At 38.8% G+C, this 71,734-nt stretch overlaps 5 protein-coding genes across 8 annotated transcripts in view; 2 read left to right on the top strand and 3 right to left on the bottom strand.

The window, feature by feature from the left end:
• Positions 1-19,220, bottom strand: part of LOC110186144 (uncharacterized) — a 21,646-nt gene extending 2,426 nt beyond the window's left edge. Inside the window, exons 1-2 of the mRNA XM_020955194.2 lie at positions 19,137-19,220; positions 1-3,226 (exon numbers count right to left, since the gene is read on the bottom strand). The exon at positions 1-3,226 is cut by the window's left edge and continues 2,426 nt beyond it. Of these exons, the coding sequence (XP_020810853.2) occupies positions 1-1,907 (1,907 nt within the window). The 5' untranslated portion in view covers positions 1,908-3,226; positions 19,137-19,220. The remainder of the gene's footprint in view (positions 3,227-19,136) is intronic.
• Positions 19,221-43,458: 24,238 nt separating this feature from the next.
• On the top strand, positions 43,459-45,064 carry LOC110186159 (co-chaperone protein HGH1 homolog). The gene is made up of 5 exons (XM_020955210.2): positions 43,459-43,664; positions 43,768-43,955; positions 44,021-44,524; positions 44,584-44,801; positions 44,863-45,064. The coding sequence occupies exons 1-5, from the start codon at positions 43,580-43,582 to the stop codon at positions 44,972-44,974; spliced, it is 1,107 nt and encodes a 368-aa protein (XP_020810869.2). The 5' UTR covers positions 43,459-43,579; the 3' UTR covers positions 44,975-45,064.
• On the bottom strand, positions 45,030-46,931 carry LOC110186160 (pfs47 receptor). The gene is made up of 2 exons (XM_020955211.2): positions 46,811-46,931; positions 45,030-46,736 (listed from the first exon to the last, which is right to left on the bottom strand). Exons 1-2 carry the CDS (start codon positions 46,815-46,817, stop codon positions 46,297-46,299), a joined length of 447 nt encoding a protein of 148 aa, XP_020810870.2. The 5' UTR covers positions 46,818-46,931; the 3' UTR covers positions 45,030-46,296.
• A 497-nt stretch (positions 46,932-47,428) lies between these two features.
• LOC110186161 (uncharacterized) lies at positions 47,429-65,780 on the bottom strand. 4 transcript variants are annotated; one of them, XM_086840750.1, is made up of 7 exons: positions 65,512-65,780; positions 64,909-65,070; positions 58,605-58,634; positions 48,769-48,937; positions 48,524-48,700; positions 48,344-48,458; positions 47,429-48,197 (listed from the first exon to the last, which is right to left on the bottom strand). In XM_086840750.1, exons 4-7 carry the CDS (start codon positions 48,839-48,841, stop codon positions 48,053-48,055), a joined length of 510 nt encoding a protein of 169 aa, XP_086696876.1. In that variant the 5' UTR covers positions 48,842-48,937; positions 58,605-58,634; positions 64,909-65,070; positions 65,512-65,780; the 3' UTR covers positions 47,429-48,052. The 4 variants fall into 4 exon arrangements, with proteins under 4 accessions (XP_086696876.1, XP_086696877.1, XP_086696879.1 ...); XM_086840751.1 differs by having other exon boundaries at positions 65,551-65,752; XM_086840753.1 differs by having other exon boundaries at positions 65,560-65,747.
• Positions 65,781-69,965: 4,185 nt separating this feature from the next.
• Positions 69,966-71,348, top strand: LOC110186191 (uncharacterized). The gene is made up of 2 exons (XM_020955249.2): positions 69,966-70,850; positions 70,919-71,348. The coding sequence occupies exons 1-2, from the start codon at positions 70,311-70,313 to the stop codon at positions 71,165-71,167; spliced, it is 789 nt and encodes a 262-aa protein (XP_020810908.2). The 5' UTR covers positions 69,966-70,310; the 3' UTR covers positions 71,168-71,348.
• The last annotated feature ends 386 nt before the right edge of the window (positions 71,349-71,734 follow it).

Genomic DNA, 71,734 nt, shown 5'->3' with positions numbered 1-71,734 from the left:
ACCCTCTTATTCCGGTAGGCGAAGATGAAGGGCGAGCTGAGGTTGGCCAGCAGGATCATGAAGATGGCCAGCTGCGAGGAGCCGCCAAAGTTAGCTGCCATCAGGCGCGACTGCAGCAGGACTAGCAGGCCGAAGGGCAGGTAGGAGACCACGAACATGACCACCACCAGGATGCTGATCCGAGCAGCCCGCGACTCCTCGCGGTACTTGAACAGCGAGCTGGCGTTGCTCAGCCGGTGACGCAGGGAGCTCATGTAGCTGAGCGCCTTTGGGGAGGCGTGGATGGCGGGAATCTGGAGGGCGTGGCCCTGTTGTCCTTGTTGGTGGCGGGGCGAGCTGAAGTGGGGGTGATGCTGCTGCTGATGGTGCTGCAGCGAGTGCTGCTGATGTTGCATGTGCTGTTGCTGCGACTGCTGCTGCTGCTGACGCTGGGCATGACCCAGGAGATGGGGTGAGCCGCTCTCATCGCCCAGCGACTCCTGTCGCAGCTCCGTGTACTTGTGCAGGTTGGGTGAGCTGTGCACCTGACGGATACCTTGCAGGCGGTGGGCCTCCCGCAGATCCTGCGAGGAGGTGCCCAGCAAAGGCAGCTGGCGAGCGGAATAGTTCCGCTTGATCTCACCACTAGCCGTTTGCAGGGTCAGCAGGATGTTCTGGTTACGATCCGACAGGGTGTGCTCCTGCACGGGCATCAGCTGGACACCGGCAATACTCTCCGCATCCGCATCCGAACCGCCATCATCTGAGATTGTGGGCAGCAGAACCTTGGCCGCCGAGTCGCGACGCAGGCAGCTGGGGGAACTGCGAGGCTGCTGGCGCTGATCGATCTGCATTTGCAGGCCACCGAGTCCAATGCCGAGGCCCACGGTGCTGTTGCCGCCATGCGAACTCGCCGAGGATATGGAGTGCCGGTGGACGCACAAACTGTTGGAGAACTGATTGGTTTGAGCCGCCTGCTGCCCAGCGGTGAGGTTCAAGGCGCTCTGCAGTAGAGGCGAGGATCCATTCTGGCGCATGCGCAACCCATTGCCGCGAGCCTCACTAAAGATCCGCCAGTACATTCCACACACGAAGCCAAAGGGCAGCAAGATGATCACGATAAAGTACACACTGGCATAGACTACACCAAAGATATTGCTGGAGGTGCTAATGTTGAAGTAAGTGGTTGCCAATCGCCTTTGCCGACTCAGCACGGTGTCCGCCTCAAAGTCCAGCACGCGGAGGAAGGATAGGGCCCCGAAGAGCATACCAACCAGCCAGGTGAGGGCTATGAAGATCCAAGTCTTCACCCCCGAAATCCGACTGTGGTAACGCAGGGGATCGGTGACGGCACACCAGGTGTCACCCACCACGAGGAGCACAGCCAGGGCTCCCAGAGCCGCTGTCATATCTATGGACCAGCAGCGAAGCTCCACCGGTGGCAGAACTGGGGCCGAGGTGGGAGTGCTCTCGAAGGCAGCGGAGAGATTCTCCTCATGGGTTTCCGTCTCCGTGATGACAACACCACCATCCCGACGCTCATCGATGGTTAGCTCCCGGCAGTAGCTGCCGGTGCAATTGATGAAATCCACCGTATCGCTGCCGTCGCTGATGTTGCGTCGCACCACCACGGCATCCTGCTCGACGACGTGGCCATTACGCCTGACGGTGACCTGGTGGTTTCCCGGCTTCGAGACATACTCAAGGGATTCTGCCGGCACTGTGTGACCCGCAGACTTGGAGGGCAGGCCCAGGAAGAGAGTGGGGGCAAGGATGCAGCATCCAATGAGATTGATGGCCAGCAGATTGATCGTGAAACGATTGGCGGTGGTGCGCAGGCCGGGAGTGATCCAGAAGGCACACAGCGCCAGGAGATTGATCAGGAACGAGACGAGCAGCAGGGCCAGGATCAGGAGGTCTATGGCCATTCTTCAGGCTTTACACATCACTTCACAGTTTCACAGTCACTTAGGCGCTTTTATGTTTTTGCTTTTTTGCTAGCGCTTTTTTGGGTTTTTGGTTTTCTGCCTTTTGGCTTTGCTTATGACACAAATTTCACTCGGTGTATCCGCTGTCTCTCGTTTGCAGCCAATTTCGGTTTTTGATATTTGTTTTCTGTGTTTTTTATTTGTAATTTCTGATTTATCTGTGCGGCGGCTTGTTTCTTGCGAACGCTTGCTAATTTACGTGCGACGAGATTGATGTGTGTAAAAAACAATTTCTTTTTTAGCTGTCAAGCAGTTGCTTTTTTCTCACTCGCTTCGATTCGCGTTTCTTCCGAGTTTTGGGTCTCTTGTTTTATATTTTCCGCCGTGTATCACGCGCTGCGATCGGACAAGCACGATCTTCACTCCGAAGCGTTCCAAGCACAACTGTCGGGAGCGAGCGCCCCAACGCCTCCAAATATACTCTACCGCTCGAGGGAGCGAGATGGAGCAACGCCAGCGGTTCTCAAAGCGAGTGCAAAGAGCGCTGCGAGAGCCACGAGAGCAGACGAGAGCCAACAGCGAACGATGTTGCTGCTCGCAGTGATTGTTGCTGCTGCTGCTGTTGCTGCTGTTGGAGTGTCGCGTCGCGTTGCTGCTGTGATTTGCAATTCCCACGCTCCGACTTTGAAATTATGCTGCTGCAAATTGCGATCGTTCTCTGTTGCCAGACGGTCTTTATCAGTTGTTGCTGTTGCTGTTGCTGTTACAATTTATGTTGCCAATGTTGTTGCTGCAACAGTTGCTGCTGTCGCTTGCTGCTGCAATTGTTGCTGCCAAAAACAAATTGTTTCTTGCTTCTACTGCAGTTGTCTGCTGATTTAGTTGTTGCTATTGTTAATACTACAATTGTTGCAAATGTTTCAGTGCGGCGTAATTGTTGCTGTTGTGCTGTAATTGTTGCTAGTTTAGTTGCTGTTGCTTTGGTTGCTCCCCAGATTTAGTTGCTGCTTCTAAAGATGTTGCTGCGACTACTGACTGCTGTTGGTGTTGTCCTAGTTCGGCGGCAGCAAATTATATAATCTTTGTTGTATTTTTTTTACAACTCTGTTGCTTTTTACTTTTTTCTTGGCGTTTCACTTTTGCTCTGTATTACATCACAGCAAGCTCTCAATGTTTTTTTGTAACTCGATTTTTTCCGCTTAATTTCCAGTAAATTTTACTCTTCTTTCTTCGGGCTTCTGTACAATTTCCAATGTGCAACAGCGGCCGCGTCGCTCTATTTTCTTGACCATTAAAATTGCATTTTTATGGGGCGCCACCTGCAATACACAGAGAGAAAGAGAGATTGAGAAATGAGAGGGAGAAAATGAGAATCGTTGAGGGAGATAAGGCATTCGTATAATTATTGTTTTGATTGTGAAATTAAAAGCAAATACAAACTGGACCGCGATGAGACGGCACATTCGCTTAGAGCCCCCGAAACTCGTTCGACAATGAGTCAGAAAAAGTAATGGTTTCGTTTACTTTTTAAAATGGCACGCTCCTGCTATGCATATAATGGGCTGGGAACGCGTTATCGGTAGTTCAGTGATAAGGCACAAATCCAGTTATTTCACCAAGAAACTGGCCACCAGCGCCTGTCATAGATACCACTTATAGGCAATTACTGAACGAACCCCGAACCCAATAGAACCGCACCCCCACTCATCATCATCATCATCATCGCACGCTTGGCTCCCATGAAGCCCCCTTGATTATAACTGTTTTTTTTAACTACGCATTATAACCCCTCCAAAACCCAAAGTCGGTACACAAAATCCAACGATCAGGCGCTTACAACATGACCGGAGAATCGACTTTAATGAGCTCATCGCGAATTCTCTTCGGCATCTATCTAACTATCTATCCAAAAGTCAAAAGCACGTAGAAAAACGATTAGATATTATATGAAGTTGAGGCTTTATTTTTAGAACATTATATATATTATAAAATAATTAAATAAGTGCGAAAAATATATTATTATAACCCTTAGACATAGCTTCAGTATCGCAAGATAGCTTAATGAATTAAAATATTATTGTAAAGACATTTAACAAATACTTTGGGTAGGTTTAAAGAACAAATATTACAAATCTGATATCTTAAGGTAGTTGATTTTTAGTATTTTAGTATTCTCTAATTTTTCTCACTGCATTTCATCATAATCCAAATTCTATGGAAAACACGAGTAGCATCGTTTTTCGTGAACACGCGACCGGAGGCAGAGAAAAATCAACATTTTCTTCTGTCGTTTTTATTTTTTCGCGTCAGGCCTGAGAGGCATTTGCATGCCCTACTTTTGTGCCCAGAGATATCTATATATTTTTTATATATTAATAGCTGGGATGCTCACCAACGAGTCGTGAAAATGCCAGAAGATGCGAAATGAATGATTGCCGATAAAGAATGGCGCATTTAATTGCTGATTTGCCCGCAGAATCAACTCGGGAGGTGAATTATTATTGCGATTATCGCCAGAGGATTTATGAAATTTAATTATGCAATGCTTTTATTAAAATTTAATTATAGACTGCCGGCTGAGTTCTTTGTCTTTATTGTGAGGTATATAATTCCATTATTTCAAGTGCTTTTTAAAGATTAGAGTAAACTGATTTTTCTAATTATACTTGAAAGCTATATTTAAAGCGCTTTGTCTCGATAATTGCATTAATTATGGTGACCCAGAATTTGCGTAGATTTTGTTTATTGCTTTTTTCTTGGTTCAGTTTTAGTTCAAAAATTCTATAGAGAATTGTTTTAGAATTTCTTTTAAACCAATACCCTACCAAAGTACACATCCGCCCCCTAATTTCCTCGTTCAAAGCTCGATCAATGTCCGCCAGCCATCGATCATGTGGCAATATGATCCCCAAGCGCCAAACTATCAGCCAGAAAAGCGATCCATCCATCTATCTGCGGCGTGTGACGCTGAGTCAATAAAGAGCCTAACTAATTCATATTTGCTTTGGTCCGATCTAAAGATCTCTCGCTGTAGACATTATCTATGGCATTTTAAAGTGTGAAAGCGATCTTTTAGCGGCATTTAAGGGGTGTGAATTTCACGCTCGTTTTAACGCCTCACCAGCCGGTTCATGATGATAATATGAGTTGGAAGGGAATCCGAATCAAAATCAAATGAAAATTCAAATTCAAATTGATATCAAGGTGGAATTCGCATTTCCCAAGCGACTATCTGTGGACGGAAGCGAGGCTTTGTTAGTTTCTTTGATTATTTATTGATAGTGAAACACAAAAGGCAATTCGCACTTGATCAAATACGAGTGCAACTGTTGATAATACCCATATGGACACTGGGCACCGGCACCGATTGTTCGTATGCTCGAGATTCGAATTTAAAGGGAAACGCAGTAGAATTCACTTTGTTCTCAAAGTGAGAGCTTCCGTTCGCGTGCAGACTCTCTGATTCTAAGAATTTGATTTATTTCACGAGGTAGACAATATACACAAGATCTGACAGTGCAGATCAAAGTCATTTCGCCGTTCAGGCATGATTTATTTCTATATATAATCCTAAAATTTGTTTATTTGTTAATTTAATTGTGCATGTGCACTAAACTACTCTTAAATGGATTTAATTTTTGATTTTTATACTCTTGCTAGGTATTATACGGATACTAAGAAACTTGTAAATCAGTGAAGAAGTTATTTCCGACACTATAATTCATATATATTATTGATCAGAATCAAGAGCTGAATCGATCTAGCTATGTCCGGTTGAGAAATAAAATTGTTCAAGTTTTTCAAAATTTTCAAATTTTTATAAGGGGTTACATTGTTAAAATTGTCCAAATTTGGTAAAAAATTGAATTTTTTTTAAATTTTAAATTGAGTATGCAGATTTATTATCTTAATAAAAACTAGCAAAGGAGTGATTTCCGAATCAAAATTAATGCATTTTTGACTTAGTTATGAGTATTTTAAATTTTTATTTGTCAAAAGAATTGTCATCTGAAAATATTGATAAATATAGCAAATATTTTTTCCCTTTCAGCCTTGAATCTGAAATAACTACATCATGTTTATTTAATTTATATGATATATTAAATTTATAAATTCTCTTAAATGCCTTCAATGTCATATGAACAATTTTTACAACCAAAATAATTTACAAGCCTATCATTTTGTTTTTCAGTGCAAGCTGTCCTTGTATATGAATTGAGAACAAGAACTTTACGGTTCTTAAAAACTTAATATATTATTCATAATTTTTAATATTCTGTGTTAATTTTCTGTTTATTTGTTAGTCAAGATTATATATATATTATTTGCTTATATTTCTTAAGTTGGCCCTATTTTAAACATTAATTGAAAGAGACAAGTACATTGCAAGTACTTGTTTTCTATTCTGTTCGAATATCCATGTTTCTGAGTATCTGAGTATTTGAACTCTTGAGCTGGGAACGCATTTTTGCACCGGCTGGAGAATTTGCTCATTTTGAATGACTCGGCAGGAATCCGAAGCCACTGAAATAAACTGGAGGTGGCATGAGTAAACGGGGCGTTAGAACGATATTCTGAAATAAAAATCAACGGAGAACAAAGTGCCTGCGGAATATAAATGTTTATGCCCCAGGCCCAGGGAGCGGAGTTATTCACTCCAACTGACCAACTGTTGGGATCTGGAGGCTGGAGGCTGGAGGCTGGTCTGGCGACCATCGTTGGGGGACTCACAGGGCACGTGATCTGGATTGATCGAAAAACAACATGAATAACACTTGGCCAGAGATAAAGACGAATCCGAGTGATTCCCAGGCCAGCACAAAGAAGTGATCGGAGTGAGCCAGTCTATGTTAAAGCCGGTTTTTCACACCGCTTTTAAACAGCTTTTGTCTCTCAACTTGCTGACTCTCAACTCGTCTGATTGTGACGTCACAGTTTGACGTTCACTGGCCGCATCTCGAAACAAATTCAAAATATACATATATTTATATTTAAATAAAGTTTTTGCCCTCAGTTACGGACTGCAACCCTCCACTCCCCTCCTCAGATCGTTCACGTGTTTTATCGGCGAAATTAAAGCACTTAAGCCCCATAAATAAAATGCATAAAAATGATATTTAACCCATATTGGTTGTCAAGTCGATAATTTCTTATATCCGCACCGAAATAGGTGTGATTTTCTACAGAGAATTTCGATTTGGATTGCTTCATATATGAATATGTACATCAACAATTAGTACAAAGAGTATTGAATAATTTTACATGTATTGGTAAACAATTAACAATTTTTCACCAATCTGTTATTATTATTCGTTTTCTTTTTCATGGGGGGCGCCTACACGTGTGCGTTCATTTCCATTTAAATCCCAAAAATGGACTACTTTTACGATAGGGACAGGCCCTGACTGCGGCAAAAAGCCATTAATTTACCCGACCATATGCAGTCGAATCGAATGGTTTTGGTCATCATGATGTCGCATGTCCTTGGGCCGGGCAGAAAGCCCATCAAGTCTGGCTAATGATAAGTTGTTGTACTGTTGCCTGGGACTCATCGAAGTCAGTTGATTGCATTGCCCGATTGGAGGGAAATTATCTCGAACCAATTTGTGTGTGTGTTGTTGAGCCTACGAGGCTTTTTTGGGCAAGGTAAAGGCCTGATAAGAACCTGAATATTTTAAAGGGGATTTTAAGCTTTAAAATGCAAGGCAATGGAATGCATTTTACAAAATTCCTAAATGCTAACTATTAGCTTTGTATGATAACAATTATTCAAACAAACAGTTCAAAGATTTACAGCTTTCCCATTCCCTTAAAGAAATTCCTAAACACTGACCGCATCAACTTCCGATATTTTTGCTAGCTTACTCAACCTGATGATCGCTTTTCTGGCACATTTTGAAATAAAAGCATTAGCTATTTTTACACATACTTATTTATTATTTGAGTAGAGACTGATTTCCGCAATAATAGGGCCGGTCAAAGGCGCTAATTTGCCTTGCTCGCACTTAGCCAAAGTTTTGAGTGACTGCCACCTGCCCCTCACCCGGTAAGTAGACAGTTTTATAATAAGTTTTAGCCCTGGTAAGTCTGCTAATTGACGCCGGGCGGAACCACACCCCTTTTCGCGAGCAGGAACAGGTGAGCCACAAAGTGACGGCATGACGAATCCCCTTAAATGTATAATATATATTGTATAATGCAGAAATATGGACTGTTTCCGTTACATGATAAGATTACGTTCCCGGGCAAACAGTTTTGATTGACAATCAGGGGGAGTTGAGTTGAGTTGAGCCCGGCTTCGGCTTTGGGAAATCCAATTCAATTAGCTCCGACCAGCAGCTTGTGCTTTCCCCGAACTGATGCGATTATGCCAATATATATCGGACCGGGGCACTACTACATAGTGTGCGTATATAGATATTCGCTTTCTTTTATCCGCTTATAATTGAATCAAATGCGGCAAAGGGAATGGTAAAAGCGAAAGCAAAAAAGTAAATATTGCCACAACTTTTTATCTCAGGGATGTAACTTTGTTGGCGACTACAGATTTTCCTCCACACCACCTACACTGGATTTTCCGGCTTCGCCGAGAGCTTACCCTGTATTCCACAGATAAAGTTTCCGCCACAAAATAAAAACTGGGTTTCCATAACAAATTGAAGTTGCACTCAAAGCGATTTGCGGTGAACTTTTCATGTTAATTTATCTCCCTCTCTCTGTGACCATATTGATATATTATTTTTGCGGTCGCGAAATGCAAATTGTGTCTCGTGTCAGTCAAAAAAATATATTTATAAAAACACACTCACACTCCCAATCTCTTTATTCTAGTAGGAAACTTTTCCATTAACTCGTTAACTCTCTGTGTAACAACAATAGGCCGGCAACATGACAATGACAAAACAAAAATAAAAAATATATGGGGGGAATACAGAAAACAAGTTAACATCATTTTCTCCGTTGTTGTCGTCTGGCTGTCATCCATTCCGCGCCTGAGCGGGTGACGTTTTTTTCCAATCCAATGGAAAAAACTGATACTCGTACTGCGAAAAATATAAGCAGAATACAAAAAAATGGCAGTAGTGAAGTCCACACAAATTAAATATGCAAATGCTGAAATAGTCGCGTGTGGTTAATTCGACGCGACTGCGTCGAGGGAGTCTGGCTTTATATTCAAAATAGCCATTAACTTGGCTGACAGCTGGGCTAACTGCGCAGCGTAACGGTTTAAATGCTTGGCTAATCTTGACCTCGAATCGAAAGCGTTTGTCCGATGTCAAATCAAGTGCAGAATTCAATCCGTATCGATAACACAGCAGCCAGAGCCAGCCATCAGCATCCAGAACAAAGACCAGACAAATTGCGTTCAATTCAATTAAAAAGTTATGATTCAAAAGGGGGATGGTCAGTGCATTTTGTTGAAAATAAAAGAAGATGCTCTTGTGAAAAATGGGAACACTGAACAAAATATATAAGAATTTGGAATGGAATCAGAAATCAATAATAATAATAAGCTCAAAATATTCGCATTCTTTGAATTTAAAAAACTCATAACTAAGCCTAAAATGCATTAATTTTACTTTGGAAAGTGTTCCAGTGTTAGTTTTTGTTAGGTTAATAAATCTGCATACTCCATTAAAGATTTAAAAAATTAAAATTTTTGCCAATTTTTGACAATTTTAATGATGTAACCCCTTATAAAAATTTGAAAAAATTTCACAAATTTATATTTTGTCCTGACATAGCTAGATCGATTCGGCTTTCGATGCTGATTAAGAATATATATAATTTATAGGGTCGGAAATGACTCCTTCACTGCTTTACAAGCTTCGGACTAAATTTGTAACACCCTTTCAAGGATATAAGTACTGAAATATTAAAGTATGATAACAAACTTTCATCAGAAGATTACATACTCTTCTTTCAGTGTTCCTAGTACAAATTGCGGTGGGAAACCCCCTAAGAAACCGCCCCTTATCGTGACCTCCAGCGATGCTTGGCTCCAACTAATATAATCAATTACCAAGTTGTAGCAGTCGACAGCATAATTAGTTAACTTGCCCCGGCTACTCTCAATTACAGCTTGTAAACTTCAACTTGAACACCAGCTCCAGGGCTAAACCGAAACCGAAAGGTGGGAACTGCAGCCTCCAAAGCTGGCCAAGCTGTCAGCATTAATAACCACATTGTGGATGGGTCCTAACCCTTTGCATGGCCTCTATTCCACAGATTATATGTACCACAGATATGCAATACGGATACGGATCCGATTATTCCATGACGCTGTCAGTCCGATGTTATATAGAGTGCGACTCATGTGGACACGAATTTGTGGAAAAGCTGGGACAGTTCAATGCACTTGGTGCATTGTAGTCACATTTCAGATTCAGAGACACTCGAACATCAAATTACACGACAAAAAGTTCATCAAAATGAAGCTACAGGGCGACCTCAATAGTGTGTACATACAGTGCAAAGAATAATCGAGAACAATTGTTTAGAAATTAAAATATATATTTTAAAGAACAAGCTTTACTTTTAGGTGATTTATCTATTTAAACATCAGGTATATTAAATATTCTAATGTATAAAAAACTAAAACTAACTCTCCGAAAGTTCACTGTTGGGTTCAAATGGCAAATGGACTCATCATATGACCGAGGCCCACGGCTATGACCACTATATTAACTATAGTCCCTGGGCCATCAAGCGCTTGTCTTGTCCTGGTTCTTGTCCTCGTCCGCTTTTATTTCGGCTTCGTCCTGGCTGTTGACATTTCAGTGGTCCTCGAACTTAAATTGAGTTTTGAGGTTTGCCTTTGTCACACAACTTAATGGATGATGGGGCCCCAAACTAATTGGCAGTTTTGTTTGTCTTATCATGACCCAATTCTTTCGAAAATGCGAGGTCAACCGGCCATCGAGAATGAGGCCTACATTTTCCAACAATTTCCATCGTTTTGACATGCCTGTTTTTCCCCAGCGGAGAGGCGTATTTGGGTCTCATTGATAATTTATTGAGAAACAAATGTGGGAAATTCAACTCGAAATAGTTTCCCTCGAATTCGTGTTTGGCCTTAGCCGAGACCCGCGACCATGTCATAAAATCGCCATGATTGACACCTTTTGCGTACTGAACGCAAACAACGAAGCGGAAAATGGCATTTCATATTTCTAGTCTTCATGCAAATGTGTCGAAATCGAAAAGAGTTATTGAACGTTAATTATAAATTCCAATACCATCAATATGTGCGGAAACTAACGAAATCCGTCCTTGCCACTCATCGGAGGCGGTTCACCTTAGATAAGACGAGTTCTTCGGTTCACGTGGCTCCCATTTTATCGTATTCAAATTTCCATTAGTTATAGTTTGATTGATGAACTCGAGGGGCGGTGAAAGAAAATTTCTCGGAAATTCATAACAAACATACCAGGCTTTTTTCTTATTTTATTTAATTCTCTTAAGCCTAAAATTTAAATGCTAATTTGTTTAACATTTCTTATGCCTGAATTTATAATACATAAAACCACATGATTAATGACTATGGTGTATTTCTGGAAAATTTTTAAACTCTTTTGGCAACATTGTGAAATATTGTAAGCTTCTTTTTTTTGCCTTCTGCCAAAGAATCTTTTACACATCTTATCTGGTTTTTATCGCAATCAGGTTTTGTATCTGGTCACGCAGCAGATAAGTATCTCTTTCTATGTGCCAGCATCGCGCCAAAGATACATTACATTATGAATCGGCGTTTAAGGAAAGAATCTTTTGCCATAGGCAGTTCTAAGAAGTGGAAATTTTCAGGTAAAAAACATTGAATAAAAGTAATAGTTATCTAGCAAAGTATATGGATTCCCCCAGTGACTTTCCATCATAAAGTAAAATTACTTTATAGAGACAGTCGTAAACCCACAAACCCGAATATTGTCAGCTGCCAGTCACCTTGGATCAGTCGGCAAACTGATACCCAAAAGGCAGACAGTAATTTGTCGTTCAGTGCATTTGACTTGGCTGATTGCCTTATCTAGATACCAGCGATTCAAAAGCTTATCAAGGCAAGTGATAAAGTCAGTATCAGTCAGTCAAAAGGGCCTGTAAAATAACGAACTTTAAGCAAATATTTGCCATCCTCTATTTGGTTGCTACTTGTCTAGGCGGAGGCTTTTTGGGGTTTCCTCCCTTCACCAAATCCACAGAGCCACGCACCCCCCACAATGACCTACATGTTGGGGAGCGGAGATTAAAATCCGAGTGTTATCGGAGACTAAGGAACAGCCGACTCATTCAAAAGCCCCTTATCTGGTATCCGAGAATGCGAGTAGGGGGGCGTGGCCTGCGAAGTCATTAATTAAACTTATAATTGTTACACTTGAATAAAGCCCACTTGAGAAGAGGTGAGGGCCCACCTGTCCATGGGTTTTGAGGATTGTTTTTTTGTTTTTTTTTTTGTACTTTTTGTTTTTAATTAAACCTCATTTACATTAACGAGTATGTTCGGCTAACCGAACCGTTTAGTTTTATTGGCCTAAATAATATCGTTGGGCTTAACGCACAAGCGGCACGCTAGGCCGTCCACCTCGTCCTCCCTGTTCGGTAATAAATATGTATTTACACTAGGGCACAGCTGGCAGTCTTTTGTGGAACGAAGCTCATACAAAAGGGTACACAGAGAGAATTTATCAGAACTGCAGTCATAATATATAGATTATAATCCTTAACATTACGATGGTATATTAATATTTTCTTCATATACTCTACTTCTGTTTAAAGATCTCAAGAAATGTATAAGAGTCCCTTAATAATCACAGAATTAATAATATTATTTTCTGTGCATACACAAAAATATATATATTTAAACCAGCAAGCACAACTTAATCGGTCTGGGTAAACAGTTTAACAAAAAGTATGTCTATATTTTATGATTTTATAATTGCTCGGCCTGCAGTTGGTACGACCTCTTGGCGGTTTTACCTCAGCCTATTAATAGCGGGCCCCCTCTCTCGATTCCATCGAATGGTTAGGAAAAAAACCAGCACCACCTCAAGGCCATCGTGTGGCGTAAATCTTGGATGGAAATTGTGTAAAGAAAAGCCCCAGCCAGATAAGCAGTTCAATGCTCTACGAGCAGTTCTTCTCTGTCATTTCAGATGAGAAATCGTGGCATAATACAAGTATTTTTCTCCCCGTCTTTTTTTTCCTCAGAAAGTCAGTCATTACACTTGCAAATGGATTTCATAATAATTGACACCGATACCAGGGATTGGTCGTATAAATTACATATTCAAAGTGTCCCAATGGCCAGTTGGCTGGAAAATGCAATTGCTATATGAATTGCAATATTGTTAATGAACATTAATTGCAACTAAGTCAATAAAAACTTGTCATTGGCTAAATGTTCTGTTAATGACCGAACATATGGGCCAAGAGCTTGCGTGTCACAAGCAAAGTTCTTGGTGCTAAATAAATATATATAGAAAGCTATAAATCTATCAAATTTTATAAATTTATTAGTTTATTAATAATAGTATGGAGAAATTCTTCCACAGAACTAATTTTAATTAATATTCTTGACTTAATTTATTGATGTGTCTGAAAGTGTACAAATATTTATATTAAAAATATTTCTTTAACTTGCAATATATTTCTTTGTAGCCAAACTATGTACCATTTCAATAAAAATCTTATACTTTATAAAGCCAAAAATAAGAGCTGAACTTGATAGGTCGTTAGTGAGTTAAACTTGTTTGCCGGTTAACTGGTTGTACTTGCTTTTATTTATAGTTTTGGGGGTTCAAGTTGCGGCATCGTTAAGCCAAAGTTGCTTGGCTTACCGACACGTGCGCTCTTGCACTTTGCTTGCAACAAACCATTAAAACCTTAACTTTGTGGTGGCAAAGTCACTAGCGTGCTGCAAACAAAATAAAAAAAAAAATGGAGAAAAAATCGAAAATACATAATAATTGGCATAATTACGAACGCTGGTTAATGTAATCGCTTTTTGCGGTTGCCAGCGAATGGCGTTTCTAATGAAAGTTGGGAGTTCATTGAACCTGGTTCTAAGCAAACTATTTGCCAATGCGGCTTCAGGTTGCCTCAGGCGGAGGCTCCCCTGCCACTCCCCTGTGCCACTGATAATTGCAGTGCTGCGGTCATAAAGTGCAATCGTGTTGAAAATTGTAAGGTTGCAAAAAAATACTAGATACCATAGAAAACAAAAGGTATTTAACGGAACTGTCTCGGGTGTGTTGATACCGCACTTTGACCCCTGACGTAGGTAGCCGCTTCTAGGTAATGCCCCTCGGTCAATAATAATCGATATGGGTCCAACACCATGCATATTCATAGTCCCAACTTTTCTAATGGTCCCTAATGGGTGCTATTTGTCCCGGATATTGGCAAGGCGGACCCACCAGAAGGTTCCATAGAACCTATTATTGGTTATCCACATATTAAATAGTTCGTTTTGTGTAATTGGAAATGACGGGTGAAAATGAAGTGCAAAACAGTGAACCTAGTTCAATAAATAGTTAAAGAATTAAACTAAAAAATTCTTGAATTACTCCGCGGAAAATGTAATTTAGTTACCACTAAGGAGAAGCTAATAAGTATGGAATTTACAAGACTTGCTTTTATAGTTGAACTATATATGCTATTTACAATTTAAAATATAATTATATACAAGTCAAAAGAAAATTGATAACCGATTAAAAACCAATAGCTTTAAAGTAATTAATTAAACATTTAACATGTCATTGTTTGAGAGACATTCTCTTCAAAAATTCCTTTAAATTAAAAGACCCTTTCCATTTGAGTAAATTCTTAAATTCTTTTAAAAAGAAATCAAATTTAAAACGCATTAGTCCAAATCCTCAGTGCTAAAACGAGTCAAAGTCTCCAATTACTTGAATTCAACCGAATTATTCACTTCAATTGTTTTGAAACTTTTGTTTTCGCTTACTTATTTATTTTGTTCTTTGGGTTGTTTTCTTTCTTTTTTTTTGGGTGCAAATGGTACGTGCCAAAGCATATCACAAGGGACTTTATATTTCATATTTTTCAATGAAAAACAAATTATATAAAATGCTGAACTGCCAGCGAACCGAAGAGCGCTGAATATCAAATGGCTTTTCATTTCGCCGAACAAGTGTTTGCATTGTAAATGAACAAAATGCGAACAATTGCTGACCGCTGGGCAGTCAGGCCCACCGATAAAGTTAACACCTTTAAGCCAGAACCCACAAAAAAAAAGGCAAAAGGAAAATGAACATGAAGAAGCAAAAAAAAGTTGATGAAGAAAAAACAATTCGCAGACAAGATAATCGAACAATTTTGCAAACACGAGTTCCGTCAGTCAACTGACACTTTTTCGTGTCCCACTCGAAAGGGGGAAGAACCGAAAAAAAGAGGGCCATGTGGCCTGGTGAAAATCGATATGACATGAAGGAGAACCCATGACCAGGGACAGTTGGCCACCGAAAACATCCGCATCCGAGTGCGAGAGCGAGTGCGAGTCCGCATCCCAAAAACCGCGTGATAGACGAGGCCAACTTTGACATGGTCCCAAGTGTACTACAGGTGACCAGTGCCAATTTACTTGGCCATGATTAGAAAGTGACCATCCGTGGCTTATCTCGAGATAAATTCGGCCACAGGCCCAGCGATATGGGCAAGTGCACGAAAACGTGAGTAGAGTTTCTTTGCCGCCTCATTGCCTGTTGGCAGGCGGCCAGAAGAACAAAAACCAAATTTATTTTTCTAATGAATGAACGAACAAACGTATATACATATATATATATACGTACACAGGGGCTGTGTGTCTGAATGAATTCCGTGGCAGCGGAAATATTGCCTACGCACAGCTTGACTTAATAAGCAGACGCACCACACGGCGTATACGTAATTTTTTCGTATATTGAAAAAGTTCCGCACGATGCGTTTGCACACTCAACCTCCTTCGTTTATTTTGTTGTAAATCCAAAAATAAACCAAAAAAGTGACGTCTATATTTCGAATTGTAATTTATAGACAACGTTAAACAGAGGAAAATTTGTTAAGTTTATATATACTTTTAGAGGAATATTTATATAATATTATAGATGATGGGAAATAGTTCTTTTAGCGATAAAGTTTGGTGGAAATAAATAAATTTTACTTAAAATAAGATTTCTGGTAGTCTTAATAGTATTTAGTGAATCATAAGACTATAATTTAAATAAATTTAATACTGCAGGTTAACTAGATTAAAGTCTATAGGTTTCATTTGAATTTATATTTATATATATACAATAATAATGGGTAACAGTAGCGTTTGTTGTATTTAAATTCAAGAAAAAATAACACATGTTACTTTAAGAAACCAGATACTTTCCTAACACCCTGCTTAGGGTTACACATTCACTTTGAAAAGCGAATAAAAATTTAACATGGAATTTATGATGAAGAACGACTTTCTGGTAGCCCATTCCCGTTGACCTATTTCCCAGGTCGTATTTCCCCATTTTCCGTTTCCCAAAAATGAACACAAATGTGGATAAGTGTGTTGGCCTAACCATAAAGCAAAATATACAAGGAAAAAAAAGAAAGATATTACCCATATATATTGTGTGCGTACTAAAACGTCTCTATAGCTATAGCCACAACATTTTGTTTATCGAACAAACACATAGCGTCATTTGGCCCGGAGACTTCAATAGCTGTCTCTGTGTTCTCTGTGCGACGCATGATTAGCAATTTCAAAAAGTTGACACTCAGCTGACGCATGAGCTTCGACGCTCCCTCCCCCTTTTTCCCTTTTCCATTTTTCCATTTCAGTTTTTCCATATCTATAACCATTGATTGGAAAAGCAATTAGAACTGAAGCCATTCAAGGCAGCACGGCAAAAGCAAACAGGATTTTTGCTTGAAGGGAGGAAGCGGGATTAAAGTATAAGATTTATGTGCTGGCCAGCCAGCTTGGCCATCAAAATTTATGGCAATGAAAATAAACAATTTTCGCTCTCGAGCGAAAATAAATGGTGAGGAAGTGTTAAGTAGCATATAACTAAGCGCTTAATATATGTACATATGGCGATGTGTAAGGCATGTGGCAGTGAGAGCAGCAATCTTGATGGCTGATACCGCCTCCTCCTCCTCCACCTCCTCCTCGTTCCGTGCTCCTCCGATTGCGGTTGGCTTCAAGTGGCTCGGGTTTATGGCACCTCGGTCCAAGCATTTGGCCGGCACATTAATATATCATCATAAACAGAGTCCAGCTACGAAATAGGAGCCATCAGCGTCTCCAGTTCTCAGCTGAAGTGAAGCGAAGTCCAGAGAACTGCAGTGCACTAAGAGCGAATTGCCATAAAATGTGCAAGCTGAGCGAAAAGATTGCACTTCACAAAACACAATTGTTCTTCTGACATTTATGGGCCGCCGGGGGAGTGTCTATATCTGCGGACTATTACGGGTACATAGAGTAGAGACGACTGGCCTTTGATAAGCAGCGAGCCACTTAGTCATCATCCTCGAAGACGCAATCGGAAGAGACTCTATCGCGCATAACCCACTTTAAATCATGGGGAAATTGACCGCATATATTGTATAGAAAGAAATTCCATTTTATTCTTTGACAGATCAATCTGTCATCGACAGAATGACGGTATTTCCAGGAACATTAAATTCTGCTCCTGATTCCTTTCTACTAAATCTATCTAACTTCAAGAAAACGAAAGTTTCGGCTCAACTTGAACCTAAGGAAGTGAATTCCCCGGTGGCCAGCCATAATTCCTTATTAGCTGTGCGACCTTTGGCACTCACTCCACTCTGAACAAGAGCACTTCTATCAATTACTTAGCCACTGTAGTTCCTCAAACCCTCGAAATCACAATCTGCCGCCTGGCAACTGGCTAAGGAATTCGCGAAAGTCTCACGGAAAGCGTTCGGCTTGAGAGCAAAAGATGTTTGGCGTGTTTAGCCATTTAAACCGAGAAGTCTCCCATTGGGGGGGCACTCGACAATAGTGCTTATTTAAGAGGCGGAAGGGGCACAATAAATAAGCTTGAGTGCTCGATGGCATCTCCAGAGTCTGGCAGGGCAATAATAATAGTGCTTTGGCATAAAGGGAAACCTTCAATCAGTCAATAATACATATTTATATAAGCCTCTCCACAATGCCGAGTTTGCCGGCATTCTGGCAAAGATGTATGGGAGTGTGTGTATGTGGAAAGTTGATTATTACATCAGAGAGTGCTAATCAAAAGTTGCAATTCCAGCCGAAACAATGAGCCTTGTGTAACTTTTTCGGACTCAGCTGTCGGGAGAAATTCATAAAATTTCGAAAGCAATAGATTCCTTTTGTGCGCCATGTGCACGTGCCCCCAAAATAACTACGATTTCCAACAAACTCACACACACAAACTCGGAAAATACACACAAGTGATGTGTGTGTGTGTGTGGGGAAAACTGATTGAAATTTGGGGGGAGAACAAAGCTGGAAGCTGTTATTTTAGCACTGACTGCCAGGATATTCGAGCTACGCCGAAGGCCAAAAACTCTTTCACTGAGACTAGAAGAAGTTCCTAAGAGATGTAACAATTGAATAAACTGTTACAAAACAATTTAATAAAATAGTTAAATGAAAGATTATATTGAAAAAGAAATAAAACAAGGCTTTTTTAAATAATATTCTACTTTGAAAATCTTATTACATTCAATGAAAAATGTAACAAAACTTCAATATAAACAGAAGTAAGACAACACCTTTAATATTTATTTTAAGTCTCAGTAAAACCCTTTCAAGGTAAGAAATTCACTTGAAAATTCAAATATAAATAAACAATTTTTACAGAAACAAAACACAGAAGATGTTGAATTACTTAGCAGTCGTTATGATGTATTCAAGAGAGTATAAAATAGCTTATATATTTATTATATACTCATACTAACAACCTATGAATAATTTAACTTCCCCAGGCTTCTGTGATAGTAAATTCATATATTCCCTTATTGCCAATGTGAATTAAGGACTTCTCTCGAAGATTGCATTTGAAATGAAATATTCATTGAAATATTTTCAGTCTCTATTATTCTCTCAACAACAATATGTATAATATTTTAAATAAATGGCTTCCTCTCTGATCAACTATACCCTTTACTCTATTACCAAATTTAGAGTATTGGCTTTTGGCCTGATTACGTTATACAGAACCTACTATTTTGCTTTCCCAATGGGAAATGCGGGCAATTGCTTACCCTTCTGGCCTTGTGTGCCTCCTCAATGAAATTAGGGGATGGCAACAACAATGCGGCTATGTCCTTGACATTGCGGCAGGCAAACTGCAAAATAAACAGGAAAATAACAATTTAGTATGCAGCCCGGGGAAATGGTATTATGGATAGGAAAAATATGGAAAACATGTCAGTGTCTTGTGCCTGCTCTTGACTTATTAACATTTAATAGAATCCGGGCGAAGGTAGGCAAATAACAATAAACAATCATTTGCTAAATATATGTGTCAATAAAAGGGGGGAGTAGCTTCATTGTCAGTTCCAGCTGTAATGCATATTAAATATATATATTTATGGGGGGCGTGGCCAGACCTAACTCAATATTTCTATAGTCAGAGCCGGACACGTAACGAAGGTCGAAAGGCAGAAAAGGCCGGGTCTTTAGGCGCTGCTTTCGAACGACAAAAGAAGTTGGGCAAAGTCGTAAAGGTTGCGGCCATAAATCAATGAGTTTCGGCCTGAAAAGGACACTGATTACGCCCAAGGACCTGCCTATGCCCCAAGAGTTCAAGTTATGTCAGCTAATGTTCAACAATCGAGTCATTGAACTGCCAGGATGATCGGTGCTGGTGGCTCGTCAATGGCAAATTGTGAAGTTCGCATTTCACATTTCTTACCTGATGTCGCCTGATGGCTTTTGAGAAAGCATTTTGAGTGCTTCCATTTAAGTCGATTAGTGAAATTGTTTGTTGCCCTTTGGCAGCTATATTCAGGGGCCTGTCTGTCTGCATCAGATGGCAACTGGAATCAATTGAGGCGAACTTCGGCGATGCCAAAGTTCAAAAAGTGCCACTCAACACGAGCCCCCCAAGCCCCTGCCCTCCAGCCATTCGACGTTGCCAAAATATTTTCAGTCGACTGACTTGTGTGACTTTCCTGGCAGAATGAAGATTGACAGGCTAATGTATATTACCGCGCTTCCAAGATCTTAAGCACCGCGGCCGCGCATTCGTCTTTTGTTGACTAATTTTCCGTTGGCAGCACGCAAATTTCGAATTTCTCTGCCACTCGACGGCCTTAAGTGCAACAATTAGCAAATTAAATATCAACTTTCGCACGAACACAAGCTAACATTCTCTTTTCTTTTCTGACAACTTTCTGGCTTACTTCCCTGTTGACATTGAAAGTCAATTAAAGAGCTTCTCACTGCCCTAAAGGGCCAATTGTGTTCGAGAAAAATCCCCAGGCTAGCCAACTTTTCCACAACAAATTCGATTACCCGACTTTAAATCGCCAGGCGTCACTTTTTTTAATTGAAAATAGTTAAGGCCTTTGATTCCATTGATTTACGAATGTCACCCGGCTGTCGCCAGCTCAGCTGATGCCATAAATATTCAGTAAGTCAATTGGGGAATTCTCCGCTGGCCACGGGCCAATCGATTGCACAATTGATTAAATTCAGAGCAGTTCTGGAACCATTTTTTTGTTTTTTTGAGCACGCCACCAACGCATGATGTGAGAGTTCAGCACGAGCTCTAACCCAAGTCACGCATGTCAAATGTTGTTTATATTTTGACTTTATGATGTGCGAAATTTTGGGGTTCCATAAAAATCTCGCAAGAGTGAAATCACCCGAGAAAATGGTTATATACCAAAAACTTACAGGGAAATCTGGTATATAGTTACTATGTATCTTGTACTACATTTTATTTTTTGGTATTTGAAATATTTGTCATATGTCACTATGTAACTTTATAATTTGTATATAATTTATTTATCTTCTATTCTGATACACCTTAATAAGTTAGAATAGTTAAATATATAATTGTACAACACATTGAATGTTCAGTCAAACTTAAGCTTTCTTGACTGTATATAAAAATTCATTAGCGATTCGATAAATATGCATATTGTGGGGGAATTTAAGGAGAACTGCGGGTGTGATTATTTTAAGTAATCTTATAATTAATTTAATAGAATATCACGAAGATATGATATTAGAGGCCAGGCTAAAAATAAGATGCAAAAGTGTGTGATAAACAATCAAGGAAGAGTGATTAACTTGTGAGTACTTTTTAAGTCAGAATAATATTATTTTATAAAGAAAACATTGCCAACTGTTCATTTAATGCATAATAAAAGTTTAAAATCCAATTATTACGCAAGCTGACAGTTTGTTGCATCTACAAAGTAAAAATATTCCATTTTCTCATCAACAAAATATGGAATTTTCATTCTGCCTGAATGAGAAATCAATAATTTATTCAAAAACCCAAATCCCCACTCTCCATAAACAAAAGGCAATAAGCCCCAGCATAGGACAAAGAAATCTCTTCCAAGTAACTAATAGCCTTTCTGCCAATTTCAAAGACAAAACTCATATTTCCATATGCCTAAATCTCACGCTGCAGAAAAAAAGAAGGCACAAGAAAACATAATAGCCATAAAAACGAAACGAAACCAAGTCAAAAGGCAAAACCAAACCGAAGGAGAGGCGAGGTACTGGAGGTGTTAATGGCCTTAATAGCCAAACGTGATGAGCGTCAAGTGGACAAACAAGCTGGCCAAATAAATCAGCCCGAAAAAACATCCCCTCATCGATATTTACCTGCGATCGTTAGCAAAGGGCAGCGGGGATGCTGGCACGTGGCAAAGAAAGCAACTTAATATCCCGAGGCGATCTCCGGCGAGGATGCTGCCCAGCAAAAGGATTGAATTACCCATTCTCAACAGCTCTAAGTAGGCACCAGTAGGTTAATGTCCTGCCGTACTTTAACCCCATCACAGCCACACAGCTCCCGAACTGGGTTAAACTATTGCCAAAGTGTGGCTTTTGTCTATCGATCATTGGGCCCTGTTTGTTGCCAACCCTGTAGCATAATTTCGTTGTCGTTTCGAACAAGACACATTATTGATTACAAATTGAATAATGCAGTTTTCGTTTTAAGGACCAGTCACATCTATCATACGCCGCGGTGGCCAGCACACACACACACACAACATTTGGGGTGTAAATTACACACATATCCATGCATGGCTGATTGATGGCCAATGGGCGGTACTGCAGCTGCATTCTCTGACCTTAAAAGCATTTAAAATACAATTACGTACCAGCGCCAAATTCGATTGATGTGCATTCACTCATTTAAATATTTCATTAAGTTGTGCTGCTGCCAGGGAAATTGCATTTATTTTGGTTCGCTTAATTTGCTTATATATATTGAATAAAAAAAGAAATGTGTTTAAACTTTACAACAGGGCTTGGCAAACACAAGCAATGAAGCTGCGCGACTATTTGCTTTTCTTTAAGCACTGAAACAAGTAACAAGTAAACCTTACTTTTGGCTATTTAATATAAATATGCCAACATGTTTTTAACAAATCATAATATATGCATTTGGGAGATTTATATAGCTAGTATAGACTGAACTTAGTAATTTTTAAATTTGTCTTTATTTTTATATAAGTATTTCTTTTTATCTAGAATTTTCCCTAGTGCACTTAAAATGCTGCGTAAAATTGAGAAAACGTCGGACACAGGGATTGAGATTCCCTCTGTGGGGCAACAGCAGTGCAGTTCATTAAACTCGTGCAAATAAATAATATGCAAATAGCGTTCGAAATAAATGCGATAAATGCAGGCAAATTTTGATTCTTGCAAATAACACGCCGAGAATTGCAGTTGACTTGACTTTCCGATTCCGTTTCTCACTTGTTCCGGGGCACACTCACACTCTGGGGAACTGCGGTGCATTGGCTTTTGGGAATTTGGGGTTGAAGGGCGAACACTTGAGTTCGGACATGATTTTCTTTTCTTTTCATTTATTTTCCTCTCCTCGGGCTTGTTATTGTCTGGCGACAATGGCTCCGGCATTACCCCCGGTGCCGGGTTCAAGGTGCACACAAAATGCGCCAATGAATAAGCCCATCGGGATGAATATTGAATGACATGTTCATAAGTGGGGTATTAATATGTGTATGGAAATGTTTTATTTCGAAGATAAAGTTCAAAAATGATTGACAGAAAGTTGGGGAAAATAATGGAACAACGGTGAGTGCAAAAGTCAATATAATACATTATTTTACTCATAGAGTTTAAACAATAGAATATGGAAACATAGCTTCAGAGCTTATGACTTGACTATAGGTCAAAGAAAATGTAAAATATTTTTATTCCAGTTATATTAAATCAATATTTTTATATGCCAATTTTTTGGTTAAATCGAAGTTTTTCAAATAGCATAACTAAACCAAAAATGCATTAATTTCAATTCGGAAAGCAGTTTTATGCTAGTTTTTATTGGGCTAACAAATCTGTATACTTAGTTTAAAAATTAGGAAAATCGATTTTTTGCCAAATTTTGACAATTTTTATGATGTAACCCCTTATAAAATTTTCAAATTTCAAAAAATTTTCAAAATTTTATATTTTCACTGGACATGGCTAGATCGATTCAGATTTGGATGCTGATCAATAATATATATGATTTATAGGGTCGGAAATGACTTCTTCACACAGGTTTAAGCTTCTGACTGAAATTTCTTTATTTTATTTATAAAACTTCTCATACATTTTTAAGATCCATTTAAATGGTAAAACAAATTTGCTATATCTATTTATTATCCCCTATATTATAGCCATAAAATTATAATTATCATCTCTCTAATTCTTGGCACATATCACAAACCGGATCCCACTAGAAAGACCCCTCCACAAAACTGCGTACAGTTGCCACAAAAATTTCACAAACACTACAGAGCTGGTCAATCGTTGGACTCCAAGGTGAAATCGCTGAGAAGGCTAATGCCCCAAATCCAATCAATCCAATCAATCTGCGTAAATCACAAATCTCATCCACTGCGAACCCAACCCAATTTCAGCCACGCGTCAAAGTTTGCCTTTAATCATGAAGTGCGGCATGAAAATTCGCGCAAAATAATTAAGTATGCTAAGAGCTGTATACATGGGACATGTGATTACTGCGTTTTGCGGTCTGTTATTGTTGTGGCTATATAACCAATATTAGCGATAAATATTCATAAAGGCCAAGAAAACAGGCAGCGGGCTATAAAAATGTTTGCCCAGCCATTTAACAGGGCAACTTTGTTTTTTTTTTTCCTTTTTTTTGCGAGTTGCCACGCATGTTGTCACATTTCGAGATACTCTCTTTACACGTTGTTGTCGCTGGGAGAAATATGGCAGTATTTTTTTATTGTTTGATTTGTTACCAAAAATAATACGCGTCAATTGAATGTGCAAACAACTTTTTCTCCACCAACCCACACACACAATTTAATTGCAGGCCCAGGAGGGGAGAGTGTACACATTTTGAGTTAGATAAAATCTCTCTATTAAACGGACTCAAGTTGCATATGGCAAAAGTCAGGATGGATACAATTTATGGGTTACGCAGGGCAATAATATACATTGAGAAATGACACAACACATTTTTCGACCCAAAACACTTTGCGATTGATGGATTACCCATCTGGCCTTGGTGTGCAATACGTATACGCACTGTTGCGCACACTAGAAGCACAATTTTATTGCTAAGCCGTGTCGGGCAATTGATTTGTCTCTCTAGTATTTCTCATTTTGCATATCCTCGACAGGACACATCCTGGAAAGTGAGTGGCTTTTGGCCTTGAGCCATTTGCATTTTGTTTGTCCTGCACTCGACCGGAGATCCGAGTGTTCAAAAGCCAAATTGGGGTTTTGAACGTCCAAAAGCGAATGTCAAAAGGTGAGTTGTCATTCTGGCTAAACTGACACTGACACTGATACTTGCTCTGAGCAATCGCTCAGCTAATAGCATTTCAAAATTCTGCAGGACAGCAGCGAGTGTTCATATTTTCATATTAGATTAGACCGGGATTCGTTGGGGATAGGCAAAAAATGGCAGAGGCTGATTTACGGTCATTTTTAATATGACAATTTCCCCGGCAAAAAGCCAATCAAGAAGCCCCGTCAACAATGGCTGACGACGACATCGCATCAACTGGAAAAAGGGCTGTCGTGAAGCCACAGGACTCGGTGATGCGATTATATGGAGTCTAGTGGGAATGGTGGAAAATGGGGCCCGGGAAATGGTGGCTGGGAAATGGGGACAGCTTTTAACTTTTGCCTTGGCCAGGCACACTGTAATGAAACACAGTCAACTGAAACAAAGTTAATCTGCACAGAGCAAAAATGTCACCAGATGAGGTCAGTAGAATATTACGAAATATTTTAGTAAAGTGTGTGGATTTTAACTAACTATACGGGTAGTAAAAATAGTTTTAAATATTAAAAATAACTTAATCAGAGTCTCATGTTTAAAATGTGTTTTTATAATACGTATAAAATGTACTCTTTTGCCTTCTAGTTTCTCATATGTCCAGACTCAACTTATATAATATTTAATTACTATTTTTGTTTTGTCTAAAGTATATTTATTATAATAAAGGAACCACAATGCCAATGTTTTTCTCCTCGTGGTCATGTTGATGGCACTGAAGCCGTTGATGACGAATGCGAAGCTGGGCCCGGGGGCAAACAAAGAATGCAGCACAATTGGGCATCAATCATGCGCAAAATTGATTAGTTCAACTTTTGCACCCCGACCCGATCCTCAGCTCTGGAGAAATATTTGTGCGCATTTGACACGCTTCATTGTTATTAACGAGCCAAAGGAATGAGACTGGCGGAAGGTTCACATGATGTCAAATGAAGAGTGTTTGTGCAATGCGCTTAGCTTTAAATTTCCGTGCCAATAAGTTGCAGCCAAAGGGGCTGCAAAAAATATATAGCATACACTTGAGCGCTATGCGACACCGTGCACGTCGGGCACGGGGCCAATTCATAAAGCCAGCAAACTGCAAACAGCTGTCAAACGACAACCAACAAGGATGACTATACGCACAAAATATCGATTTCCAGTGCACATAGAAAAAAACACAATGAAAATGTGACTTTAATACAATATTTTTTGAGTAAAAATATGGTCAGCAACTTCTTAGTAATGTTAAATAGTATTTGGTGTAATTTGGATGAAGTAAATGCGTTCTCAAATAATAGCAAACCAAATTCTATATTAAAAATTGATCAAATTGGTAAGTAAATATTTTTAAAATAATAAAAACTGCATTATCCTATTACTTATTTTCGTCATGGTTAACCCATCTCTAGAAATTTGATTTATTGGCCCTGTGCAGCATCCATAACTCTTTATTTTTCACGTGCTCTCAAAGCCATTTCCGTTTCGTTTCTCTAAAAATGACAATTTTCGCTACGCTCGCGGCCTTCTGATGCCATTCGTTATATTTTTTGAAGCGGAAATGCACTAGAACGAATGCACGTACTTCCGGTTTATAGCTAGTGCCCCAAAAGATTAAAGGCACAGTCACCGAAATTCAAGGCGATGAGTGGCGGAAACTGCATTTCCTGTGGAATACCGAATGAAATCAATTAGACCCAGTAATCCTCCGGGCAGAGATTCCTTGGATGTCAGCCCAATTTACAGCTTTGTTTACTGCAGACGGGACCAAAGGACCAAACAGGATGACAGGCTGTTTCGCCGTATAATTTATGGCTGCACACACACAGGACTTTCGCACAATCTGCGTTATCTGAGTGCGACCAAAAATCACTCGGCAACGTTAATGTTTTATATGTCACTCATATGCCATGGTGCACTTTCGGTTGCCAGGAGCAGGCAGTGAACATTTCCGTTAAGTATTCTCACCCGACTTTTTCTTGTCAGTTCTTTTGCAATTTTTTTTTTTTCAATTTTTTCGTGCGAAATATGTTTGGGAAATGTGGGGAAAAGTCGTTTTCCACTCGACAGGAAATGCGTATATCGGAAGAAAAGTTTGGCTGTTGCGTTGTTGCCGTTTGTTAATTTAGTGGAAAATAGCTTTCTGCCACGGACAACTGAGCTGGGGAGCCGAAGAGCTGAGTGGATTTTGCGGTTTTCCGCGGCGTCTGATTAAAATTGTATACAAGAGTCTTTATAATTGCATTCGCTGTTTAAGGGGTTAAACATTACTGGGAGTTTGGCTGGAGAGCAGCTCAGTCCGGGTGTTACACGAATTAGCCTTAATTACCGCTAATAGGGGTAACTCTCACCGATGTCTAGACATGAAAATGGTTTTCTTCAGGCGTGTTTGCATATTACTTGGCTGGGATAAACACCTGTTTATTTGTATCTTATTGTTCGCTGTGTGCCCTGGCGATTATTTGCTGGCAGTGATGGCAAAAGCTACGTAATTTACTTGGAAAGATAAAAAGGAAAATGGAAGGCTTTCAAAGACACTTTATAAATTCTGAGAAAGAAATAATATTATCCTCTTAAGCTATTAGAATTAAATTCGCAAGATAATACTTGTATAACAAGTTACTTTATTTAATTCATAAGAAAATATGAAATATTATCAAAAGCTGTAATATATAACTACGATTTTCAATTATCCCAATCAAGAATTCAATAATTTAACTCAACTAAAAATACCCACATCAAGTCCTGAAGCAATTTACTGCTCCTGGAAAATGGAAAACTGAATATAAAATACGTACCTAGGTGCAGCCACCCAGATACTCCGCATCACTGCTCACCGCTGGCTTGTTATTTCCACCGCATTGTAAATTATAACACTCATACGCAGCGTGGTCCCTGCTATCTGCCATTGACAGTCGCATCAAACAGAACGAATCCCGACGATTAGTCAGCAGCACGTGTGGGTGTGGGTCGGGTTCTTTGGCTCTGACGATCATTTAACATGTGATTATGCATCTGCCTCCGGCTAAAGCAGATTCACCTACGTACACGTGCCCGTGGCTTTCACCCGGGTTTTCTCAACATTTTTCACCGACTCTTAAAACGGCGCCCCACCGAACACGTGAGATGTTGCGAATAAATTGTTTATGTGTTTGCGTTAGAGCCGACGACACGGCAGCAAAATAAATACAACAAAAAAACACATGAGAAAAAAAATATGATAAAAAAGCCAAGCGAAAGCAATGAAAATTAATGTGCATATTTTCCTGACAGCCAACAATTTGCATATCAAGTGCTACCGGCAATGGCACCGGTATTGCTACCGGCATAAAAAAGGAGAAAACTGTAGCTCTTATTTTACAAAAAATATTCAAAATGTTTTATTGTTTTTCATATGCATATGAATGCTGATTGACATTCTAAGGGCTGGCGACAAACTCTCGGCTTCGCCCGGCAAACAAAACTCTAATCGAGTTGTGAATGAAAAATAAATAATGCATAAATTAAATTTGATTGTGATGCCTCCTTAGGTGACCTGCTTTCCCCATCGTTACACAGAATTCTAGGGACCGAAAAAGGAGCCAAAAGCACAAACAGTTGGACAAAGAGAGGGCATTACACTGGAGAAAAATGTCAGAAGGAAGTAAATATATATCGTAAATTAGGGAAACTACATAAACTCAGGATTATGTTATTTACAAAGTATAAATAATAACTTATTCTCTTTATTCTTTACTAACTTGAATATTTATAGATACAATTAACAAACAAATTTTTCGACATCTGTTCTACCAAAAAAAGGAAAAAAGGTAAAAACACAAGAGTTTCCTGTGGATATACAAAACAGTTAAAAACAAAAATAATGCCCGCAGTCATGCAAAAATTTTATTGCCTTTGTGAGAGAGAGAAATTGCCAGGACAAAACGAGTGGGCCGAGCTCCTGACCGAGTTGGGTTTTTCGAGGAGCCCACTTTTCACCAGGGAACTTTGTTTATTCGGCATCAGCCAACAGCACAACAGCAGCACAAGAGCAACAAATAAGCCAAGTTCGCCATAACAAGAGCTCTGACTTCGGCCGTAAAAAAAACCTCGGCCACATCAGGTGCACTTTTTAGCCACACCACATCCTGTCCAGATTTAGTTTTCCCTTGCCGTTGAATCACTTTTTGGGCTTCCAGCTGACAGAGCTCGACTCCGAATTGTTCCAGCATTCGCACACGAGCGCACTCGTAAAAAATAAAGTACCCTTTTGCCCACCAGGCCGCCTCCACGCCCACAAACGAGACCAAGACAAGCATTTTATTTAAGTAATTATGCATAGATAAAAATGTCGGGGGAAAACAACAGCAAGGAAATGTGCTTTACCTTTTGTTTTTTGTGTTTTTAGCCAGACAACTCGTGCAGGTGAAAGAGAGTGCTGTAAGGTGAGTGTTGGTAAGAGGTTTTTAAGTGTTTGCCTGGTTTAGTGGAAGAGCTGCATCCTTGGTTGTTTTTGAGCAATATTTTTATGGGCAAAAAAAGGTGGAAAATTACCTAAACGAAGATGCACGTTTGTCACATAAACTTGAAATTGTTTTTGGTGGGAAAACAGCGGAAGAAACTAATAATTTAAATGGGCCATAACTGAAAATACATTTTGTCTGCACATTAGTTTGTAAGCAAAATATATGTATATGGGCTTTAATAATATTTCTTCATATATGGACATTTAGCTGTGTTTGCCATCTGTGAACCCCTGTGACTCTGAGAAAGCACGTAGCCCTCCAAAACTTGGATTCACACGAAAGGACTTTGTACGCACATGGCTGCACTTATTTGCCTTTTGTACCAGGCAGTGTGTAGAATGTCGCATCAAAAAAATAAAAACGAGAGGAAAAAAGAGTAAAGCATTTACCACGGACAAAGTGTCCGGGTAATGCTGTTAGAAGCTGGCCGGCCTTTCTTCCCCTTTGAGCTCTGCATTTCCCTCCTCTCACTTTCCAGCTGTCACCTTCTGGCACTCAGACCTTAGAAACCTTCAGAGTTTGGCCCCACAAACTGTTGTCTCTGTTGTTATCTTTGTGCGGGGACAAAAGCGTTTTGGTCGAGTGTGACAGTAGCATATTCCTCGTCCTTCTTCTCGTCTTCGTCATCATCATCATCACCCAGTTGGTATATTTAAACGGAAAACCCAGAGATCTGGCATTTCACCTTCGCCGGAATGTAAGCGTTGGCATAAATGCCAGACGCGTCCGAGCTGAGCCCTTGAAAGGGGTTTCTGGGTTTCTTCCTTCTCGGCTTCTGAGGATGAGCCAAAAACACGACGGAAGAGTGTACTGCAAGCTCAAAGTTTATACTTCATTTGCATAAAAATTATGCCAGGAATTTATGGTATCGGAAGCATATACACATACTCTGATAAGAGATTTACATTCTTCAGGAGTGTATTGTAATTCAACAAATATGTTGGTCTGCTTTAAAACTTATTCTGATGGATAAGAGTTTAACTTGAAATATTTTCTTATCAAATTTGTAGGAAAATTTGTTTCCGTGTGAGTGAAATCTTTGGCTATGCTAATCCCGTTGATGGACTGAGGGAGAACTTGCCTTGTGCGAGTAATAAACAATTTGTGCCAGCGAGGTCTAATGCAATTTCTGGTGACATTGAGCGGGTGTTTTAGGGGGGTGCCGTGCGCTTGCACATAATTGCATTTCATTGCGAGTTCCGTTCCCGACCTTCAACCAAATGGGGCGGGGGGGGAGATGGAGCTCCAACCACCCCAATCCTCCCGTGCACTTAATCAAATTGAGCGCTCGGGCAAATGTCAGTGAACCTTGAGAGGCGAGAGTGTTCGCCATGCAATTATTTGCCACAGTTGTCCGCACAGTTGGCATAAGGTTCAAGAGCAGCAGCTCGGCATGAACTCAGCGATTGTCAGGACATTCGCCTGAGCACCATAACAAAAAAAAAGGGAAAAGGGAAAAGGAAAAACAGAGGGAAAACCAACACGACAACATCACGTAGCAACCAAGTGCCCGGGGTGCAAACTAGTTTAGTTTCGAAAATTGCATGCCCAGATGGGACTGCAACGCCTTCGGCAGATCTCCAGGTGCTCCAAGCTCCAGCTCCGGCTCCGGCTCCAGCTCCTGCTCCAGCTTCAGCTTCAGCTCGCTCTAGATCTCTGGTCCGAATTGAATGGGACTTTCGTTCTCCAACCTGAAGTGGTCGTGTCCGCACTGAAATTTACATTTCCTGCCGCCGCTGGCGCAGACCATAAAGTAATTTGTTTAATTCCATTAGTGCGCCCGTCTACGTGCCTGGCATTAAAATACCGCGCCGGGGGTGAGGTCTTCGCCCGTCTCCTGGTAGGGGTGTCTGAGTGGGTGGCTGTACACCACCCACTGACCGTGGACAGGGCGTGATCACGGGGCGCATTGCAAAATTTGTGCCAATTAGAGGCGCCTTGTTTCTGGTCTCCAGGCTCCATGGGGCGTCGTCACATTGCCAGACGACGGCGGAGCTCTCTGTAAATCAAATGTTTTTGTTTCCTCGGCCACTTTTTGCCCATCAATTGGGAAATGGCAGTGAGGTGCACCGTAAATAAGTCTATAAATTTGATTTTATTTTAGGTAGAAAATGAGCTCGATTGCAGTGTGAATTATGTAGGAAAATCAAATGATTATGTGACTTGAAAGTGATATTTATACACCCATGAATTCTTTTCTTTTTTTTTTCTTGCAGTGCATGTTCTGCCTGCGTTGTCCCTGGCGCACATCTAATGAATTTTTAATGCACTTCTGCCTTGCACTTTCAATCGCGATGTGTTTGCTCAGTTGTCAGGTTCGATTGATGTTACCCGGTTGCCACCCAGAGGTCGGGCTACTGTTGGGGGGTTAAGGATGGCGTGGGTTAAGGGTTAGGGGTTACGGATTCCGGGTTAAGTGAACACCAAGAGCAGCTGGTGTCGCCGTGATAGGGTTGCTGCTGGGTAAGCCAAAGTGACACAATTGGAATGCGCGTGGACATGTCGCAGGTGCTGCGGGATTAGCATTGAAAAATAACTCCCCTTGTCAGCGGGGGAAAATGGGGATAAGCTTGCAGGAATTGATTGTATAAAAAGGATAACGAGAAGAGGTCAACGGAGGATGTAAGCCAATCAGCAGTAATGAATATAAATAACAAGCTGTTGAGGTAACATATGACGCAGTTGGTCAAAAGGGTTTCACCTTCGTTGTAACAAAAGATTACGCCCAAACAGAATAGCCAAAAATAACTCACTCAATTTGATAGCAATGGGTTCAAAGATTGCAAAAAGACTCATATGTCACTCTAATTTTCTTGGAATTAAAATAAGTCAGTAAAATGATATTAAGCAAATATAATTCTTGAGAAACAAACCCACTATAATTTCGGTGTCATAAGTCAAGTTTTTAACTAAAACGAGTTAATACTTTATAATTGATGACTTTATTTAAGACTTGGGTAGGTATTTGTTTAGCACGGAACGTGATCTATTCGAGCACTTTAATTAGCCATTCCCTGGCGACACATTAGCCGACATTATTCATGCCCGATGACTGAGCGAAATCAACGGCTATGAGTTATGGCCTTAAATATATACATATCTCGTGCGCCTGCTCCACTGACCTGCCTCTCTCCCTCAGACTTTGACTTAACTTGGCTCAATTCGCGTGTCAGCTAATCGTAGGAAATTGTCGGCTCGTTTGGTCGGTGTCTTTTTTTCGTCGAGGCCATTAATTCACATGTGCACTTGGTAAATGTCTTCATTTCCGCATACGATGCGCTCGGTTATATCATCCAGCAGGGGCTAAATATATATCTCCGCATATATATCCCCCGGTATAATATCAATAATAATACAGGTACATGCAGGTGGCCGTACCCCTTTTACTGAACGCGGGTATTTTCCAGGAATTCTCAAGGCGACCTCCAGTCTCTCTCGCTCTGTGTGTGTATGTTTGATAACTATAAAAAGTGAATAAAACTGGGTGGAGTCCTGGCACACACTCGCACACACGTACATGTAGTGGACGTACCATATACATATATATATCTGGTTCACCTGCATTCTATTTCTTTTCGCTTTTCACGCCTTTCGCTCCCTGTGACTTGGCTATCGATTTTCCAGTTAAGCCGCCGCCATTTTTAATGGCTTTCATTACTTGCGCTTGTCCTGTCTTTTTTCCTTAGCGCCGCCTTGACTCCCTTTTCCCATTTCCGTTTCCGCTTTTCTTGCCGCTTGCTGCGTGAGTTGATTAAGAAACGTCCTGTGCACAAAAGTTATCCTTCTCTCAAATGGCAAAGCGAGTCTTTCATTCATCACCAAATTTAATTAGGCATCGCATAATTCGTTATGAAATATGTCACGTTCGCCATGCACCCACTAATGGTGTTCCAAAAAGCAGGAGGGGAAAGGGGGCCGAACAAAGGTCAGTTAATAATGCATGCTGGGCCATTTGGCCATTGGCCTGTTCGGAAGTAAAAGTCAGACATTACGCATACGCCGCATGTAACGTAAAACCGCTAACGGGCCACAAAAGACCCAGCAGAAACAGAGCAGACATTTCCCTTTCCCTTTGCTAATAAACTGAGAGAAATAAACTAATACAATATTAGAATAGAAAACATTCTTATCATCTAACTGTAGAACTAGAAATAAGGTTTGTTTTGCTGAGATTTTAATAGCATATTTTAAAAGCAAAAAGATAGTTGTGTGCTCAACCTATGGACATGTTTGGGAACTTCCTAATGAATTATATGTGCTAGATGTAATAGTTCTATTAATTCAATTCAATTTTATTAAATATAACTTTTAATTTAATCAATTTATTTCCAAACTCACACATTTTCTTCCCGTGCACATGTGTGTGCTCCTAAGTGTGGCGATGTGTAAAACATTTCCGGCTAGAAACCACTGCCTAGAGTCAGGCGGCAAACGTGTAGCAGCGCCTCTGAAAATCTGACTATGAAACAGAGGGCATTCGTCATTAAATATTTACACTTTCATAAATGTGTGAGTGCATTCAGAGGTCCTTAAATATTTTATGGCCCAAACGCAACCGGTGAAGGTGAAGGCCCCCAGAACACGATGGAGCCGGGAAGGTGGAAAAGCGGAGTCGAGTAAAAGGAAAACCATACAAGCGTGAAAATCGCAGAGCAGCAAACCAATGCAATGTTTGTCCAGGGCGCCAGGAGGTTGTTATTGCTTTTTTTTTTGCCTCTGTGCCGTATTTCATTTTGATATTTTTGGCTCATTAAAAGTCAGCCCCCAAAAAGAAAAAGGTACAGGACGCGGGGCACAAAGAAGTTCACAGAGTCGTAATTGTTGGGAAGTGACAGTTTGACACAAAGCCAAAAGACTGAAAGCTCTCAATGGGAGCTGGGTTGCTGGGTTTTATTCGGTTTTGGGTTTCGGCTTTTCGAGCATAAATATATTGTATATGTTATGGTAGGACTATGTCTGGCCATCTGTATGTCTGTGTGCTTGTTTACAAGTTCATCTCCTTGGTTTTTGTCTGGCAAGTTAGTTGAAGCAGAAACAATATTTTAATGTAATTATGCGAAGAGCATACAACTTTTTTCCCCTTTTAATAAATATGTGAGCTGCTCTCGATATTACTCGAGTGATTAAACGAGAATTGCACTTAATTGCACTCCGCAATTTATTTAATTTGCAAATGGCCTTTCACCCTCACAGTAGTTTTATCACATTTCCATATCAAGCCTTTAATTGCCAGATTCCGACTTGGCCATTGTTTTGCTGCTGATGTAATATATATATATATATAAATTTGCATACTGAATGCGCAACTTTTAGGACCACTAAATGCAGTTGTAATTGTTAGCGGGCCCGATGATGCTGGCTTATCACCTTCTCGGTTGGATAATTTGCCGTTTACAATGTGTTCATTTCCAGCCATTAAACGGGCCCAGTAATAGGCCAATAAAAATACATGCGACAATTTTCGACTAATGTTAACCATAAAAGCGGGACGCAGAATGCAAACAAACAAAAGTCTGGGAAACAAACAAATAAGCGAATATTTTCTCAGGCGCTAATTAAAATATACAAGCCACAAAACAGCAGCAGCCACAATGCGTCAAATGTGGCGTATACGTAATGTACAATTAAACATATACACAGACACAGACACAGACATTGAACAGGAGCGAAAGGACTATTCTGCAAGGGGGAATCCCCCTATCCGCTATTCTCAGTTCGTGCGTTTGCCTAATTGAATGTAAGCAACAAGAAGAACAATAAAAATAATGTGTATTACACCGGACAAAATTAAATGTAGATCAAATAAATCTTCTGATTAATAATTTTTTAAGTAAATCATTGATTTACATTTCAAGTATTGTATTGAAAATAAATATAAGGGAAAAAGAATCCTTGATAAGCTTTACTTCTTTACAAAATCCTGAAGATACACCTTTATTTCCTGAGTGTAAATGGCTATATAAAGCGAGACCCCTGCCCTTTACTTTAGTTTCTTTCTTTCTCCATCGTCTGGCTTTGCTGATCCTGGCAAATCATTCAAATTACTCACAAGACGCGGCCGCCACCAAATGGCGCTATAAAATTGCATTGTCCTTGTTTTTAGTTTGATGCCACAGCACGTAATGTTAATGTTTGGCTTTGGCTCACCCAAAGCACACAGGACGACTGCTCCTCACAAAAACTGCGTAGAAGGCAGTAAGTTAAATTAAAATTTCATGGCATCCGTGCTCGCGCAGAGTCCCTTTCATCTCATTGGCTCCTTCTGCTCGTTGGTTCTTTGGTAATCAAATCAGCGACAGTTTCGCCAGCAAAGGGAACGCCACGGAGAATCCGAGAGAATAAATCTGCTTAAGCAGATTGTCAGCTTTTCCGAGGTAGCTTTTCCGCGCGGCCCGGATCGGATTATCAGGTGAGTAAAATTTCCACAGCGTGGTAATTGAAATCATTTAAATTTGATTCGTTGCAATTTACATTGACAAAATGAGTATTAATGGTGGGTATTAGTCAGAGGAATTTGTTTTTTTCAGATTGAAATTAATACAATTAAAAAAAAACACACGAGTGGAGTGTTCTTTGGAAAACATTTTCATTGTTGACAAAATTAAATTGAATAAATACCACTTTGAATAATTGTAATGAAACCAAATTAGTTATGACTCTGTTTAAGAATTTATAATTGCGTCATTCTACCATTTATATAATAATTATTTTATGGTTCCTAGTTCAAGTAACAAAATGTTTTGCTATTTATTATTTGCTCTCACTCATTAAAAATGTAATGCAGGCTTAACTTTCCTACTGTGCCACTAATTTAATTCTATTAAAGAAAAGCCAGAACTTAAAGCTCTCTCTTTTGTTCATGCTTAGTTAATGTTTCACTAATTAAATTATATAAAAAAGTAGTTTTTTATGTTTCAAATTTCACGCGAACATTTTAAATTGAATTAAATTTGCTGCAGCACAAAACTTTGCCATCCGTGATGAATAATTTGGCCAAAAGTTTCAGCGCGACAGGTAAAGCCCCAAAAGTGGCCAAAAATAATTAGATGGAGAAAAGTGAAATCTACTCACTCAGTTATTTTGGTAAATACACTCCAAAAACGCAAAAAAAACTTTCGCGAAGATCGAACTATCGAGCGACACTAGTAATTGATCGTTGGGTTAATTGGCAAGATATCGATGATGACCCGATATTTGTTGCATTTGATCGATATGCAGGCTGTGACGTTTTTATATGCAAATGACCCAACAAGTCGGCGGCAACTGATTCGAAACTTGGCCAGCGGGAACTTCAAAACTCTGGTCGCAGCAGAGTGCAGCGCGTCGAAAGCCGAAACTGAAACCGAACCGAAGCCGAAACCGGGACCGAATGGCATCGGATCGAGCCGAGCGGCAGCCGAGGTCCTGGAACGAGGACACGCAGCCGCCCCTGTCCTGCTGCTGCTGTTGCTCCTCCTGCTCCTTCTAGCCCCGTTGCCATATCGACGCCTCGGGACAAGTATCGGGAGTCGGGAGTAGGGATTCGGGGCCTCAGGCTCAAACTCAAACTCAGACTCAAACTCAGACTCAGACTCAGACTAAAGATATGGTTCTTTATACCCGATGCGCTTCGTCTGCCACGTTCAGAGTTCGTTGCGAAACTGTTTCGTCGTACTGGACACGTTTTTTTTCATTGCGCCTCTTGGCCTGGCCAACTTCCTGCACACAGGTTCGAGTTGGAAGCTCCTTGCTCTGGCCAAATTGGGTGGTAAACACAACATGAATGGGTCGCTTTTTTTGGCAGTTTCCGCTCGAGTGATGTAAGTTCTCGACACTTGTTGTTTGTATCTCTGCTCCGTTGGAGAAACTTTTGCCAAGACAAGTTTTCGGCGTCTTCATGCTAACGAAAACGGGAAACTTGCAGCGGCAGGAAGCTACCAGCTACAAGGACCTCAGTGCTGGCGAAAACTTTTAAAATTAGACGTTAACTTATTGGCTGCACATCGATTTCTTGGTACCGGCGAATAATCCTGATAAGGCTAAAGACGAAACATTCCTAGAAACGATGGGTGGAGGAGAGTCTCTAAGAAAGGACTCCTTGTTCCAGTGTGTCATTCAATGCCTTTTGGGGTGGTAGAGCCACACCTCCTTGGGGTTCATAATTACACGTGGCGCGTCTCAAAGTGCCAAAGACTACCGCAACACAACACAACCCCTTCGGAAACCACCGAAAACCCACCCACCCAGAGTTCCTGCTCGGACTGAGCTCGAAGCGAACCCGGTTCGATGTTGTGGCTAGGTTTTAGGGCTCGCCACGGAAACTTCCGCCGGTTGGGAGTTTTTGGACGCAAGAGGTTAGTTATTGGGTTAGGTAACACCGACTTTAATTGGGTTTAAGGGGAGTCCCGGGATATGCAACTCGGTTTGTGGCACACACAGCAAACGACTATCGCATGTCAGAGTTCACGCCGGTCATTAGCATCGGGGCCTTAAGAGCCCCCCTAAAAAGCGTGCGAGTTGAAAAGGTCAGTTGGCCACATTGGCAACAGCATCATCGGCCAGGATCTCATAAAAGTCTCGATTTCAGGCTGCACTACTCCCCTTATCCTTTGCCGCCATAAAAGTGCTCTCTTTTTATCCCAACGAAATCGGGTCAAGAACCTACATTGTGGCGATGCGGATATCGGGTTACCCAGCAGCCAGCAGCCAACCCGTTAAGTTATTAACCTGCATTCGTTAGAGTTCGTCCTGGGCTCAGGATACAGACATCAGCAACAGGAAACTCATTAGTTTTGATAGATGAAGTCAGGCTGAAAGGGGAACCTAGGTCTTAGGGTTGGGTAAAAACGGAAGGAAACATCTCAGAGGGGAACTTAAAACCCAAAGGGGTTCTAGCTGAAGATCCTGATAAAAAAGTGTGTACCTTAAACTTTAACTTTAAAAAATTGAGGGAAAAACAACAAGCTCATCAGATAGATAAATAAGAAGAGAAAGGATACCATCCTGTAACTCAAGATAAAAGGAAGAACAATTACACTGATCAATAAGCAAAGAGTACAAGTTATAGTCGAAGCTTAAGGTAAAACAAACAGGAATACCCAAAAAAGGAGATTGAAGAGAAGAACTCCTTTGAAACTGTAACCCAAGATCAAAGGAAGATCGTTACACTGATCAATGAACCCAGAGTCCGGATCCAGACACATCAACGTCATCTCTGCTTCCGATCTGTCTGCCCGGGGATCTCTCTCTACACCGCTTCAGGTGATGTTTTTTCACCGCTTCCTGATGTGTCTGCTGTATCTCCTGAGAGCAACAGATGTTCCTCTGCGAGATCAGTAACCATCTCGGGTTACTCCAGACAAGGATCCACTTTTTTATGCGCAGCTTTTTTTCTCTCATTTCTGTCCCTCCTTCCTGCATACCTTTCAGTACATTGTATACTTTGTGCAAATGCAATTGCAGGACAATGGTAATACCATCAACAAGGATATCAGATGCAACACATTTCTACCATCCCGACCCCCACTATCCCCTTAGATAAGCATGAATTATTGCTTTTCTTGCCTGGGAGCCACAGCTGCCTCCTATATTGTTGTTGATGCCGCAATGGCGCATTGTAAAGTGCTATTTCCATGGAAATCATTTAAAATGCGAGAGTTTTCAGTTTCAATAAGACACTATTGTTGTTGGCAATCACAGAAAAAACCCGCTTAAAGAAGGAAGTTGTTGTCAATTGAAATCGAAGCAAAATATAAAGAGCTTATGAATTGGTCAAAATCACAAGTTATTTGTATTCAAAATGCGCAGCGGCTACGGCTGAGACTTTAACACTACAATAACTGCTTTAATTTATTTTACTTTTTGCTGTTGAAATATCAAAGGAAGATAATATCAAGTATCTAATATATTTGACTAAGAATTGGTTTCCTGGAAAAAGGTTATTTTTATAGTGCAACTGGAGCAAGTACACAAATTCCTGGAACTTTTCTCATTGTTCATTAATTAAGCTTCGTAATGTCTTTGTTTCTACTGCAATTAATTGACTTTGTTTATTATTAATAGCTATAAAACTATGCAGGTTGGTTTAAAGATTAATTGTTTGCTAATAAAGAAGATGAAGGGAATATATCAGATATTTACTTTTGAAACTATAAACTGCTCTCAAAAAGGCAGCTTTTCATTTGGAATTATTTAAGTTATATACCATGTATATTATCTTCTATATACTTCTTCTTAGTTTTAATTTTATATTTTGTTGTCATGTTATATTAACAAAAATCCCCCTTGGGGCTTTCTGGTGTTATAGTTTGCGTCTTCGCTTAATATATTAAATGGGTAACGTCAGAAGCGGGCCGCGCACGCGCTCTTGGCCTCATTTGGCATGCCGGACAGGGACCGCGACTGCCACCGCTTTATGTTTATGGGGCTTCGAGTGCCGGGTTTCGAGCACTTGGTACCTGGCATCGGGCACCGGAGTATGTGACTGGATCTGGGCGTGCGAACCACTCCGTCTCATGATGGGCATTACAATCGGTGACTCCCATTGGGTGCGCACTTTCGGCAACGATGTACTCGTGGTCGGATTGCCAATTCTGGTCTCTGGGAACGGATCCCGGGGGAGACCCTATTGCCCAAAGTGGTCTACGTGATCCGCGGGACATCGACCATTAGCCGGAAGAGGAAGAGCTGACCAGGCCTGCCCACAGTGAGCCCTACGTTCAGGAAGTTCGCTGCTCGTCGACGTCGGCGACCGGGTTCAGTGTCCGGTTTTTGTACTTGAAACCCAAATTACGCAGTTCCCGAAATAATCACCCAGCCCAGCCTCCACCTCAGTGGGTTGTTTTTGGTTATTTTTGGGGTTGAAAGTACCGCTAGGCGGGCTCACTGCAAGTGCGCAAGTGGGCCGAAAATCCAAAGTTCCCCAAAAACCCGATTATGATGTCATCATCGCGTCGATTCAGCGGGTTGTTTATAATTCCACTGAGGAAAAAAGGAGATCTGTTAAAAATACAAAGGAAAAATGCTTACAATATAATAATTATATGATAATAATATATTATAATACATATATATCTATAATTAATATAACTAAAGAAGGTATCTATCCTATTAGGATATGTCTTGGAATAATTAATAAATATCAACTTTCTAAAAAACTTCAGATATTACAAAATTTATATCAGATGTATAACAAAGCGGAGATGCTAATAATAAAATTCTCAGTGTACTTTGGTAAATTTTTGGGTTTAATAATTTCCGATTAGCATTAAGAGTTCAAGTGCTTGCGTCAAGAGCAATTGCATAAGAGCACAGAAGTCGTCCGAAGATATATTTTCATCGACCGATCAGTCACAGTCTCTGTTCGCATTATTAAATTTTACATCAATTTTGCACAAGTGTAAATAGGGTCATAAGTAATTAATTAACCGCATGCTTTGTTTTGATCAGCTATAACCAATCTTGTTGAATAAGATACCTGCTGAATTCAAACCTTTCATCTTTAACCTACCTCATAAAAAACATATCAATTTTAAAATGTAACACCTTTTTAATTTGCCATATATTTGTTTAATATTTGGAATGACTGCTTGTGGAAAATTTCCTCAAAAGAAGGGTAAGCCCCAATTAAACGTAACTGAACCAGTTTAATTTAATTTATGCTCGTTAATCATCTTCGATCACCATTTAAGAATCAATAAAGTCTGAAATTTATTGTGCGAAAACACGATTCCCGAGGAGACAATGACTGCCTCTTTGAATGACATCACAACAAATCTCTGACTTACTTCAGGCACTTACGCACTGAATCGTTTCAGAGGGTTGAGTGCCTAAAAATAATATGAGTATTACAGTTTTGGGCGAATTTATTTTTTGCAACGGAGTCAGCAGGTTTTTTACATTTGCCCTCTTAAAATATCAAATCGATCAAGTGTGAGGGGCAAATATTCCAGAAATAAAACACTAAAATAATCCTTGGTATTACTAAGTCAAGTAATTATAAGTTGTATTTTAATAATTACAAGTTTGAATTAAATATCCAATTAATTTCACTTGTTTTTCTATGTATGGAATATGTAATTAAAAACTTATTATATTAATAGGGTAGGTCCTTAAATACGTTCTTAATTGGACATTATTATTCCCTTGCAGGGCATTATATTTTTTGTCACAAGCTTTAAAATTAGCGAAGGAGTCATTTCCGACCCCATAAATCATATATATTATTGATCAGCATAAAGAGATGAATCGATCTAGCATAGTCCGGAGACAAACTTAATTTTCGACAATTTTTTTAAATTTCAAATTTTTATAAGGGGTTACACCGTTAAAATTGTTAAAAATTGACAAAAAATTTTATTTTGAATTAATGATGCAGATTTGTTACCCTAATAAAAACTAACATAGGACAGCTTTCCGAATTAAAATTAATGCATTTTTGACTTAGTTATGATCATTTTAAATTTTGGCTCCCGGCTCCAATGCTCAACTGCATTGGTATAGGCTTCACAATGTTAGCTTTCATTCTTTATTTATTTATTTATTTATTTATTTTTTTTGTGTTCAAATTTCACATAAACTTTGCTGCTTTAAATAGTGTGAAATTGATTATGACGCAGTTTTGTTACCCCTTCTTTTCTTGATTATTTACTATGTACTCTATCAGTCAGTATGCTTGTCAGAACTTGAAGCATCGCTCCTCCTATGAATCCATGAAAACTAGTCTAATGGATTAATTTGATTCAAGCAACTAAGAGTTATCATTGATGGCTTCCATATGACCAACGGCGGGCATGTAAGTCGTTGGGTTCTGAGGATCGTGAAGGATACCGAGATCGCCTGCCTGTACGATGTGACCTCAGCCAACTGTCTCCTATAGCTCCTATAGTTCCCTTACGGTGCAGTTACTCGAAAAGTGGCCTGGACCCCGTCCACCTGCCAAAAGGCGCTACCAGGGATCTTCACCGATCTTTACCGGGCGAGGCACTTTGACAGGGAGCAGGGAGCTAAAAGAATATGGCAAGCGGAGTTGGACCCATGTGGGAATGGGACTCCGGACTAGTTAGACGTGTATGAACTAACTATTTTAATATTATTTATATAAAAAATTAATAATTAAAACTATAAAATATTATTATATATAAATAAAGGCAAGAAAAGAAAAATTACCGAAGCCTGAGATTAAATAAAGTTCAAGTTTGCAGTCAAATTGGTACCAATAATAATTAAGTAAATAAAATAATATTATTTTCACTTAAAAAAATGGTTCTGTGATAGTTTTTAAAAGTTTAATAATGCGTATTGAATATTAAATATTTTAAGAGTTAAGTAAACAATATTAAATTAAATACTTAAAGCTTGAGAAAAAATATAGAAAAAATTAAAAATTATTAAATTTTATCCATATTCTTTCTCAAGCTTTATTCACTTATCAACTTAATTAGTCAAAATATATTTAAATAAATATTTAATAAATATTTTTAAATTAATTTATTAAAATTAATTAATTAATTAAATTAAAAACAAGGCTTTTAATTTACTTTTAAGATAGCAAAATATGACGGACAATAAAAAATAAAATATCTCTATATTATTACCTTTAAATATATATATATATTATATATATATTTTTATATAAGAATTTTAAGTAAAGATCAGATTTAAAAATCTCATAACTTAACCAAAAATCAATTAAATTCAATTTGGAAAGCTGTTCTGTGATAGTTTTTATATGGCTAACAAATCTGTATACTAAATTTTAGAATTCAGAAAATTTAATTTTTTGTCCATTTTTGACAATTTTAATGATGTAACCCCTTATAAAATTTTCAAAAAATGGAAAATTTTTAAAAATTTTGTTTTCTTCCGGACATACCTAGATCGATTCCGCTGTTGATGCTGAGCAATAATGTATATGATTTATGGGGTCGGAAATGACTCCTTCGCTGTGTTTTAAGCTTTGGAATGCTTTATAATACCCTGTAACATATTAAGATTAATTTTGTTTATTGGGTTACTTGAATGTTGCGTGTCACAAGCTGGTTGCCTCATAGCATTTACCTTTTGTGCGTATTACTTAAACAGACTTTGAACTGCTTGCACTGCTTATTATTGGTTTTGTATCATAAAAGAGCTTCGGTCATACTATACAGCTGTTCAAAAAAAAAAATAACACGCCTCGCAAAATAGAAACAAATTAGTCTTAAATTTAGTGATAAAAACAATTAAAATGGACACAGTAAAAGAGCTAGTACAATTTATGCAGCCCAATCAACGACTGGACCTCAAGGCAGTGGCCCTGACACATGTTTTAAGTAAGTTTTAAAAGAAAACAAAAGCAACCTGTCTGCACGTGCATTTGTTTTGACCAATTGTGACGTCACACCGGGAAAACTTTACAATTTTCCATTTTTAAAGGCTTAACTGGTAGCGAGGAAGGAAAATCCGCCATACTTTCGCTGGACGAAATGTTAATGGCGATATTTGGTCTGACCTATGACGATAACACCACAGTGGCCAAAGACGCAGTGCTGACTTTGATAAACTTGACCGCCGAGGAGGAAGGAGCCGTTCAAGTGTTCCAGCTGGCCAAGAAAGTGCAACCAGTAGGTTTCAAATACCTTAAATACAAATAAGAACCTTTTGTCTAATATATATTCCCTTTCCCCAGACATTCCCCATCGTAGACGTGGCCGCCAAGGCTATAACAGACGAGCAATCGGTTCTAGCCGATCCCTGGAGCATGGTTCTCAGCAATCTGACCCGCGTCGAGTCGCTGGTCCACGAAATTCTGGACATCTTGGAGCGCGGCGATCAGACGCTTCCCCGACTTGCCAAGGCCTTCGCCCAGCTGGACTACAACAAGAAGAAGTGCAAGCTGCACTATCTGGCTCCCATTTTCTGCAACCTCACACAGGTGCCGCGCGGCAGGGAGCTGTGTTGCCACAATCGTTACAAGCTGCTAGAGAAACTGCTGCCCTTCGCCTCATTTGAGGGCAGTGTGGTCAGGCGAGGCGGCACCATTGGCATCTTGAAAAACGTCTGCTTTGATGCGGTCTATCACGATGTGATCCTTAACGAACAGGATAGCATACTGGTGGCCATACTGCAGCCACTGTGCGGACCTGAGGAGTTCAGCGATGAAGACAACGACAAGCTGCCCATTGAGCTGCAGGTGAGTAGCTTTAATACCCAAGAGATTCTTCGGATAAAAGCGTTCCCTTACCTTTGCAGTATCTTCCTGAAAGCAAGGCCCGTGAAGAGGATCCCGACCTGCGTAAAATGCTCCTGGAGTGCCTGCTACAGCTATGTTCCACCCGTCGCAGCAGGGAGATTCTGAGGGCCAAGGGCACCTACGAGATCCTGCGCGAGTTACACAAATGGGAGGCCAAGGTGGGCAGGGACAGCGATTGCCTGCTGGCCTGCGAGAACGTGGTGGATATCCTGATTAAGTAAGTGACTTTTATTAACCCCTAAACATCCATAACCCACGTAAACCATCTTAATTTTCAGAAAAGAGGAGGAAATAGGTTTGGACAACTATAAAACCGTAGAGGTGCCGGCAGATCAGGCCGAGAAATTTGTGCAAGAAGATGCCGACTATGTGAAGACCTTGCTGGATTAAAGGAGCTTACCCCCCTCGTTTGTAAATACGCGTAGTTGTAGTGAAACTCATAGAATTTTCAATATATGTATGCAGTTTTTTATTCAGAAATGATGATAGTTTCAGTTGCCCAAAAGTGTTTGCTCTAGAAAAGGTCGTATGCACGCATTTAAATGCAAGAGAAACAATTTCGATTTTCAATTAAATTTGATTAGTTCAAGTAGCGACGTTATCTAGTTTATCTAATTACCGTTAATCCACCTCAATTGTATATATATAAAGTTTCTCCTTAAGTGCTAGATACATTTGCCTTCAAAAATGCTTAGCAACTGGCTTGCCATGAAACGTTTAATGTACTCTTGTGTTCTTTTTACAAACTTTGCTTGGTCGTTCATTGTGTGTATGTGAGAGAGGGTTTGAATAAGTCGCCTTTCTTGCTGGCCAATAGTGGATGCAAATACCTTATAATAGCAAGATGAAAAAATGCCATATAGCTTTCAATCTCCGACTTTTAAACAGAATTTCAAGACAGCTATGTTAAATAACGAATTCATAAAATCGTATGGCGATATTCATGTTGTTATTATAAGGTCTTTGTTAGGTGCATAATGCTTTCGTATATTTAAATTGTTTGCTTTTGATTAGTTTGCGTTTAGTTTTGCGTTTGCAAGCAAGCGATTTCAGCAGAGAGAAAAATGTGAACCATCTGAATTTCGCATTCATTCAGTTTTATCAAAAAACTCCTCCACTTGTTTATACATAGTTGTTGATTTTTCATTTGCAGAAACCATTGCAAGCTCGCTTAGTCCGAAAAATATTTAAAAGTAATAGACTAAACACGAACAATTCCAACTAAAAATGTTTCGATACATCACCGAGATGTTTCGTTTTGCGTTTATCAAAATCTATTGCCGTCGATTCCCTAGCCTTTGTTTAGTTTGGTCCTATTGGTTCTCCGCCTGCCTTCGTATCAAAATTTAGTTAGACTTTACAATTAGGTAATTAGGCTACACGTGTAAGTTAGCGAGTTTAGAACCTAGCCGTTAATGAGAGTGGCTTTACTTCAACATCATTATTTTTTTGGTTTTGTTAACTTATAACTGTTTCCTGCATAATTGGGCGATGTTCGAAAACTGCGATATCAAGGTACTCGGAAGCTTTATCCCATGTTATTCCAAGAAATTTGTTTTTATATATATAGAAACCGAAAACACCTTGGCAATCATTTAAAATAACAACTGAGATAATGAAGTTTTATGACCAACTAAAAACCGATTAGATCTCACTAGCTTCTAAAAAAGTTAATGAATTTATTTGTGATTAACAGGTAGTAACCGAAGCACTTATCTCGCCTCCATGCGACGCGACAGCACCTCGTAGGCAAAGATTTTCACCTCCTCGGAATCGTAGGGAATGTACAGGCAGCCATGGGATGGATGCACCTTGCCCACGGTCAAGCTGCCGGAATGGTATCCCCTTCCGGCATACAACGTCTCCCCGTCGACATTCTGTCCCACGCGCACAGCTCCGTCCGGCACATCGCCGTTCTCCGCCGGCAGCCACTCGTAGTTGGAGCCGCTCAGGACCTCATAGTTCTCCAGCTCCACTTCCTGGTTGGCATAGGCCACATATGCCTTTCCCTTGTTGGGAATAATCTTGGCTGGCAGCATATCGTTGCAGTAGAAGGCACGGCCAATGTAGATGGTATCGCCATCGGAGTCGTGGCCAGCAACAACGGCTGCCTGGGGGATAGCGCCGTGGCTGAAGTGAAGCCAATTGTGACCTGCATCGGATAGGGGAATGTGTCCTTTAATCAGAGGATTCCATGGGAATAAAGGTATGCGCCTTGGGGCTTACCGTCCATGTCGTTAGAGCTGCTAGAATGTACTAACCTAGTCTGATCGTAGCCGGTACTTGGTCTGGCGATATTGTTCACCTTATCGGTTATCCGGGCGAGACCAGATAACCAATCAGTAGGTGATTCAATAAAGTCGGAAAGTATTAGTAGATGCAGACATAAAGAAGTTTAAAAGAGAGAGAATGGTGTCATTTATGACCCACATTTATGGCTTGATTTAAGGCTTAGGCAGGTCCGGAATGGGGGAGTGCAGCCTTAATAATATTAACAAACCTTATTTCAAACGGAACAAATATTAGGAATTGGTGGGCACTTGAGAAAATATTTTCAGTTCCAAGTAAAGCTGCTTATCTTTCTTGATAGAAACTAATAAAAATAAAGGTGACGTTGTTATGTACTTGAATTCTGTGAAGAGCGATCAATGAATAATATTATATTCTTTAAAAATAAATGAGGGAGTTGATCCGGTTCTTCAAAAATTAAAACTATAAATCATTCAATTTCATAGTAATTATTTCACTTAGTTAATGTGTGAAAGATCTTTTAACACATTAACAAATTACTAAAGTAAGCCCCCTTCCCTTGACTCGCAGTTTTCGTTTGCTAATTGTACCCACTAATTCATTTACACATAGCTATTTATAATTTATAATTTGCCCAAAAATTCAGCATTCGTGAAACATAATTAAATTTCAATTGTTGTATATGTACAATACTTTGTCTAGAGAGGCAACAAATACTTATATTTCTCTGTCGGGGTAAAACGCATCGTATATAAATCGAAAAAACACTCTTTGCGGCGACAGCATTTAAAGTCTAGGTTCTGTTCCTTAGAAGCTAAAAATAATTGCAATTAGAATTTGAATTAAGGTTTGCATGTATCCTTTGATTTTTTACTCTCGAATGCTTAGCATCTAAATAGTTTCGTTCGCGTTCATCAATTATTGTTAGATAGTTGTTAAGTATTCATTTATAAATCACATAATTGCTTGATGAATTCCATAATGTTTGCTGTTTGTTTGTGTGTTTGTTAGTGAGATTGTGTGTTTGTTGTGTTGTGTTGAGTGTGTCCTGGCTGTAGTTGCTCGAGTGCGTTTACTGTTAGGTGCGATCCTAGACACTGAGAGATTCGTAGAGGAGGAGAGACGCCATAAAAGATAAGGATTCCCATTCCCGGGCAGCCGAGATGCCTTCCCGCTGCCTCATAGCTCCCATTGGTACTCCATAGCTCACTGGTACTGCTACCTGGTGGTGGCCACCAGCAGCACCGCCAGGCTGAGCAGGTGCCGCATCAGTGCCTCCAGGTCCAAGGGATTCTGACCCGGCCTCCTGGCCGAGTTGCAGGCATCCGCATCGCTGCAGCTCTGCAGGCAGCCGTGCACATACCTGCAACAAGGAAATGACTCTGTTAATGCTAAGTTATGGTTCTAAAACACAGAGAAAAAATATCAGGGTAAAAAGTTATGTGGTCAGAAATAAAATTACAATTATTGAAGCATATTTAAGGTTTTCAATTGATTATAAATTCTTACTTATCATCATAGTAGAATTTTCCGCAGTGCGACATTCTTATTATCTCAGTGTCGGTGGTCAAGGTGCCACTGTCCAGGGCGCAACCCCTCACTGTTATCGTCTCCCCGGTTTCATCTGCAGATAAATTAGAAATTAGTAGGACCAAGATGCAAGATGGGGTCATCCATCATTTCACTTACCATAATAGCCGGCGATTTTGATGCAGGCGGTGGCCGGAAACAGACCATCCCGCCCCTTCCGACCGCCCATGCAAGGTGACTCCAGGATGGCCGTGGAGTAATTGTTGTGGAACGGATCATCGCAGGCCTTGTTGGCTCCATTATAGGAAACGCACTTGAAGCAGTCTATGCAGTAGCCTAAGGCAAGAAATTATTTTAATAAATTTAAATATTTCAATTTAATTAACCTCAACTTTCCCACTCACCACTTCGAATAAAAAATCCGAGCAGCAGGGCCAAAATGGCTATGGATTCGATAATTGAACTCGATGCCGCCATCTTTCAATCTCACTCAGCACTCAGACAGGACTCGCAGGACTCACAGGTTGACCAATTGCGGACATTCCATGGGCTTCATCTCATGCGGTGCGGTCTCTGCAAGAGAAGGGGAATCACCGAAAGGGATTAAAATTAACAAGTGAATTGAAGAAGCTTAAAAAGTTTTTCGATTTCCCGCTGAAAATCTCCAGCTCAGCGTTCTCCAGAGTCCATAAAAAAAAGTTGAATCGAAACGAAAAGTATAAACGAAGGCAATGGCCATAAAAATTATATCCACAATCCGCAGAAATGCAATTCCAGAGAAAAAATGACAAAGGAGCGCTTGGCCAAGGGACAGTCGGCCAAGAAAAATTAAAGGTAATAAATTGCAGAACGCACTTTTGACACAATGCCGCCCACTCTCTCTGTTTCTGTTTCAGTTCTATATATATATATTTTTTTTTTGTTCCATATTTTTATTGCCAAAGTGTAAATAATTGCTTTTCAGTCGATTTTCGTGTCGAATATTGGCCATGTGCTCCCCGAATTTCGCTTCGGTTCCCCCTCAAATTTCTGTTGCCTGTTTGTTGTTGGCACTTTTAATGGCCACTTCGTTGGCCCAAGGTGTTGTTGGGTCAACTTTTCCGGGGGTTGTGTTTTTCCTTGGCTTATTTTTTCTTGTTTTTTGTTTTATTTGGGGTCCTCTTTGGGCCCGGGGGCAACTCGAATTATGACAAATGATTCTGACTTACGGGCTGAAACTGTAGCTAAGCCCGAGAAACAAAATTTATGGGGGGGCCAGAGCGTGGGGCTTTAAGCGATTTTGGGCGTGACCCATTGCGGCTTTAAAGAACACAAAGTGGGGAAAAGTCGAAACGGAATTGCCCTGACAGCTGCAATAATTCCATCAATCTCTCTCGCTTTTCCAGGCTATGCTAACGAATCTGTCATCATGACAGATAAATATTATCATTGCTGGAACTGAACTAACACCCTGTGGGGGATATGCATAACCTTCTGGATCAATATTTATTGCAAATTATGGCACGGCCACACACTTTCCGTGTGGCCCACGGGGCGTATGTGCAACGTTCCTGGCAAACCGCAAGCGATGTGCATTAATTATGCGATTTTGAGTGTTTTGAGGGTGTGAGTCGAGTGTGTCGGTTTGTGGATGTGGCAATCAGACATTTGCCCGCAGACATTTGTGGCCCATCCCGTCGAACTTCTGTCACTTGATTCAGATGGGTCTCCGGCTAATGTAATTAAGTTTCCTTATTAAACTAAGGCCGAGGTGAGTAACACAGTAACAAAGCTAATAAAGTCAGGCGCCCGTCAAGTTGGTGGAGGTGGTGAAGAAATTTATAATTAAATCCCAAGAGTTCCAATCAGCATCGAGGCTGCTGTGCCAGAACTATAATTGTGTGGCACATTTTCATCTATTTGCAAATTAGCCACTAAGCAGTCGAACGAGCTGCCAAACATCATTTTCCCATACCACCTTCCGACCCATATTACCCTGGCTAAAAGCCAAGGGTGGCCGGAAACGGCATTCACTGGCAGTGTTGACGGAAACGGAAGCTGGTCTCCCCTCCCCTCACCCCAGGCCCAACCTCAGTCATTTGCCTCCCCACATTGCTCCTTGTCTTTGGGCCAAATGAAGTTTACCTTTTGTTCATTGTGTTGCCAGCGTTCAATATGCATCACTATCCTCTCGGTCTGTGCCCCATAAATTCTAGTACACGGTGGGAAAAGACTTGTAATTCTTAGAAGGTGAATTCTAAGAATGTAACAAGAATGGAAGTTACTTTCAGAAAAGCCAAAGCTTGTATATTTTTGCATTCAGCCATAGAACCACTAGATTACGAAATGTATATAACATTTTCGTTTCATTTTCTTCTTGGCTTTTTTATACCTCTAAGAACATTTCAAATATGTGTATTTTAGGTATGTTAAATCGATATTTTTCTATATGTTCATTTTTTTGGTAAATCAAAGGTTTTCCAATATCATAACTTAGCCAAATATGTCTTAAATTCAATTCGGAAAACGTTTCTGTGCTAGTTTTTACTCGGTTAACAAATCTGCATACTAAGTTTTAATATTTAAAAAATTCCATTTTTTGTTAAATTTTGACAATTTTAATGATGTAACCCCTTATAAAAAATTTCAATATTTGAAAAAAAATTTCAAAATTTTATTTTTCAACCAGACATGGCTAGATCGATTCAGCTTTTGATTCTGATTAATAATATATATAGGGGTCGCAAATGATTCCTTCACAAATTTAGAAGCTTCAAGCTTCTGACCGAAATTATAATACCAAGAAAAGAGTAGGATTTATGGATACACTCTCAGCTTTTATTTTTCTTTTCTTTCTTGACTGATTTCTTCTCAGTGCCTGGGGCATTGTCTCTCACTTCCAGGCAGGAGTCAAAGTGGCCATTGTCCCCATTTAACGACCATCCATCCGCGCGTCGTGGAAAGGGGGGACGCATCCTTTGGCCCATGCTCCTTGGCTTGGCAACGTACTTACTTAATTTTGTCGCTTCGACTGGGCCACAATCGAATCAGCCACGAAGGCAGCCAGGCGAATAGCCGTCAACTTCCTCGGCCAGCTGCTGCTGCCACAAAAGTTTTATGACAAAAGCCAAGGGGGCAGTCAATAAAGGGCCCCGTGTTCCCCCCGTGCGAATGTGTACGGGCGAACAATTAAAAGCCCTCAATGTGGCCTTTCTCCTTTGGCAGGACATTAAATTAGTCTCCGCTGCGAAATTGAAATCTCCCCGACTCGACTCATGGATTGTTGGAATTTTTTTTAATAAAGTTTGTGCAACCTAATCGCGTATTCATGGACCCAACTTTTGCCCGTGGCGAGCATTAAAAATGAAAAATGAAGGCAAAGTTATCCCCGAATCTTCTCCCTTGACAAAGTAGCCCGCTCAATTGTAGGCCATTAATTTCTTAATCTGCCTGTAAATGGCAGCAGTCCGGCCAGGACAAGGTGGAGTGAGCACCTCATTAGGCCCAGGGTCAGCTTTGATTGAGCGGCCAAAAACACCTAGGGGGAATTTTTGAGGTGGAGAATGGAAAACCCCGACTGCCTATGGAGCTACTGCCTGCAGGTTATGGGGTAGGATTTTTTGTCTCAGTTTGAAATGATTTATTATGATGTGGGGGATGTGAGTTAGGGCTTCCCATTTGCTATTAGGCAATAATCAATCGCTTATACATGGTGGTTAAATGAAGAATGGGGTTTTTAGGTAGCCTTTTTGAAAGGATATCATTATTTTATATCCTGGCTGGCAACTCATATACTTTATTCCCTTGGATTAGCTTAAGGGACGGTCTTTAGACATGGGAGAAAGTATTGTTATTAACTACGGCAGGTTCACATGTTTTTTGTTTACCTTATAACAATAGTCATAAAATGATTAACCGGTAATACTATAATATTTATGAGGGAGTGAACAGAGCTCAACTTTGTTTAAACTCTTTTTTCCCAAAGCCTAATGGCTTATTTGTTAACTTCCTGAAGCAGCCAAAGGGCAATAAATCCATTGTTATTACTGGCCAAAAAAGAAAATTGTACTTTCCTCCCGAAATAAACTTTGTAATCTGCAGTTGCATACTTTGCCCTGATCCCAAATACTAACCCACACAAGGTAGTCATCCAGCCGAATGGGAGCTCACCTTTAATTCGGTTGCACCTGTTCTCTCGAGGGAGAAATTAATTTCACGCATCGCACACTCATACACACGGGTTGTGGCATACACACCCACACACACACACATTGGCAGACAAAGTCTCATTTGGGTTAAATTTGCATAACTGCAGCGTTAGTGCAATTTTCGCGAGGATGGAAAACTGAGAATCGCATTTGCAATTCGCCAGAATGGTGCGGCAGTGGCAGTTGCATTCGCAGTCATAACCCCCAGCAATGTGGCAATAAAAGTTGGATCTAAGCTGATTTTAGTGATAAAATTACACACTTTAAGTGGAAATATATTTTCTACAAATTACAGAAATAAAAGAAAATGCTATGCCCGCTTTTCTGTTCAGTGTTTTTCTTTATTTTTTAACGCTCATTGAATGATAGTCTAGAGTGAAAACTCATCACGAAATTTCATTAAAAATTGTTGACTTGTTTACTTAATTGGATTTTTTTGCTTTTTTTTTTTCTTAATAGCATGGAACCGGAAACTACTCAGCATGCAAATTGAATCAATTAAGTGGGCAAATATTTGTAAACGCTGACCAGGACCAAGATGGCAGGCGCTTAAGTTTTATGCAGCTCGTTGCTCATAATTCCAGGGGGTACGTGCCTTCAAGGCCAATTAACTCCTAACGACCTTCACTATTTATGGGCCGTGCGCTTCCCGGAGAACCTTTTAGCCATCGAAATGTCCGGGAAGCACGCAAGGCGATGGCAAATCGGTTGCCGGAATAAATGTCGATTTATGTCCGGGTCAAAGAGGGGAGCTTACCAATGATATGGGTCCCATATGACACTGTTGAGACATTTTCAACGGCAGCTTATTGCCATGACCACCGCCGCTTAAGTCTTTTGGGCTATTTTTGTTTTAAGCTTTTCAATCACTAGAAAGTTTTGCGAGAGCCAATTTAAAAATTTCTCTCATTCTGGTTTGGGGAATTAAATCGAGTAATCCTATTACATGTGCGGAAATATATGTATATTTACTCAGGAAGTCAGGAAGTCAGAATGTGACACCACAAATGCGGATCGAATCAATTACCTAGGGGATGGAAGCAATCAACTTCATTAAAATTGTAGCATTTGTAACGATATTTAATATAGTAAAATGTGGAGAAATTTAAGCTTCATCATATATATTCGTAGGTAAATTTGAATGCAACTTTAATTTAGTTAAGCAAAAAAAACTGGTTTAGTTTATATAAATTTAATGGTGTCATGAATTTTGTTAATTTAGGTTTCATGCTATTACTAATTAATTAAATTAATAATCACCTCTTGCCATATTTTAAGCTTTTCAAGCCTCTTAAGTAAGATTGCCACTTTAATAAGAGAGCGACCCAAGATAAGAGGAAAAGGCCATAGATTGCAAGGAAGCTGTTTTTCCTTTTTCTTTTTGCATGCAAAGTAGCTTAGCCACGTTTCCATATTTCCACAAGCCACCCCCTCGTAGTTTTCCTTGACAAATTGTGGGCGTGATGGTATTGTGATAAAAGTCGTTGACATCGATTCGAGCTATACTATAGAGGACCTCCCTCTATAGCAGCTCCTGCGTGTGTCTGTCTATGGAGTGTTCAATGACTCTCGACCGCAATTGGTTGAATAGGCAACATCGAGGCTCTTTTGTGGTCTACGACACCTTTCTTTCTTTTATTTTGCAGCTCTCGATTTCGATGCTCACACGGTTGAGTGGTCAAAGGGAGCAGTCAACAGGTGCAAAATCCTGACCAGGTGGTTAAGCCACTTTTTGTTCTTCTTCCAAGCAATTCTTTAGCTTTATATTAATATTTATTCAAGCTCTTCCTCAGAACTTCTTATTTCAGTGCATTTTGTTCAAGTTATTATATTGACCAAAGAAAAACAAAGCTTAATCCGCTTTTCAGTTTTGCAGCTGGAAACAAATAGCGGAAAAGCACCCAAGACGACGAATTGGAGTTTATAAGTTACTTGGCAATCTAAATTTTTAAGCAATTCCATGAATAACAAAATAGCAATCAACACATTGCACAAAAGCACGGGACCGAGGCCAAAAGGAAAAGTTCTCTATCAAACTCAAACTCCTCTCGGTATCTGCTCCTTCCCGCTGTCTGTTGCAAAACTTCTGCCGAAGAAACTCAATTTAAAGTTGAGTGTGTTTGTGTGCCGGCATGACTGAATGAATGACATATTGAATAACTGAGTGAGCTGTCTCACGAAGCCCCATGAAAAAGGGAAACTTTCAGAGCGCAAAAACAGAAAGTAATTCGGTCTAACCAACCGGCAATTCATTTTATTCAGACACCTCTGGGCCATTTCTCCCGGCGGGATGGCCACATCCCCACATACCGTCGTCGTGTTAAGTTCAGTTAATTAATGCCCCTTTCTCTGACCGGAAAAAACAATTCTGTAAATGGGTGAATTTAAATTTTTCACATAGATATTAAGGCACTCAAAGGGCTTGGCAGTTTTGTGGCTTGTAAGTTTTACCAAATGGCTTGTATACATATACATATGTATAGATGGCCTTAAAACTAAAAGTCCTGGGAAGGGAGTTTCCCTAAATGGGATTGCTTTTTATAAAATTTCTAAGCTGAGACGTCAAGATGTTGTGGCTAATATAGAACATTCTTGGCAATACTGGTATACATTTTAGTCTTAGCTATTTGCATTGAATATTATTGCTATCTATGCATAACTTAAGTAGTTAACACAATTGTTTTTTAAAATAACACATTGTCAAGTAAATATCTGGCAAGTTTTCTTGGTTAATTACCTCTCAAAACATCTGTAATGGCTCATAATTAATTTATAAACAATAATCAAAAGCATATTACAAGTAAACAATGAGGAAAACTAACTTGGGGAAGCCGAAGTTTATATATCTTTGCAGTTTCCAACGATCGTTACGGAAATCGTTAATAACTTATCTTAAAATATTCGTATTTTTTTAATCGTTATTTAATAGTATTTTTATATAGCAATTTTTGTTCCAAACCACAGTTTTAAAATCGCATAACTCATAATAATAAATAAATGCCAAATAAGCATTAATTTTAATTTGGAAATCGTTCCTATGTAAGTTTAAATTAAGATAATAAATCTGCATACCCTATTTTAAATTTTTAACAATTTTTGAAAATTTTAACGATGTATAAATTTATAAAATTTTGCAATTTGAAAAACTTAGTTTTAACCCAGACATACCTAGTTCGATTCTGCTATTGATGCTGATCAAGAATATATATGATTTATAGGGTCGGAAATGACTCCTTCACAGTGTTTCATGCTTCTAACTAAAATTATAATACCCTGCAAAGGTATAACAATGAGAATAACAAGTATATACAATTCTTGCCAGGGGAAACTTTACCATCAGATATAAAGAGGTCTTTTTCATCAGACAAAATGCATTCAGACAACTGCAGACATTTTGTGGCAAAGGGAGAAAAAACTAGGAAACCACAAAGTAAGCCGCAGGAGTTTTTCCTTCTCCCGCAGTTCGTATTTTTTAACATTTTATTTCAGTGCATATTTATTATAATTCGAGATAGCCAAGCCGCACAAAAAATAAAAGTTTATTTTTTTCTATACTTTTTGCAAACAAACTTTATGGAACGCCGCAAAGTATTCAACTAGGAACTCTGAATAGTTGCAAATTCTCTTGGCCAAAGTAAAAAAATCCTTCGCCGGCGGAGGAGCCTTTTCAAGCGGCGCAACTTCAGTCGAAGTCTAATGAAAAGCGCCTTTCATGGCGGTTATATGCTACTTGCCTCTTTTCTCTGTGGCTGATTAAAGTACTATTCATTCGTGGAAATATTTCCTAGGGAAACTGCAGTTTTTATCATTATATAGGAGGAATGTAATTGGCATAATTAAATAAAAGGATAAGCCAAGAGAGAATACTAAATCCTTAATAAAACAAATAATGTCATTGGAAATTTTTACAAACCATTAAATTCGCAAAGAATTAAAATAAGCATGAGCTATTCGTTTTTGCTAACACTTACATATATATTCCTTCAATAATTTGTTGAGTCTTCGTCTTAACTTTAATGATTTTTAAAGATTTTCCCAAGCAGTATAATTTTGTACTACAACAAGCAACAACAAGCTCAACTACTAAAAACTTCCATTCATTATTTAATCTCCAACAGTCATTTCCGTTACAGTGAGCTGCCGGAAAATTCTGACAGGGAAATATTCATACCGTTGCAGACAATTCAATTTGTCTTCGTGCGAAAATGCTAAAATAATTAAGGCGTGCTCCGAACAAATAATGAACTTGCGAAACACTTTTTTTCTTGCCGCGCCCCGCGTTCCTTAAGACAGGGTGAAAACAGCATGAAATTATAAAACGTTGCTGAAAATGCAAAAAGTTGTTGCCATTTACGGGAAACTTTCGACTTAAGAACTTGTTCTTAAGGCTAAGGCGGGTGCAAAGTTTTTCAATAAGCGGTCATGCCAAAAACAAGCCAAGTGGAGTCAGTCAAACGCACCATGAAAATGCGGAAAAACTACACAAATGTGGTGAGCTTGGAAGAAAACAAAATGAGCGAAAGTGTAGTCACAAAAAAATGGCTGACAAGGCCACAGTACATTATAACTTAAGTCAATAAAAATAATTGAAAATCAACAGCAACGGAACTTGGAGTAATGAACCCAACCATGTCGACGTCCTCTTCCGCTGGCAAATGGCAGCCAACGCCTTTGCCAAGTCCACAAAATCGAAATAAAATCGAAGCCACCGCAAACAACAAAAGGTATATGGGCAAGGAGTTTATTGAGGGATTGACGGCACGCAATAAAAACCGAGGCGAGGCATAAAAAAAAGGAAAAACAACGGAAAACGTCAAGGAAAAACCAGGAAGTTGAGGCCTCCAGCTGTACGAAAGGTTTGACATAAATAAAACATCAGTTGATGTTGTCCGCTTTGCGGGTAAAATAAAAATAAGTATTTTGCAGGCGATTGATGTTTTGACTCCTGATACTCAACGGGTTACGACTCTGAATTAGTATGTTTTGTTGATATTCCAGATATACGAGAATATTGATTTGCAGAGTAGAGAAAATAATATAACTAACAACAGTATACATAAACCAAGTATATATTAGGTTTTTAGTTACTATTTTCTTCATTTCCTATTTTTAGGATACAAAAACCATTCTTTAAACTCCTAAAGATATTCTTTTTAAAGCTATATTTCTCTAACTGATTATCACATTAAATCAAAATCATATTTTTTTCTTTCGGTTCGAGCTCATTGTTACGCAGAATTAAACCAGAAATTACATGTAATTTATGGCGGACAAAAAATGGAATTTCAGCCACATCATCAAAAATGTGGTAAATTAATAAAATTCATATAATTTTCATACACAAAGCTGCTGTGCGTACATAATTTCAATATACGGCGCATATAAAAGTGGGACCAACAAAAGCGGGATAATTCTTTTTTCCTCTTTTGTGTGTGTGCATTATGCAAAACCCATCAGAGGCAAAAATACACTTTAGTTAATAAAAGCGGCGCACGGATATTTAATTTTCGTTATGCAGACTTAACAAAGGATGAGAGGGAGCTATGGCCATCAGATGATTGGCATTGTTTGTTAAGCGATTCCATGAAAATATGGCTTTAATCGTTCAGCTCACTTGGGACCCGAAGTTGACCCCACTCGACCTGGCCTACTGTCATTTTTTTGGCTGATTGTGCACCTTTCAGCCATTGGGAGCAGAGAGTCAGTCCTGCGATAGACAAGGCAACTTGTGGCAGAAAGTTTGCGGCCACAGCAAAAGTGGATCCTTCAGTCAGTGTCCTTCGTCCTGTCCCCTCTTCATCCTCCGACTCCTGATACCCGACAAAGTTTGATTAAAAGGCTGCCAACAGGGAAGCTCACGTTGCAATAGAACAGGATGTGCAGATTTACAAATTCGGTTGGAAACAAGAAGGAAATTGGGTTTATCTCGTAACCCGTAGGTGTATCGCAATATAGGACTTTAATCGGAACTATAGGAATGCCTTAAATCCATTTATGGGGTGAATTAAATCATGCCAGTTTAATTTTAGGAAAAACTATGAATGAATATTTACCTTAAACAATTTTGTCTGTTCTTAAGTTATCTGAAAAGATAAGATTAATAAACTAACTTAATAAAATGTATAGAAAATATATCAAGACAACATGTATATTAAATAGATTACCTAAAAATGTTTATAAATAAATATTTAAATAACGATTATGTTCCCCTAGAAAAATTTAAAATTAAAACCAATTTGTAGCTCTTTCTTAAGTGGTTCCTTAAATTTATATTTATTTATTTCTTCTAACGAACCTGAAAGAATTCCTTCGAAAAACAGGCGATACATAAACTAAAAACACAGTTGTATAAATAAAGCAAAGGAAAAAAAACACTTTAAATACAAAACCGAAATGAAAAAGAAAAACAAAGGCGAGAAGGCGTCAACGCCAAAGTGAGTGGAATAAATTAGGCAGCAGGCACAAGAACAGTCTAATAAAAACATTCATTTTGCATAATTATTCAAGCTCAAATTCATTAAGACTTCAAGGACCAGAGAATGGCAAAGAAAAGTGGAACTTTTTTCTTTATTTTCTTAAAGTCAAGGTCTTATTTTGGGCAACATTCAAAACAAGAAACAAGTTTGGCTCTAGGAAATTTATTTTGTTTTAAAGATAAATGTATTGCTTCAGGAAGAATGGAGTGTCTGAGAACAGGATTCATCGTGTATCCTCTAAGGATGAAACACAAAACATTTCCGCTCAAAACGGAAGCAATCTACACAATGGAAATTTGTAAATGAACTCTGTTACCCTTTCCCACAGAAAGTTTCTCTTGCTAAAGCAGAAGGTGTATTATTTCAAGCTGTAGTGTGTGTATTTATGTAAATTAAAAGTAACTTTAACTTTTAAATCCCCTCAAAGCCAGTCCAGTATTTATCTAACATTTTCTCATTTCCATACTGCTTTGCTTTTATTTTCCGTATTCTCTTCCTGTCGTGCCACTTGATTTTACTGTAAACTCTTCATTTGTCAGTAATTTTTCATCTCTAATGAGCCACTTCCAGGACCCACACGCAAACTGAGGAAGAATGCGATAAATGAATGTCAAATACTTAATTTATATGACGGAATGCTACTAAACAACCTTGTTCATTACGGCTTTAATGTTCGCAACTTAGGTTCGCATTTTTACTTGTCCTCCTTAATAGATGACTGGAAATGAGATTGTCACCAAGTTAAATCGCTGAACATCAGTTTACCTTGTGGAAATTTATTTCTTTTTTTTTAATAAATAAGATGTATTCATTTATTATCAGTTAGTATAGAAATACCATTGTCAGATTAATTTAAATCAATTTTGCATTGAAATTAGTTTGCTTAAAACAAACAGAAGCCGGACAATGATTGAATGAAATGCAGCCATAAGAAGCTATCAATAACATTCAAGCAAACAGTTCAGGGATCAAAGGACGAATAAAAGGGTCTGAAATTGTCGATTTGTTCGCACTTGTTGTCGTTGATTGGGTGAAAATCGATATGATTACATGGAAACTGGGTCGGTCGTCCAGCTTGTAATGAAAGGGCTTATACCACATTCTCAATATTCAATTACTAGTGTCCTGTTAAAGGTCCCTTCACCCGCACAGTAGCCAGACATGGGGAGGGAGGAAAAAAGGAAGGACCTGTCTGATTTTGGCCTCTTTGTTGTCCGTGGCACGCACAATTACGCGGGCAAAGGACGCATCAGGACAGCGATGTGGGCCAGAAAAGGACGTACAATGTTTTTCGCTGGCAGCGAACAAACACCACGGCGTATACGTGATGTTTGCCTTGGGGCCGAAAGCTGGCGAATCGAAGGATTTGCAGATGAGAGCTTTATCGGCTGCAGGTCAGCCATGGAACGTTTGGGAATTTCATACTTCATACTGATTCTTCCCCCCCCCCCATATGCACTGCAAAAAAAAAGTTTAAGTAATAAAGAAACACTATACAGATATACAGGCCACCAAATGATCAAAAGATTGATTTATAATATTATTTAATAACATTGTTCAACAAACTAAAAGGCAAAAAAGGGCTAACCTAAACCTTATCCAATTTCAACGAATTATGAAATCAAATCAAAAGTTCTCTGGCTTTTTGCTGCATAGCAAAAAAAAATCAAAAGGGTGAAACCATAATCGATTAACCTCAAGGAACACGTACTTTATTGAATTGGATGACCGAAGGCAAAAGTCTCTTGAGTTGGTAAGATAAAAGGCCAAAGTGCCAGAGTCATACACTTTTTCCAGGGCAAAGAAAAACAAAGGAAGAGTAGTCAGGAAAAGTAGTAATAGCAAGGAAAACAGATACAAAAGAAAGAGAAGATGACTTAAAAAACTAAACCAGAATGAAGTTAAAAGAGGTGAGCCTCTGGTAATCTCTATAACGAACTTTAAGCAAACAATACTAGATATTTACTATTATTATAATCTTCAAAAAAATATGTGAATTTAAGGCAACAAAAAAATAAAATCACATCAATTTCCTCTCTCATTTCCCGACAGCTCATGTCAATTGCATCATTAATAATGACAGTGCGCCATATGGCTCTGACCATTCTGATTCGAATTCCGACTGATGATGTCCGCACATATCACGTACTATAATGCGCCTAACGAGCAAACAAGGATTCCAAGGATAACGCTGTGCGTTTTCTATTTTTTTTATTTTGAGTAATGGCTGGCACTCGTAACGAGAGATTTACAGATAATAAACTACAAAAGAAGGAATTCAGAGTGGACTGACATAGAGACTTGATTTGTTCCCTCTCCTTTACTGCCAAGCAAAGAGTGTTGAACTGAAGACGTGTTTTGCATTGCAAAATAACCGGAAAACCAGTGTGCCAGTAACCTTTGATATTAAAGATCAAGATTCCTTTAAGGTTTTTGAATAAAAGAAAAATACTTTGTTTATTTCAATGGTCCTGTGGATTGCTCTCTTTGCGACCAGAAATTGTCCCCTTAGCAGGCAATAAGGCGTACCCCGAGTGCGATACCTTGTAAAAAAGTTGTATCTGTGGGAAGTAGACACAAACTTTTATTACAATTCGTGATTGTTGCAACAGCTGGTGGACCCACAAGTTCCTCTACGGAGAGACAGAGGTATGTAATTGTGGTGAAAATAGCCAAGTCCGAGTGTAAAACGTGAACATTTTTGTTTCGTCCTCCTTAACGTGGGCTATAAAAATAGCTGTGGAATTTTTTGTCGGGCACACAACCATTTTAATATTTAAAATATCATTCACTGTTGAGCGGTAAAGCCAAGAGTCAACTGAATATTTTAGGAAGCCACAAAAATAATAGAAATATCCTTCTAGGAAAAGTGCTTACTAAATAGATCTTTCGACACTGAAAAATGTTTGTAAATTAAAGTACAGACAGGCAGCACTTGCTAATTTTAGCTTTTCCCTCAAATTAAAGTCATTGCTTTGCAGGAAAGCACTTTCATAGAAGGGAATTTTTCTGCGTTTGTTGCGCATACGTCGCGTGTGTTCCCAAGGACAACATAAGCCGCCAACTCTGGCGTCTCATGCATGTTTTTCTTTGTGTGAAACCAATAGCCATAAATTTTCCTAGCCAAGCACGAAATTCGTATTTGCTTCCCTACACAGCGAGAAAGGGAAAAGGCAAAGGGGGGAAAAGGAAAATGCAAAAGGAAAGAAACAAAAGCCGCCACCACCACATTTGACTGTTTGTTTGCCTTTGCTGGTTTTATGAAATTCAAATTTTATTATGGCCAAGATGAAAACTTGAATCGAGTTGCAAAATGAAATATATAACAAAGCAAAATGATATGCATGAGTTTTTCTCCAAGAATATGGAAACAAGTTTATTGCTTAGCCGCCGGCCTTTTGCAGATTTATGGGAAAAAAGAAGGGAAAACTTGAATGCAGATTGACAGCTAGCAATTTGATTAAGTTAAAAGCAACCCGGACTTTAAGTTCAAGTTGAAAGAAATTTATTGAATTTAAAATATTTTTTATTGATAAAAGATAAAATTATATAAATAGAAAATATACAAAAAGATAAAATTTTAAAATCAACTAAGAAGAACTTTCTTTACAGATCATTGATGACCATTTCCAGAGAGGCGGAAACAAGGTAGAAAATGGAAATTCAATTGCTTCCAAGAAATACAGACACATAATCTGCCTTTAAGACGCTTAAATAATCTTTGTCTCACAAAAAACAAACAGATGCGACATCAATTTTCTTTATTTATAATAAATCTCAAAGAAAACGAATCAAAACTGACAGTTGGAAATATTATAAACATCATTTTATTGAACTTCTTCCATTAAATTGCATTCTTCCAAATTGATGACTGATGGAAAATTAAAACTGCTATTTTTAACGATGAAATTTTTCTCTTTTATACTACATAAAATCATTTTTTATATATAAAATAACTTCTTTTTATATAGTAAAAATGAATATCACTGATGACTGAAAAGCCGAAACAATTTATTTTAATCTATTTCCACTTAAATTTGTCACCTAACTTTATTTTCTTTGAAGAGTTATAAATAATCTATGATACAGTAAAAAGTGCACAACGAGTTTAAAACAAATTTAATTCCAAATAGATATAGAAACATTTCTTGTTTTGCCAGATAGAGAGACTCAAAAACTGACGTGCAAGCTGACATCGAAAAACAAACGAATGTTATATGGGGGCTAAAATATCCCGAAATACACAGAATGTTATAAATGTTTTGTGCTGTCATTTCAGTTTAACATTTCAACAAATTTGGTTTTTATGACAGCCAAATGTGTGTGTAATTATTCCTGTCGAATGTCCGAATGGACGCGAAGGGACCTTGGCCAGACTTGGCAGGAAAATTGCCCGAAACAATTATTATGATGGTTGATAAGCTCCACGCACACTCGCACACCCCATACACACACACTACACACCACCACCCAACACACGTGCACTCAGTCGTGTGTAGTAAAAGTGCGGAGTTGGAATTTGCTTTGGTACGTGACTGCTGGTAATTTTCGTGCACATTGCGTATACGTAATGTGACGCCGGCCCCAACTAAATGGCTCAGCCGCAACACTAACGCACGACATTTGCGAAGGCTTTAGCGCTCCTTCAGTTTCCATGCACCGAAAGAAATTGTTGTACTTTAATTTTAAAAATTTAATATACCTCTTCTTGGCTTCTTGGTCAAAGAAAACCTAAAATATGTGTATTAAAACAATATTTTTATATGCTAATTTTTTGGTTAAATCTAAGTTTTTCAAATATCATAATTAAGTCAAAAATGTCTTAAACTCAATTCGGAAAACGTTTCTATGCTAGTTTTTACTCGGTTAACAAATCTGCATACTAAGTTTTAATACTTAAAAAATTCCTTTTTTTTTTGTCAAATTTTGACAATTTTAATGATGTAACCCCTTATAAAAATTTAAAAATTTGGAAAAAATATCAAAATTTTATTTTTCAACCAGACTTAGCTAGATCGATTCAGCTTATGATTCTGATCAAGAATATATATAATTTATAGGGTCGGAAATGACTCCTGCACGAGTTGCAAGCTTCTAACCTAAATTATAATACCCTTTCAAGGTAAAAAAAGGAAATCTATGTTAAATGAATACTTTTTCAAACTAAGAATAATATTTCTTAAATAAAATAGTCTGATTTTTCCCAGTGTAAATTTTTCCGTATGTCCTTTCGTCCCCTTATCCTTCTCATTGTCGCCTTTGCCCTCGTTATTTCGCCATTTATGCGACTACCTTTCCATCCCGTCCGTTGGCACTGGTACGATAATGTTGCCTGCTTTTCCAGGCTATTTTGTTGAGTCTTTCGGGTTTCCTTTTATTGTTTTATTTTTATGGTTTATTGCCGCTTTATATCTTTTTTCCGTGTGCGCTCATGCACTTTTCTTTATTTTTCGACACAAATTGCATATCCAAAGGTAAACAAAACATGAGAAATTCGCTGATGAATTGCCAACTAATTATATATGTAAAGGGGGCGAGATATATTGACTAAATGACATCGTGGCTATATATTAAAGAAATCGCAGTGAATTTGGCTTAATTGATAAACGGAAAAGTTTGGAAACAAAATTACAGGCCGTAAGCAGTAAATATCAGGATGAAAGCTCAAAACTTTTCCTCCAAGCACAAAGTAATTGAATGATTTTGGGAATTTCCTACCCTAGCTGGACTTAACCTAATTAAATAATTCTCAGCACGTTCCAAAAAAAAAATAACTCAATCTATTTTATATAATTACATTAAATCTGCGCCATCTCAGGGAACGGTTGAGATATTTTTGGGGGCAGCATTTCATCAATTCCCAAGCATCTTAAGTACTCACTTCAATCTTTCGTTTATGGTGATTAAATCGTATAATTGATGGGCATGCTTTTTTCCCCTTGGCGTCAGCTGGTTCTTTTTTAGATGAAGGCAATAATAAACGCTCGAATCCACTCCAATTTTTTGAGAAGATGATGGTGACTTTAATTGAAATCACCTGAAGCTGCAGGTAACGAAAAAAAACCGTTGATTATAATTGGAAACCGTCCACTTGACTTCGTTCTACGCTGAGTATCTCATTAAAAGCGTTTCGGTATTTAAAATGGTCGAGTTTTTAAAATCAGGAAACTAGAAAATAATTACACTAAGCACGAGGTCTTGAAATATTTAGGAATATATTTTTACTAGAGTTTGAATATAAGTTTCTCCAATTATTTTTAAATTAAGTAGTAGTGTTATTATTATTCCTATTTAAGTAAACTCCAATTATAATTAAATATACAGCCAACAAGTCCTTAATTTTCTTTTTCAACTGGCATTACTATTGTTTTAATTATTTACGCTTCTTGGAACCTAAGTAATTATGAAAATGTATGCTTTGTTTTTTCTTTCTTTTTTTGTACTGCCAAGCAACGCGAAAACACGCAAATGCACTCTCACTCACTTAATTCCATTACTTTTGGTTTCTTTTATTTTTACGAACATTTATTACCACGTCGCTGCTTATTGTAGTTGTAATTGTAATTGTTGCCCGCTTTTATTTTATTTTTTTCTCTTGTTTCACACCCACGTGTCGCCGCTTTCTGGCCCTTTACGTAGTTTAACGTATATCCGACTGGCTATATCCCGTTCCGTTGCCTTACGTTACGTTGCGGTCCCGTTGAAAGCCGCATGAGAACTGTTTTCTCGTCGGACGGAGAAAGCGCCGACTGCGACGTTGACGGAGACAGCGGCGCCGACTGCGCTGCCGAATAAGTCGGACAATCGCGGAGTCTGCGCAGGAAATACGCCGTGAAAATGAAAACAAACTTAACCCGTACACTGGGGCGTGTGCCTTAAAGAAGACTCTTTATTGTAGCAGAGCTCACAAAGAGCCAGAAACTAAGGTAATTTCAGGTTTAAGACGTAAATTTAAGGTTAAGGTTAAGATTAAGATTAAGATTAAGATTAAGATTAAGAGTATTATAATGCTTGTAACTCTTTCAGGAGTCATTTCCGAACCTACAAATCATATATATTCTTGATACCTTCAAAAGCCGAGTTAAACAATACCTTCGGCTGAAAAAATTTCAAATTCATTTTTGAAAATTTTATAAGTGGTTACATCTTTAAAATTGTCAAAAAAATTTGACTAAAAATTTTAATTTTTAAAATCTTTAAATCGAGTATGCAGATTTATAAACCTCATAGAAACTAAAATAGAAAAGCTTTCCGGATGAAAATTTATGCTTTTTTGGCTGAGTTATGAGTTTTCAAACTTTGATTTGTCGAAAAAATTCGCGAATATTTTAGCCTTGGTATGATTGATTTCATTCTACATCTTTCTCTAAATCGCAATCTAATGACGAAATCAATTCGAATAATAAAGATATTGGATTCAAAAAATCAACTAATTAAAGAAAAACGTTCTCCCCATAACTTCAACATGATATATTTATCAATAACTAAAGGTTTTCTCAATGGAATTGTATTATTAGAAATTTTTATGTATCAGTTCTTGCTTTGGATTGGATTTTCCGCAGATTTTCCTACTCTAGAAAATACAAGTCTCAATGCCAAACAAATTTGGCGGAAATGATTTAAATATTATCTCAGGTACTAGCGGAAATCGCACGAGCCGCAACAAAATGTAGAATTCATTGGACTACATTCTGGAACTTAATTGAGTGCATTGTTTATATTTTTAATTTTCGTGCACTGTTTAGCCTGGAATTTGTTAGCTGTTTGCTTTGTTTTCGCTCTTCTATTTTTAAATTTGGCTGTTTACATTGTGGTGAGTAAAACAAGAGCAAAGAAGACACAACAACTAGTTTCATTGTGAAAAAAATTCAGATTAAATTCAAGAAAACTCAATTCTGTTTTGTGATTCTTCTCAGTTAAGCTACAATTAATTGGCCTTGAACTGCGTAAAAGATCTGTCTACCTTCCTATAAAATTATTTATTATTTATTACAAGCTTTATATATATTCTATAAACTTTTGTCAATAATTGTTCATACCTCTTTACTGTTGTATAGTTTCTTTCAAGGATATACTTTAATATGCTTTCTAATATACTTTGTAAATCTCCACGTTTATGGATATTTATTCACATGTAAAACATATAAACTAACAAGGCTAGCATGTGGGCTTCTAAAATCCATATCCTTATTTATTATTGTCCCCTATTCAATTACTTATCTGAGCAATCCCCACTGTCCCGGCTAGTAATACTCCTCCTTGGAATGAGAATGTATACTTTAATTATTAAAATGGTTTGAATAGATAAAGATGGCAAATAAGCATGAGTATATTTTTATGGCTGCTATTAGAGGTCCTTGATCAATTATGGCACTCTTAATAATTAAGAAAAGACTACATTCTGTAGGTTTTAAAAGATGTTTGATTTGATTCTGATAAATCTGCATCAGCAACAGTTTATAAAATAAACAAACCCTGCAATTTATATGACTTCCTTTGAGGCTGGACTGTCCAAAGGCTTCATTTAATAAGACTACTTGAAAGCAAACACAAAAAGAGTTCTTTTGCGGGAAACTTTACAACAGTGTAAAGTGGTCTAGTGGTCTGCCAGGATCATTAATTTTGCTCAACCGGAGATGAATAATGAGTGGGGCTTTGAGGGAGCAACTCATACATGAAATATAAAACTTGTACGTGGTCAAGTCAGGAATCTGCATTTAAAACCACAACAAGCTTTTCCTCCTTGCAGACACACACACACTTGTAAGGATGAAAATGTGGCAGGACACTTTGAGTTGCCTGTGCGTTGTCCCTGTCGCCTTTTCCTGATTGCTGCCTTCTGGCTGGTGCTGCATTTTCTTTTTTTGTTTCATTTTCAACGCTCCCGAAATAAAAACAGAGGGGAAACTCAAGCAAACTGTTAGAATTTTTCATTTCAGCTTGTCTGGGTGACTTTTCCTTACCACCGTCTCCCTCTCTCTATCTCTCTCTCTCTCTCTCTGGTCTCGGCAGCTGTCTCTTTCGTCTCTGGGCAATTACAAAAGTTGGCAAATTGTTGCTGTGCTGTTGTTTTTTGTTTATGTCTCATGGTGCATTTTATATATCTTTTTGTTTTTTGCTCCTGTTCCATATTGGCTTCCATTTTTAACTTTAACTTTTCACGGCAAACATGGAGTTGCACTAGCAGAGTTTTGGGACGCCTCTACATACATTTTGAACTACAAAATTCTCATACTCTTTTCTTTTGAAAGCCTAATAGCATCTAACCAAAGTATAAAATGATATATTTGTAATTATATTACTATATATAAGAATATACTTAAAGATTGCATTGTATCGGTATTTTTTCTATACATTAAATTCTTAAAATTATAAGTAGTAAAAAGTAATTACATACCAGTATGAAGGTACTGCATTTCCTCTTAAATTTGTTGAACATGCAAAAAAAAAACTAGCCACGAAATGTACCCTTCCTGGTCCTTTCACACCGGGATTCACACATCCTGTGGCGGCAGTTGGGTAACGTTGTAGCCACGTTGTTGGCCCAGTTCAATGTTTGGGAAATGCACATGCGATCTTATGCTAAACCTTTTACATTCCCTATTTAATATTCCAAAAATAATTTAATGCAATAGAATTTAAAGTCAATTTAAAGTTCGTTTCATTTTTAAAAGCAATAAAAATGTATATAAACATATTATAATTTTAAAAGTAAGGCTTTTGCATATTAAAATTCAGACACTTAAAACAATGCCTTTTAATAATATAGGACAGGCTCTTAGCCAGGTAAAGGAAAAGGAGAAAAATTTTAAAAGAAAAGTAAATGCCGGTCCCTTGGTGGCTTTGGGCTGACTGCACTCGGTTTGATGAGTAATCCCTGCCAGTCCACAGCCAACATTTATTCCCTGTCGTCTGCCATTTTCCGGAGACGAGGCCAAGTCTGCCGCAACGAAAGTACCGTAAAGTACAATGCGCACTGACATATATATATTTTCCTTTATTTCATTTCTTCTGATTTTCCCCAGTCGCTGTACAACCAATTCTTAAAATAATAAAGAGAAATTATTGGCGCACTGCGCCTTTGGTGTGTGAATGCCCTCGTAAAGTGCCAAAGTGATATACATTTTCATTAAGTTCCATTAATTTCGGAGCAGCTTCAAAATACACGAAACAAATTTTGAAACTAAACTATAGGTTCTATTCTTTGCATTTAAAAAATAAAAAAATGAATTAGAATTTACCAATCTTTATATATTTTAGAAAGCATACATTTCGAGCAGAACCTGTTACTTAATCAGTTATTTAATGTTATTTTTGTTCAGTGTTTCCTCTATGGTTTATATCACTTTTATGACCACAGAAACTTGTTTAGACAATCTCCTCTCAATTCGTTGAGCACTTCGCTTGAACGTGCGGTGATTTACATAATTAGATGAAAGCTCGAAAATTTCAAAACTGGAAACCTGTCAGATAAGCTGACGGGAAACGTGTGCCGGGGATTTTCACAATCCTTAAATATTTGCACAGTGAAAACGATGCCCACAGCCATCAGGAACTCCCACTTCCGTAACCCTTGAAAAGTCCCACAGGTGACAGGAGACAAACTTTGTCTTAACAGCCACCACACATCAGGATTAAACATTAGCATCAGCTTTTGGTGTTGGGTTTCCCTTTGGGCACTTAAACACCTACTTAAGTGCTTAGGCAGAATGCTCAAAGGATTTATGTAAAATTTTAATTTCTTCGAATTTATGCACGAAATTTTTAAACCCATAATATAATAGGTATACAGAATTAATTGGTTTCTTAATTGCTTTTACTGTAAAAGTAAGGGTTAGCCAGTGTTTCAGAAACTATTAATATATCTAATAAAATAAACCATTAACGTTTGATGATATAATTTATAACAAAATAGGGCAGTTTTACTAGTGAACTTTTGATATTTTTGTGATTCTTAACTCTCTCTCTGTAACAAATCCCAGTAAGCTCTGCAAAACCCAACAGCCTGTGTCACTTCCTCACAATATATTTTCATCATAAGCTTACACGTAGTCAAAAGTATCGGCTCGTAAGCTGTAATATTTTTGGAAATTTATATTATTCCAATAACGTCTCGGTAGTACATACCAATTTTATCTAAAAATCTTGTATCCATTAACATAAAGTTCGTCAAAAAGTTACAGTTGTCTTTGGTATCGGTTATAAAAATTAAATATTCTGGTTTATCTAAATTAAATATTCAAGACTACGAATCTTTAAATTTGTGCTGTTAATTCATGTCTTATGAGCAAAATGGAACCGATTAAGGTACCGAAGAAAGTCAATCGACACTTGCTAAAGGCTTTCGATTTTTTGCAAGCATCAAAAAACGATTTTGTATCGCTTGAGGATATACAAAATCAAGTCCGATGGTCCTTACGCAATACTAAGCCAGTTGAGGACTTGGATGAAGTGGTTCTGGAGGCCCTAAAGATCCAGACCGAGATGGGTATTTTAAATCGCAGCGGATCGATGTATGCACTGGCCGTCGGGTTTCCGGGACTGAACACGAAAAAATTGAATAAACACGTTTTGAAAGCGGTTAATTATCTGCAAACTTCCGAAAGCGATTTTGTGCCTCTCGAAGCTATCCAGGATCGGGTCAAGAAGTCCTTACGCTACGCTAGGCCGGTTACTAACTTGGAGGGATTAGTTAAGGAGTGTTTAAGGAACCAGACCGAGCTTGGTATTGTCTCACGTGACGAATCATCAAATTACGCCATGACTCTTGCGGTTCAGAGAGTACGTTCCCCCAACAATGAACATCAAATTGAAGCAGTTGAGGTAACAAATTGATTCAATGCTTAAGGAATAGTCTTTCATATGCGGTGCTAACTCCATTTCTTTTATAGTCTGATGAGTGCTGTATCGATTCTTTGACACCAGACGAAATAACCAGGGTTCGTAAGATTCTGCGCAGAATTCAAAAGCCTTTGGTCAAGAAGAAGCCAGGTGCAATCTGGCCGAGAGCCATACGGCAAAGAACAAGGGGCTCAAATGATATTGTCAAAGCTGAGAAATCTCTTGAAAATGGGCCCTCAATTGTATGCGATAAATGCTATGTATTGGGACGCACATTAAATGGACACATGGACACATAAAGAGAAGAAATTTAATAAGTAATTATTAATGATTAAAATCGACCTAATGTAAAGCATGATGTGTAGGTCAGGCAGTTCTTAAAGAAACAAATTTCTGAGACATTTAAATTAGATTGGAGGAAATGTTAATTGTATCAAGTAATACCAGACATAATATAGCAAAGGATTTTCATTACAACAATCTCTGTGTATTTCATTAAATTTGCTCATAAGTAAAGTATGTTTAAACCTTATGAAAGACATAATCATAATTACTAGGAATACAACTTTATTATCACATTTTCCACATTGTCAAACACATTGACAACAATTCCAAACAACCCAACAGAAAAAAATAAAAATCCGGAAAACACAAAAACGGAAACAGAAGCTTTCCTCTTTCTCTATAACAAGTTAAGTGACAGTCGCGAAATAATGATAAAACAGAAAAAAAAAACGGCAACGATAAAGAGGACACTTAACATGGCTCCGGATTTAGTGGTTTTCCTTTTACTTTTTATATACAGAATGAGGTTTTATATAAGTTTATAAAAAATATAGTGTAGCTTCTAATACAGCAATGTCAGG

Source organism: Drosophila serrata, unplaced genomic scaffold, assembly GCF_035046125.1.
Source record: "Drosophila serrata isolate PLE 108 unplaced genomic scaffold, ASM3504612v1 contig_382, whole genome shotgun sequence".
Taxonomy (NCBI): Eukaryota; Metazoa; Arthropoda; class Insecta; order Diptera; family Drosophilidae; genus Drosophila; species Drosophila serrata.
The sequence above is the reverse complement of the archived record's forward strand: the minus strand, read 5'-3'. Positions and strand labels throughout refer to the sequence as shown.

What these genes read in the sequence shown, in the direction of transcription:
- LOC110186159 (XM_020955210.2), top strand. Translation starts at nt 43,580, where the DNA reads ATGGACACAGTAAAAGAGCTAGTACAATTTATGCAGCCCAATCAACGA. An exon ending in GGCCCTGACACATGTTTTAA is followed by an intron (nt 43,665 to 43,767) that starts GTAAGTTTTAAA and finishes CCATTTTTAAAG; the next exon opens with GCTTAACTGGTAGCGAGGAA. An exon ending in TGGCCAAGAAAGTGCAACCA is followed by an intron (nt 43,956 to 44,020) that starts GTAGGTTTCAAA and finishes CCCTTTCCCCAG; the next exon opens with ACATTCCCCATCGTAGACGT.
- LOC110186161 (XM_086840750.1), bottom strand. Translation starts at nt 48,841, where the DNA reads ATGGCGGCATCGAGTTCAATTATCGAATCCATAGCCATTTTGGCCCTG. An exon ending in CGGATTTTTTATTCGAAGTG is followed by an intron (nt 48,701 to 48,768) that starts GTGAGTGGGAAA and finishes TTCTTGCCTTAG; the next exon opens with GCTACTGCATAGACTGCTTC. An exon ending in CAAAATCGCCGGCTATTATG is followed by an intron (nt 48,459 to 48,523) that starts GTAAGTGAAATG and finishes ATTTATCTGCAG; the next exon opens with ATGAAACCGGGGAGACGATA.
- LOC110186191 (XM_020955249.2), top strand. Translation starts at nt 70,311, where the DNA reads ATGAGCAAAATGGAACCGATTAAGGTACCGAAGAAAGTCAATCGACAC. An exon ending in ATCAAATTGAAGCAGTTGAG is followed by an intron (nt 70,851 to 70,918) that starts GTAACAAATTGA and finishes TTTCTTTTATAG; the next exon opens with TCTGATGAGTGCTGTATCGA.